General features: G+C 46.2%; 1 protein-coding gene across 3 annotated transcripts; it reads right to left on the bottom strand.

The window, feature by feature from the left end:
- Window positions 1-26098: 26098 nt before the first annotated feature.
- LOC122943688 (monoacylglycerol lipase abhd6-A-like) lies at window positions 26099-55018 on the bottom strand. 3 transcript variants are annotated; one of them, XM_044301616.1, is made up of 9 exons: window positions 54945-55018; window positions 42906-43046; window positions 38648-38804; window positions 37689-37802; window positions 34044-34176; window positions 33618-33775; window positions 31756-31810; window positions 30412-30512; window positions 26099-27996 (listed from the first exon to the last, which is right to left on the bottom strand). In XM_044301616.1, the coding sequence occupies exons 2-9, from the start codon at window positions 43022-43024 to the stop codon at window positions 27820-27822; spliced, it is 1014 nt and encodes a 337-aa protein (XP_044157551.1). In that variant the 5' UTR covers window positions 43025-43046; window positions 54945-55018; the 3' UTR covers window positions 26099-27819. The 3 variants fall into 3 exon arrangements, with proteins under 3 accessions (XP_044157551.1, XP_044157550.1, XP_044157549.1); XM_044301615.1 differs by having other exon boundaries at window positions 54949-55011; XM_044301614.1 differs by lacking the exon at window positions 54945-55018 and adding an exon at window positions 48094-48167.
- Between the last annotated feature and the right edge of the window lie 17071 nt (window positions 55019-72089).

The following is a 72089-nucleotide window of genomic DNA, read 5'->3' as shown; positions in this document are numbered from 1 at the left end:
CTGAACACTTGAAGTTAAACAAAAATATACGATTGGTCTTAAATAAAGTATTATTTCAGGCTAGAATCCTGATACTTAGGAAATGGATAAAGGCAGATCCACCGACGGTGGAACAGTGGAGGAAAACAATAGACAAGTTAATTAAAGAAGAACGTGGGATGCAGAATTATACTAAAAAGTTTTTAAACCTCGACCAGGTCTGGAAAAATTGGGTACTTTAGCTTGTTTTTTTTTTTGTTTTGTTTTTTTCCTCTCCACGCGGGGGGTAATGGGAGGGTGGGTGTCGGGAGGTGGTTGGGATGGGGTGAAAGAAAGAAAAAGAATAGAAATGAAAGATGAATTGTAACCACCATTCGTTAATAACTTCTTTTTCATATGTATTGTTGGGATAATGTTGTGTTACGGAAGTATTTATTGTACGAAATGGAAATAAAAAGATTTAATAAAAAAAAAAAAAGACATACTGCAAAAAAAAGCCTTATTCCTATTGTTTGTGAATATTAAATCCTGTTATTCCACTTTAATAAAATACATAACAAAGTGTAACAAGTTGCAAAAATAAGGAACCACATCTTTACAAAATAAACGGGGGTAAAATTTAAATATAAATTCTCAGCCAACAGCAGTCCTTTCTATGCATGGGTTACTAAGTCTGTGTTCTCATCTGCATTTGGAGTATCTGTTGCAAATCCAAATCAAATTTTGGTAAAAAAAAATTGCAATCAATAAAGGTAAAATTGGATGTTCATCTAAGGTTATGGTCAAAGATACGCTGCGTGAATGGAGAACAACACCGAATATCAGCAAAGTTGACAAGAGTTTACAAACTCTCATCCACACACTGCAAATAAAATCCTTGTGGAAATTTTAAATCTGCAGCATGTCAATTTATTTTGTGGATGGCAAATCTATAGTCAAATCTGTGATAAAGCATGTGGAATTGTCATGGGAATTGTCATGGGTTTTTGGCAAAATTCCACTGTGGAAAATCCACCCCCTATAGCCATACCCTAGGAATCTGTTTATGTACAGTATGTACGTATTTATTTAATCATTAATTATTTAAATATTTATTTAATGTTTTCTATGCCTTTATATATAACATGTGGAAGTTGTGCTGTATTTCAAGTGAACAGAGCTTAGTCCCGCCCACGCTAGTTGATACCAGTAGTGACGTCAGTGGGCGGGCGGCTCGGCGGTAAACAGTGAGAAGGCCGTGGCGCTGCTGGAGCGCCGATGCTATCTCAAACAGCTGATCGGCGGTGGTCCCGGGTGTCCGACCCCGCCCATCAGAAGCTGATGATCTATCCAGAGGATAGATCATCAGTTAAATGAAAGTGCAGAACCCCTTTAAAAATGAAAATAATAAAGATTTTATTAGAATCAATTGAAAAAAGGGGGGATAGAAAATTGATATAAAATCAGGCATACAGGAGATCAGAGATCATACAGAGATCAGAGATTTATCTCTGATCTCCTGTATGCCTGATTTTATATCAATTTTCTATCCCCCCTTTTTTCAATTGATTCTAATAAAATCTTTATTATTTTCATTGTTAACGTTCTTTCAGGCTGAGAAGCAAAATATATATACAGAACGTGTACCACCAAAATGACCCTTAGGCCAAGTTCACACGAACGTGTGCGACCCGTGCCCCTGCTGCGGCCCGCAATGCACGATCGCCAGCCGTAGGTCAGCCGCATCGGATCGCGGACCCATTCACTTTAATGGATCCACGATCCGCCCGTTCCGCAAAAAGATAGGACATGTTCTATCTTTTTGCGGAACGGAAGTGCGGGACGCAACCCCACGGAAGTACTCCGTAGTGCTTCCGAGGGGTCCCGTTCCGTGCAGCCGTTCCGCAATTCCGGATTTGCGGACCCATTGAAGTGAATGGGTCCGCATTCCGTGCGTAATGCACACGGAACTGTGGCCGTGTATTGTGGTCCGCAATTTGCAGGCCGCAATACAGCCACGGATCACACACGTTCGTGTGAACTTAGCCTTAGGCCTCATGCACACGACCGTTGTGTGCATCCGTGGCCGTTGTGCCGTTTTCCATTTTTTTTCGCGGACCCATTGACTTTCAATGGGTCCGTGGAAAAATCGGAAAATGCACCGTTTTGCAGCCGAGGCCGTGATCCGTGTATCCTGTCCGTCAAAAAAATATGACCTGTCCTATTTTTTTGACGGACAACGGTTCACGGACCCATTCAAGTCAATGGGTCCGTGAAAGAACACGGATGCACACAAGATTGGCATCCGTGTCCGTGATCCGTGGCCGTAGGTTGCTTTCATACAGACGGATCCGAAGATCCGTCTGCATAAAAGCTTTTTCTGATCTAAGTTTTCACTTCGTGAAAACTCATTTCCGACAGTATATTCTAACACAGAAGCGTTCCCATGGTGATGGGGACGCTTCTAGTTAGAATACACTGCAAACTTTGTACAAGACTGCCCCCTGCTGCCTAGCAGCACCCGATCTCTTACAGGGGGATATGATAGCACAATTAACCCCTTCAGGTGCGGCACCTAAAGGGGTTAATTGTACTATCATATTCCCCTGTAAGAGATCAGGGCTGCCAGGCAGCAGGGGGCAGACCCCCCCCCCCCTCCCCAGTTTGAATATCGTTGGTGGCACAGTGTGCGCCCACCATCGCCCCCCCTCCCTCCCTCTATTGTAATAAATCGTTGGTGGCACAGTGTGCCCCCACCATCGCCCCCCCCTCCCTCCCTCTATTGTATTAAATCGTTGGTGGCACAAAAAAACGGAAAACGGCACAACGGCCACGGATGCACACAACGGTCGTGTGCATGAGGCCTTACTGTGATCTTAAATGTTAAAGATAATACAAACTGATCTGTTCTGCACCAGACGCGAGTGTGACAGTAGCCTTACATTTGCCTAGTTAGAAACATACAAAGAACAAAAAAATAACTCAGACAACCCGTTTAATTGCCTAGAACAAAAGAAAAGGTAGCAGTAAATATAGTATGTAATCATCTCTCTTACCGTTGGTCCTTGTGTTTGCATGTAAAGTAAAGATAAGAACCAGGTGAGTATATAAATGAGTAATTAGTAAAATGTATAAATAATATATGCACACAGATTTCAGAATATACAGTTAATTCTTGTGATTTACCTGTGAACATTAAAGGGCACTGAGTATTGTTTTCTGGACTAATGAATGTCAGTTTAAGGCTACTTTCACACTTGCGTTTTTCTTTTCCGGCACAGGGGCTCTATACCGGAAAAGAACTGATCAGGTATATCCCCATGCATTCTGAATGGAGAGTAATCCATTCAGGATGCATCAGGATGTCTTCAGTTCAGTCGTTTTGACTGATCAGGCAAAAGAGAAAACCGCAGCATGCTACGGTTTTATCTCCGGCGAAAAAAACGGAAGACTTGCCTGAATGCCGGATCCGGCATTTTTTTCCCATAGGGATGTATTAGTGCCGGATCCGTCGTTCCGTTCTGCGCATGCGCAGACTGAAAAAAAGGTGAAAAAAATAAATGCCGGATCCGTTTTGCCGGATGACACCGGCAAGACGGATCCGGCATTTCAATGCATTTTTTCGACTGATCAGGCATTTTTAAGACGCGTCAATTTTGACGTAAATTTGTTTTCCCTTAGTCCTAACAGCAGCACAAGTGGGGGTATTTGCCCCTGTGAAGCTGGTCAGGACAGGCGGAATTTTAATGAAAAAAATTTCTGCCTAAGTATCCTAATTAACAATTAGCTAATTAAGCCCCTACCCCATATAACCCGGCCCCAACTGGACGGGGTTGCTTTATAACAAGTAAATGACAAAATAATCATACAAGGGGAGGGAAATTTGTGTGCTGCTGTTAGGACTAAGGGAAAACAAATTTACGTCAAAATTGACGCTTCCCTTACGTCCTAACCAGCAGCACAAGTGGGGAAGTAGCAAGAACCTCACCCAAATTGGGAGGGCTCCCTACTCCCCTCTCAGGAGAGGGCGGCACTTAAAACGGATTGTCCAAAGGCCATTCCCTCCGTCTGTCTAGACTCTAGACGGTAATGCGAAATGAAGGTGTTCAGAGAACTCCAAGAGGCGGCTGCGCAAATCTGATCCAGGGGAATCAGTTTCTTCTCCGCATAAGAGGTGGATACAGCCCTGGTAGAATGGGCGGAGACGAAGGAAGGAGGCGTCAAATCTTGGGACAGAAAGGCCAGACGGATTGCCTCTTTAATCCACCTACTCAGAGTGGGTTTTGAGGCCTTCAGGCCCCTGTTTTTCCCTGCATAGGTCAGAAGGAGGTTTTCTGATCTTCTAAATTCGCCTGTTCTGTCCAAATATATTCTAAGACCTCTTGAAATGTCCAATGTACGGAGCCTTTCCTCCTCGGGAGAAGTTGCAGCCGGTGAAAAGGTGGGCAGACATATTGTCTGATTAATATTAGAAAAAGTGGGAACCTTTGGTAAAAAGGTTGGTAAAAACCTTAACAGGACCTTGTCCTGAAGGATTTTTAAATAGGGCTCAGAAGCCCTCAGAGCCTGAAGTTCCCCAACTCTCTTAGCTGATGTGATAGCCAGTAGGAATGTGATCTTTAGGGATAGGAACCTCAAGTCCACTTCATTCAAAGGCTCAAAAGGGGGGACACATAACCCTTTTAGAACCACCGATAAGTCCCACTGTGGGATTGGTCTCAGGACTCTGGGTTTAAGTCTTTCGGCTCCCTTCAGGAACCTCTTGATTAGGGGGTCCTGAGAAATCGGTCTGCCAAGGCATGCCGATAAGGCAGAGACGTGAGCTCTGAGAGTAGATGGGCTTAGACCCTTGTCTAGACCATCCTGTAGGAATTGTAGAATAGCGGAGAGAGGAGGGTCTGAGGCAACTACCTCTCTGTTATTGCACCATTGCAGGAATATTCTGTAGATTCTGGAATACTTCTTGCTTGTAGATTCCGCTCTGGAGTGAGAGATTGTTCTCAGGACCTCCACAGATAACCCTCTAGCTTCTAGAAGGGACCTGTCAATCTCCAGGCTGTCAGATTGAGTCTCCTCAGATCTAGACAGGGACCTGTGTCCTGATACACAAGGTCCTGTATTAGGGGAAGTCTCCAATAATTGCCCTGACTCATCTTCATGAGCTGGGTGAACCAAGACCTCTTTGGCCAGAATGGCATGATGGCAACCACCGAGGTCTGGTCTTGCTTGATCTTCATCAATACCCTCGGTATCATGGAAATTGGAGGGAAGATGTATGCCAGCCTGAACCTCCATGTTATGGACAGAGCGTCTATCGCTACCGGGTTGTCCTCCCTGTAAAGGGAACAGAACCTGCTCACCTTGGCGTTCAATCGGGTAGCCATCAGGTCGATTTCCGGCGTGCCCCACCGCTGGACAATCATAGAGAAGATGTTCTCGTTCAGGGACCACTCCCCTAGAACTGGTAGACCCCGACTCAGGCGATCTGCCAGTACATTGAGATCCCCTCTGATATGGACTGCCATTAGGTGGGATAGATTGATCTCTGCCCAAGAAAGAATAGAACCCGCCTCCCTCAGGAGGGTTAGGGACTTCGTCCCTCCCTGTCTGTTTAAGTAGGCGACCACAGAAGTGTTGTCTGTTCGGACTCTCACCGCCTGACCGCGGATGAGAGGAGCAAAATGAAGGAGGGCTAGTTTGACCGCTCTCAGCTCTCTCCAGTTGGATGAGAGTATTTTCTCCTGGGGATTCCAAGTACCCTGTACTGGATTGTCCTCCAGATGGGCCCCCCAGCCCAGCAGAGAAGCGTCCGTGGTCAAGGTGATCCAACGAGGTTGGATCAGAGACCTCCCATCCTTTAGGTTCCTCCACCACTTGAGCGAGGAACGGACTTCTACCGACAGGGAGTGCAACCTGTCTAGGTCTTTGGGCTTGCGAGTCCAAGCTGCTAAGACCTCCTCCTGAAGAGGGCGTAAGTGCCATAAGGCCCACGGAACTGCCTCTGCAGATGCTGACATGTGGCCTAACATCCTCATAAGAACCCTTATGGAGACTCGTCTGGGTGGTATAAGAGACTGTGCGGCTTTTATTACTTTGTCCCTCCTTTGAGGGGACAGGTATAGGGTCATCAGTTGTGAATTGATCACAAAGCCCAAGAACGTTCTCGTGGTTGACGGGACTAAGTGTGACTTGTCCCAATTTATCAACCACCCCAGACCCTGGAGAATCTGGAGAGCTTGTTGAAGCTGACTCTGCAGGACGTCTGCGTTTGCGGCTTTTAAAAGCCAATCGTCCAGGTACGGTACGACTTCTAGCCCAAGGAGCCTTAAATGGGCGACCACAGGAGCCACTACCTTTGTGAAGGTGTGCGGAGCTGAGGATATGCCGAAGGGCAATACAGCAAACTGGTAGTGCTTCACTACCCCTTGCAAGGCCACAGCAACTCTGAGATATTTCCTGTGTGCTGGGCAGATGGGAACATGAAGGTAAGCATCCTTCAGGTCTATGGTTACCATCATATCTCCTGGGTTCAGGATGTTTAAGACAGAGCGAATGGTCTCCATCCGGAAACGCTTCTTCTTGATGGAGCGATTTAAATAACGTAAATCGATGATCATCCGCCAGTCTCCTGACGGTTTTGGCACCAAAAAGATGGGGGAATAAACCCCCTGCCGCCGTTCGCGAGGAGGAACCTCCTCTAATGCTCCTTTCCGTATATACTGGAGGACCGAGTCTTCCAGGATTAAGTGTTTGTCGGGTGCTAAGGTCCTTGTTAGGACGAATTTGTCCCGAGGAAGGGAAATAAAATCTATTGTGTACCCTGACGCTATCTGTGACGCACTTCCGGTACACGCGCGATGCCGGCGGAGCGAAGCGACTGCTTCGGCGGCACACGTGGAGGGAGGCAGGGAGCCAACCGGCGCCATCTCCCCCCTGTAACACATCAGATCCCTGCAGCAGCAGGACATCCAGAAGATGGAGTTTCACCAGAGGCACCCAAGGTAGGCGGAGACAGGCTCCCCTGTAGGATACCTAGGAAAAGAAAAAAAGGCAGAATTAAAGAACATGATAACCATCTTATAACATTATGGTCAATACTGGGAGACTCCAGTAAGGAGTCTAGCCTGTCCTGGAGTCCACAGGACAATAAAAAAGCAACCCCGTCCAGTTGGGGCCGGGTTATATGGGGTAGGGGCTTAATTAGCTAATTGTTAATTAGGATACTTAGGCAGAAATTTTTTTCATTAAAATTCCGCCTGTCCTGACCAGCTTCACAGGGGCAAATACCCCCACTTGTGCTGCTGGTTAGGACGTAAGGGAATGATCAGGAGCCTGATCAGTCTTACTAATGCCATCAGTTAGCATACATTTTGCCTGATCCGGCAGGCAGTTCCGGCGACGGACCTGCTTGCCGGATCTCTCTGCCGCAAGTGTGAAAGTAGCCTAAAAAAGTTATATTGTATTTGGTGAATACATAGGTTATTGTACTTAACTTAAAGGGTCACTGAGTTTTGGTAAATCCTTGGATACGTCATAAAGACATATGAAAACTTTTGATTGGTGGGAGTCTGAGCACTGAGAAGCCCACCGATCGCTAGAACAGGGAGCTAGAAGTGCGTGCTTGTCGCAGTATCACTCCTTTAATGGTTAATTGTAATTGGTGCATAGTGTAACTTGTGCAATTATGCAATTTTTATCTTCATACTCCCACAATCCAGCAGTAAAATGCATCGAGAGGACTCCTCTTTAAGGGTACTTTCACACTAGCGTTATTCTTTTCCAGGATAGAGTTCCGTCCTAGAGGCTCTATACCGGAAAAGAACTGATCAGTTTCATCCCCATGCATTCTGAATGGAGAGTAATCCAGGATGTCTTCAGTTCAGTCACTGAACGGCGTTTTGGGTGGAGGAAATACCGCAGTTCCGCCCAAAATTCCAGATCAGATGCCGGATCCGGCATTAATTTACATTGAAATGTTGCAATGCCTGATCCGTCCTTCCGGTCTGCGCATGTGCAGACCGGTAAAAATGTGAAAAAAAATATATAACGGATCAGTTTCTCTGGATGACATCCGGAGAGACGGACCCGTTCTTGCAATGCATTTGTAAGACGGATCCGCATTCGGATCCGTCTACAAATGCTATCCGTTTGCATGCAGATCGCCGGATCCATCAGGCAGTTCCGGCGACGGAACTGCTTGCTGGATCACTCTGCCGCAAGTGTGAAAGTAGCCTTAGTCCTCTCCATTATAGGTGTGAGCTCAGGAGTCCTCTCAATGCATTTTACTGTTTGCGGGAGCACAGCGTCTGAACGCAGGTGAGTTTGAAGATAAAAATTACATAAAAAAATGACATAACCGGTCTCTTAGTTTAGTTTGGGGGAGTTTCAGAGCTGACAGATTCCCGTTAGGCCTCATGCACACGACCGTTGTGTGCATCCGCGGCCGTTGTTCCGTTTTCCATTTTTTTCCGCGGACCCATTGACTTTTAATGGGTCCGTGGAAAAGTCGGAAAATGCACCGTTTGGCATCCGCGTCCGTGATCCGTGTTTCCAGTCCGTGAAAAAAATATGACCTGTCCTATTTTTTTCACGGCCAACGGTTCACGGACCCATTCAAGTCAATGGGTCCGTGAAAAATCACGGATGCACACAAGATTGTCATCCGCATCCGTGATCCGTTTTTTCCTATCATTTCAAAGGCAAACTTGACTTAGATTTTTTTTTCATTTTTCATGTCCGTGGATCCTCCAAAACTCAAGGAAGACCCACGGAAGAAAAAACGGACACTGATCACGGAACAACGGAAGCCGTTTTTGCTGATCGCAAAAAAAAACGTCCGTGTGCATGAGGCCTTAAGCTGACGTCCAATAGTTCAGAAAAAAATGTACATTACTGCTAAATACTGCAAGACCATAAATTCTAGCATTTACAGCAGCAGTGAAGTGTATGAAATTTCACAAATTTCATCCACGTACCGTAAACGCTATTTGCGACAATATGCATGTGTAATTAATGGCACGAATTTTAAATCTGCACCTTGTCAATTTATGTTGTGGATGTCTGCCACAGATTTCACCTTTTGCAAGGGTAAAATCTGTTGCAACCCGCAGCTTTGCCACGTTAATTTCCACAACAAAATCTGCACCATTTGATGCAGATTCGCTGCCGATCTCCCTACATTTGGCCATATTCTAAGGGTGCCCATACACCGAACGTTCGGTCAGCGCACAGCGATCTCTCCTGACTTCTCCAGACAAGTGTTCAATAAGGAGAGAGGAGAAAGCCGCTGCCAGACAGTTTTGGAGGTGGCTCACTGCATCTCTCGGGAGAAATTGAACGTGCCCAATCTCTCTCTCCCCCAACATTATCTGCAAAATGCGAGCCGCAATGCACAAACACCGTCTGTAGGGCAGCCGCAGCGGATCGCGGACCCATTCACTTGAATGGGTCCGCAATCCGGCCCTTCCGCAAAAAGATAGTCCGTAGGGTTCCGTTCCGTGCTTCTGTTCTGCACCATTCGGCATCTCCGGATTTGCAGACCATTTCAAGTGAATGGGTCCACATCCGTGATGCGGAATGCCCATGGAACGGCACCCGTGTATTGCGGATCCGCAAACGCGGTCTGCAATACGGCAACGGGAAGCACACGTTCGTGTGCTGGGGCCCAAGGTTTTGTTCCTGGAGCTTCTCTAGTCCATGGCCATACCTTTGCTCCAGAATTCTGGCTTGATAAAAGCCGAAAAATTTGGCTTTTGTGACTTTTTGGTCTCACGCATTTTTACACCACACATTCCAGTTTTGACATGTGGGTAGGGAAGTGGGCGTGGTTAGTTATGTCAACCAGTTTCACTCCAGATTCATCACGGAGACTTTTTTATTTGTCAAGTAGCAATTTCACTCCAGTAAGAGGGTGGAGTAGGAAAACTGGAGTAGGTCTTCTAGACACAAGTGTTAGGTCTAAGGATAAGGCCTCATGCACACGGCCGTGGCCCGTATTGCGGCCCGCAAACAGTGTGCTCACGGATGCGAACCAATTGACTTGAATGGGTCCGCAATCCAGATCTGCGGTGCGGAACGGAGGCACGGAACCCCACGGAGGCACTACAGAGTACATGTTCTATTTCTTTGCGGTGCGGACCGCTCACGGACCCATTCAAGTTGAATAGGTCTGTATCCGTCGCGGCAGCCGCACGGATGGTGCCTGTGCATTGTGGACGGCAAATTGCGGTCCCCAAGGCACCGAACGGCCATGTGCAAGAGGCCTAAGACAAATGTATCAAGTATACCAACGCAGCCTTAGGGCTCTTTCACACCTGCGTTCTTTTCTTCCGGCATAGAGTTCCGCACGGACTGTAAGTATACTGCTCCTCCGCTCCCCGCTCCTACTATGGCAACCAGGACTTTAATAGCGTCCTGGCTGCCACAGTAACACTGAAAGCATTTTGAAGACGGATCCGTCTTCAAATGCTTTCAGTTCACTTGCGTTTTTCCGGATCCGGCGTGTACCTCCGGCAAGTGGAGTACACGCCGGATCCGGACAACGCAAGTGTGAAAGAGGTCTTAAGCAAAACTGACTTCAGATGTTGCCCCCATGATGAATTATCCCCTATATCTTTCCGACGTGATACGTTGGCAGCGGTCAGTTTTACTAATGGACACTTTTGCTGTATTTATATTCAATTAGTTACAGGATTGTGAGCCCCATTGGGGGCAGTTTGATGGTAATTTCTGTAAAGCGCCGCAGAATATGTCAGCGCTATATAAGTGCATAAAACAAATAAAGTTAAAAATGGCAGTAGAGAAAGCTAGTAGCAGCCAAGCTCAGGCCTTACCGGTGCACTTCTTCCTGCAGGTCATCCACTACTGATTCATGGGTTACATGAGTCATCTGAGTCGGAGGTCTGTGTCATTTTTGGTAAGTAAAAAAGACAATAAGTCACATCACAAATGGCATTTCATATGTAGCTATAGGACATATTCAGAGCTGCAAGCTGCACTTATGTTGTCTGCTGCCAAGTATTACACGTTTTAGGCTTTGTGCACGTCTGTGTTGGATTCCCCTTTATGGGCCTTGTCGGAAATTCCATGAAAAGCACTAATTTGTCCAGGAAAATGACGGACACCATGGCAGAACCCCGACAGACCGCATTACAGTCAGCTGGGTTCATCAGAAGCTATTGGTCTCCATCATTTTAGACTCGCATGACGTTTTTCTGTTCCTACTGCAGTGAGCCAGCAGCCCACTGCATAAGGGGTTAATTTATACTATACTTTATGTATTTTCCTAAGAAGGGGTTAACTGCTCGTCTGTAGTGATAGTTGTGGGGGGGGGGGGGCTGGCCGCACCTTTTTATCCTCTGGTGGGAAGCGCTCAGGCTGGTGTAGGCTATGTGTGAGTGAGAAGCAAAAAAATGTGGACTATGTGTGGACTAAGAGCAGGCAACAAATAGACAGTATATGTGCCAGCCCCGAGGGAAAGAACTGCTGGATATAACAGAAAGTTTAGTGGCCATACAAGGTCGAGTGCTGAGTATTTGCCAGAGAAGGTAACACATGCACCTTGGCTATAGACTTCCCTGCATCTTGGTTGGGGCAATAAACCACAGGTTCCCCATCATTTTGAAAGGACAAACTGGCCATCTTTCGGAAGACTGCACCCCACTGAGGGTACTCTGGAAATACAGATATAGGGAAAGCAAAAGAGAAAGATTTTACCCCTTGGCTGAATTTGGGATGATTGTGCAGGATATCCAGAGGGGGACTCAGAGGGGAACTTTATACTGTTTGCACCTCCTATACACAGCCTTGGGAAAGCTGCCTGTGCAACGTGTAGAATAAGAACTCTGCCAGCACGTGTAGCATGTCAGCCGAAGTTGCTGGTAAAACAGTTCATCTTCTCCCTTATCATTGCATGCACCAACACCTGCATTGATGGTGTATTCCATTGTGTCATCATACGGGATCCCTGCCTTGCACCCCCAAAACACACTTAGGGCTCATGCACACGACTGTATGTATTTTGCAGTCCGCAAAAAAACGGATCCGCAAAAAATACGGATGACATCCGTGTGTTCTCCGTATTTTGCGGGACGGAACAGCTGGCCCTTCATAGAACTGTACTATCCTTGTCCGTAATGCAGACAATAATAGGACATGTTCTATTTTTTTGCGGAACGGAAATACGGACATACGGAAACGGAATGCACACGGAGTAACTTCCTTTTTTTTTGCGGACACATTGAAGTGAATGGTTCCGCATACGGTCCGCAAAAAAACCCAGAATGGACACGGAAAGAAAATACATTTGTGTGCATGAGCCCTTACACCAAGGGCACCCTGAACCACTGTCAGGCAGAAAACCCCAGGGTGTGCCCTTAGGGGAAGAAAGGTTGTGCCCCTCCCATCACTGCGCGGCCCGGAGAGTGCCAGAGTGAGGATCGCCACCATGAATAGTACTACTGTCATCATTGTCATTACCACTACACACGTCCTCCCTGCTCTCCCTGCACTATGACAGAGACGGGAACAAAGCCTTATACATAATGGTGCACGTAAATCACATCACCACCAGATGGCACTGTGTCTATAGAAATCCCAGATAGCTGGACCCACTGGGCCAGAGATTGTGGGAGAAGAAGAAAGAGTCTGAAATCCTCTATAATTGGTATTATTACAGCTGAATATGTGTCATTATGCTGCCCTACATCACAAATGGATGCTTCAAGCCTTGCAATTAGGCTGCTTCTTGGCCACAGAGCAAATGTTACAACAATGGAAACCACATCACACAAAATATGACAAACTTCGGCCAGTAAAAACACAAGTGGCAGTGATCCTGTAATGTAGTACAGTACCAAGGGCCTGTTATATGATCCTGACCCAAGATACGGTTCTTGTCCTTGTGTCATCTGCCAGTCATATGTGTCCGACCCTGGTACTAGACCAGGCATGCTCAACCTGCAGCCCTCCAGCTGTTGCAAAACTACTACTCCCATCATTCCCCAAACAGCCTACAGCTATCAGCCTACGGCAGGACATGGTGGGAGTTGTAGTTTTACAACAGCTGGAGGGCCGCAGGTTGAACATGCCTGGTCTAGACGTCAGTAATGCCTGTTACGTTTATTCCATACTATTTGCGGCTGCCAATGACAGGCGTGTAACATGAAAATCTGTAAAAAGGTCCCCCCGGCACTGAGTTCGCATATAGTAACGGATCTTACCTGCTGTCACTGTCATTCCTAAATGTAAAGAGAGTAAAAGAAATATTATAGTCATATTGTCATTCTAATTCGAGATGATCACACTTTCCAAAATTAGTTTCGGGTCCGATTCAGTCGCATCGGCCATCAGATTCAATTAAGTCTGAATGAATTTAACTCAAATTGAAAGTGCCCCAATTCCCCTAAGGCTACTTTCACACTTGCGTTGTTATTTTCCGGTATTGAGATCCAGCTGCAAATTGCTGTCCCCAATGCAGGGAACGGCCGCACATCGGCCGCGTGCATGAGCCCTAATTCTAGCGATATAATAATACACCAATGTGAAAAAGCTGAAACTACAATATTCAAAGGGAACAACCACTTCTGAGCAGTGATGGCCAGTTCGCAGTGTTCGTCAGCGAACACATGCGAGCTGCCATCTTAACTGACAAGTCCGGCGAGGCACAGGTAAGTCCTCACCTGTGCCTGTGCGCGAGCCGGTCTGAAATCAAATGCGGTCAGCGGGAGCAGGCAGTTCCGAGAACAGCCACCAGGGGGCCTTCACCAGGCCGTTCTCGGAACTGCCTGCTCCCGGAGACTGCGAACTGGCCATCTCTACTTCTGAGCACACCTTACAGATTACAGATGGAATCATTACGTAAAACATTGAGTAAGGCCTCATTCACATGATCCTGTCCGTATCGCAATCTGCAAACCACAGACCCCCCAAAATAAAGATACCTTCCATGTGCAATCCGTATTTTTCTCACTCCTGTCAATAGAAATGACTATTCCAGTCCGCAAAAACGCACAAGAATAGGACGTGTTCTATAATTTGCGGAACGAACATATGGATGTGGACAGCTCACGGTTGACACCCATGTGCTGTCAGTTTTTCTTCGCACACCCATAGAAATGAATGGGCTGGCATGCGACTTACAAAAATTGCAGATTGGGCACGGATGCAAAATCCAGTCGTGTGCATGAGGCCTAACTGTGTCAATTCTTTACATTACTTATCCTGATCCAGAGTCACAGCCTGCACTGTACGCCTGGTAGATGGGCCCGACACACGTTTGATCAAAAATGTGCGCAAAGTGCTTCTATTTTTTCATTTACAGTAGGTATAATACCACTTTCATTTAGAATGATCCCCATTTCTCCGCTCTATTGTTTGTATGTGAAATGTTGTGCTGCCATACTTTTATTAGTTTTAAGTACATTGAAAGTCAGCGGGTGACGGATCCAGTTTTTTTAAGATCCTAAAAAAACGGATCCGTGACCATTTACTTAGGGCTCGTTCACACGACCGCGCCGTTTTTTGCGGTCCGCAAGTTGCGGATCCGCAAAAACGGATGCCACCCGTGTGCCTTCCGCAATTTGTGGAACGGAACAGGAGGCCCATTATAGAAATGCCTATTCTTGTCCGCAAAACGGACAAGAATAGGACAGGACTCATAATTTTTGCGGGGCGGACGGAGCAACGGATGCGGACAGCACACAGACTGCTGTCCTCATCTTTTGCGGACCCATTGAAATCAATAGTTGCGTATACGGACCGTATACAGAACACAAAATACGTTTGTGTGAACGAGCCCTTACATTGTTTTTAGTGACGTATCCGGTCAATTCCGTTTTGATGACTGGGTACAAAACCACAGCTTGCAGCGGTCACACAATGGAACGCTGCTGGAACGGACAACATCCTGATGCATCTCGAACGGATATCTTTCCATTCAGAATGCATGCGGACAGAACTGAAAATTTTTGGCCCGGTTTTGGGATCCTCTGCTGGAATGCCAAAACGCATATGTGAAAGTAGCCTAATGTAGCCAGGTGCATGAGGCCTTAGGGTACGACCACGCAGTGTAGCCGTGTCACAGTTGTGAAGCGGCCGCGCTGTGGCAGAGTACCGTGTGGCCATATGAGCTGCACTAATTAGGATTCCACTGTTTAGTCAGTCTTCATTAAAGGGGCTTTCTGAGTCTTTTATACTGATCTATACTCCGTCAGGATAGGTCATCAGTATCTGATTGGTGGGGGTCTGACAGCTCAGCTTTTTGAGATCGCACCGGCACTTGCAGTAGCACCACCGCATTTTAGCAGCTCAGTATAGGCCGTGCGATGTCACGTTTGTTGGTCACGTGGCCTAGGGGCAGCTCAGCCCCATTGAAGTGAATCGGGGTGAGCTGTGATACCAAGCACGGCCACTATCAAATGGTGGGCGCTCTGCTTGGTGAGCTGAGAAAAGGCCATGGCGCTACTGAGATCGTTGGTGACTTCTCATACAGCTGATCGGCAGGGGTCCCGGGTGTCGGACCCCCACCAATCCGATACTGATGACCTATCCAGAGAATACTATAAAAATCATGGAAAACCCCTTTAATGGAAACACGGCAATGAAGACCAACTTAATTGAAATTGACTTGAAGATAAAGAGTCCAGTAAACAAAAAGCTGTTTAAAAGTGTCCATAAGGCCTCTTTCACGGATCCGTTGTTCCGTTTTTTGTTTCTGTTGTGTTTCCATTTTTCCGTTCCGTTTTTCCGTATGGCATATACAGTATACAGTAATTACATATAAAAAAATTGGACTGGGCATAACATTTTCAATAGATGGTTCCGCATAAACGGAACGGATACGGAAGACATATGGATACATTTCCATATGTGTTCCGTTTTTTCTATGTTTTATCTTTCAACGGAACGGAAATATGGAAACAGAATGCATACGGAGTGCATTCCGTTTTTTTTGCGGAACTATTGAAATGAATGTTTCTGCATACGGACTGTATACGGAACGCAAAAAACGGCCCGTAAACGGAAAAAGAAAACGGTTGTGTGAAAGAGGCCTAGTATACTGAAAATCTCTATATATACTGAGCTAATGCTGGTAAAGAGCATAAATATAATGTCATATAATCTTACCCGTCTATGAATTCTCTTGCAACTGAAAGAAACAAAGATCCCAGACACTTGTCATTCTATTATATTATAATATTCAGGAAAAACAATGAATGCGTTAATTCTCACCAGATAACACACAGGCAGTCATATAATAATTCATATTTAGCATCTGGTGCAGCCGCTATACCAGAACCCAGAAGTGTATTAATGTCTTACCAGTGTCGGCGGACGGCCCGCAGCCCATGTCTGCAGCGAGTCCCAGGAAGATTTCTCAAATCTTGGTGTCGTCTAATTTCTGGGATGGGTTTTGGCAGATTATGTTCATAGCTGAGCCTAACAGAATGAATTAATCTTCATGGATTATGTTTAAGACTATTATGATAGGGACACAGAGGGGAAGAGTTAAAAGGGTGGGCAGCCCAAAACTGCCCGCGGGTTGTGTCTGATATTGTGTCTTAACCATTGAAGTGAATGGAGATGAGCCGCAATACCGTAACACGTGAACGGGTGTGGCGCTGGTTTTAAAGGGCATCTGTCAGCAGTTTTGTACCTATGACACCGGCTGACCTGTTACATGTGCGCTTGGCAGCTGAAGACATTTGTGTTGGTCCCATGCTCATATGTGTCCGCATTGCTGAGAAAAATGATATTTTATTATATGCAAATTAGCCTCTAGGAGCAACGGGGGCGTTACTGTTACACCTAGAGGCTCAGCGTTCTCTGCAACTGCCGCGTCCTCTCCACTTTGATTGACAGGGCCAGGCAGTGAAAATGTCATCACACCTGTCAGACGCGGCAGTTGCAGAGAGAGCAGAGCCTCTAGGTGTAACGGTAACGCCCCCGTTGCTCCTAGATACTCATTTGCATATATTAAAACATAATTTTTCTCAGCAATGCGGACACATATGAACATGGGACCAACACAGATGCCTTCAGCTGCCAAGTGCACATGTAACAGGTCAGCCAGTGTCATAGGGACAAAACTGCTGACAGATGCCCTTTAAATCATAAGACTGAATAGCAAAACCCAGGATGGACAAAGATGAAAACCTGTATTATTCTTGGGATGGGGGGGGGGGGGGGGTTCCCAGCAGTCGGACCCCTATTGATCAGTCACTTATCCCTATCCACATGGCACAACCCCAATAAATGACTTGTCTGAGATGGCCATCCCAATTGCCTAAAATAATCATGTTCTACTCGCCTCTTTCATCAGCACCATTCTCTGTGTTGTGGTTCGGTTATCCTGGCGCTGCTTGTTTACAAACTACAGAGGTGACGTGTGACAACTGCAGCCAATCACTGTCCTCAGTGGTAGATAACTGAGGAAAGTGATTGGCAGCAGCGGTCAGGGGCTGTATACTGGCAAGTGACTGCTGCCAGATACATCAGCATCAGGAGGACGGGACCAGCGGCGCAGAAAATGGCACTGGAGAAAGGAATGAGTATTACACAGTCCACAGAGCAATGGTAACCTTCTCCACTGATCTGTGAAGGTCTTAATAACATAATGTGCAGTCACTACAGATAAGAAACCAGGACAAAGTGCGAGGCACAGTGATCCAGGTAACAGGTCACCGATCTTGTAGAGTGAGTTCTTCACTTATACACTAGGACAAAGGTTGTGTAATCTACACAAATATCACATTTCCCAGCCATCCCTCAATGGTATTTTTTTGTCTGTCTACTTATATTATAGTAGAACTGCATTTGGTTCGGTTTACACTGCAGTGCAACTGTTACACAATAGTGACTTGCTATAAAAAAATAAAATCGTGCGAATGCGATCAAATGTTCGTAAACCGCAAGTGCGGCGGGCCCCATTCGCTTTAATAGCAGGGGAACCTGAAAAACCTTCAGGTCATATTTGCAGTCACCAAATACTTACAAGAAGTGCACAAATCGTCCCACAACATGGACAGTGAATTACCAGAGGGGGATCAATGGCAAACATTCCTCCCAAAAATATGTATTTTAATCAGGGGCCATTTTTATGCGTCTTAAAGGGAAATTCTCAGAAATGTGCCCTTCTGGAGACTAGAAGGATTTTATCTTGGCTGGAGGTATATTAGACGGTCATTGGATATCAATTTTACTGCAGGCCAGTGGACTCCAGGCCCCAAACATTAGGCATTCACAGGATAGAAAAGAACAAGTTATTATGTTGTGGGTGGAGGTATATTAGACGGTCATTGGATATCAATTTTACTGCAGGCCAGTGGACTACAGGCCCCAAAAATTATTCATTCACCGTACAGAAAAGAACAATTGATAATGTGGCTGGAGGTACATTAGGCGGTCACCGTATAACAATTTTACTGTTGGCCAGTTAGTTTAATTTACAGGCCCCAAAAATTATGCATTCACCGTACATAAATGATCAAGTGATTATGTGGCTGGAGGTACAGTATATTAGACGGTCAATGGATATAAATTTTACTGCAGGTCAGTGGAGTACAGGCCCCAAACATTAGGCATTCACTGGACAGAAAAGAACAAGTAATTATGTGGCTGGAGGTATATTAGACGGTCATTGGATATCAATTTTACTGCAGGCCAGTACAAATAGGTGTCAAATACATATGTTTAAAAGAACAAAAAATATAAAATTGGATTAAAAACATGGCTAACTAAATCCCCCCTCTTGAAAAAAAACCAAATGATAATAGTTGAAATTCGATAATACGTGGTCGTCACAGGTGTTGAATTCCTCCGAGGTCCCAAAAATTAGGCATTCACCGGACAGAAAAGTCCTTTTATGCCGCTGTAGTTACCTAAGACAGGGACCATTATTTGTTCTGGGTGGTGGCGGATAAGTACGTTGCCACCCAGTACTGGTCCTTTATACAGGGGTCCCTTTCAAACACTAGAGCATGAAGGCCCCCATTTGCACTAAATTGGAAGCGGTGTAGCGGCCTGGCTCCTGCTCATCGTCCAGGATAATGTCGTCCTCGGTCTCCTCCCCCCAGCCACGGACAACACCAGGGATCCCAGAAAAGTTTAAAGCTTGCTCTTCTTGCTCGTCCTCCTCCTCCCCCCAGGCACCATCCTCCTCTGACTCCTGCTGACTTGTCTCAGATGGAGTAGCCCCCCTGAGAATTCATTCAGCATTACAACTTCCTCATCTTCCTTCTCCTGCTCCTCGACGGCTTGACCAATAACACGACGCAATGCACACACCAGAAAGAAGGCATAAGGTACGATGTCACTGATGGCGCCCTGGCTGCAACTGATCAGTTTGGTGATCTCATCAAATGGCCGCAGAAGTCTGCATGCGTCGCGCATGAGAAAAAAAACAATCTCCCCAGAACCTGTCCTGCCGCAGAGTTCATACAGGTAGTCGTTAACAACATGTTTCTGCTGGAGCAGCCTATCGAGCATATACAAGGTGGAGTTCCAGCGCGTCTGGCAGTCACAAATCAGTCGTCTGACGGGCAGGTGGTGTTGCCGCTGAACGTCAGCAAGGCGAACCATAGCCGTGTAAGATCTTCTAAAATGGCCAGAGATTTTCCTGGCGTGCCGCAAGACGTCCTGGACCCCGGGGTATTTGGCAACGAATCACTGCACGACTAAGTTCAGGACGTGTGCCCTGCACGGCACGTGTGTCATTTTGCCCTGTTTTAGCGCGCTCAACAGATTTGCACCGTTGTCGCACTCCACTTTACCAACTGTCAAATTGAGCGGGATTAGCCACTGATCGGCCTGTGACCGCAGAGCTGAAAGCAGTGCAGGACCGGTGTGGCTCTTGGCTTCCAGGCAAAACAGCCGCAGAACAGCATGGCAGCGTCTCACCTGGCACGTCAAATAGGTTCTGGGGAGCTTGGGGGGTGCAGCGGAAGAGGCACTAGCAGTGGAAAAGGGGGAGTCAGCCGAGGAGACGGAGGATGGAGTAGGAGGAAGAGAAGAAGAGGCAGGCCTGCATCCAATCCGTGGCGGTAACACCAAATACACAGGGGTGCCACGGATTACATGCTTGATAGCCGTCAGAAGGTTCACCCAGGGGGCAGTAAAAGTTATGTACCTTCCCTGCCCGTGTTTGCTAGACCACATGTCTGTGGTCAGATGTATCTTGGCACCGACACTGTGTGCAACAGATATATTTACTTGTCGCTGAACATGGCCATATAGTTCAGGGATGCCCTTCTGGGAGAAATATTTCCTTCCGGGGGCCTTCCATGGCGGTGTGCCAATGGCCACAAATTTTCTAAAGGCCTCCGAGTCCACCAATTTATATGGCAGTAGTTGGCAGGCTAGCAGTTTCGACAAGCCAGCGGTCGTCCCTAGGTGAGTGTTGGGCTTACTGCCACTTATGCGTTGACAGCACAGGCTGCAGATGGCAACACTATTATCAGCAGCTGACACGTTAAAAAAAGCCCACACTGCGGAGCCATGTGCCAGCATCCTGGGAGCACCAGATGTGACCGTGCATGGTGGATGGCTCCCTCCAGATACATTTGCAGTCTGCTTTTTGCCTCTTGTGCACTGCGAGTTCTGCCTGCTTCTCCTCCCTATCTGCTGCTCCGTCTCTCCCTCTGAACTCCCCTCCTCTTCCTCTCTTGTAGGCACCCACGTGACGTCTATCGACTCGTAATAATTGTCACCTTCAAAACCACTGACATTAGAGATCTCGGAGTAGGCAGCAACAGCGGGGACCACCCTCCTTGGGCTCATCTGGGTACTGTCGTCAGACCGCTGGGTGGCGGCCGTTGCTACCTCCTCTTCATCATCCGATGCCAAGAATGGCTGCACATCGGTAAGGTCTGGGTATTGATGGGAAAATAATTCCTCTGACTCGAGTGGAGGGGCTATGGTGGTGCAGATGCAGAGGATGCGGAAGTGGAAGGCTAAGTGAGCCACTCAACCAACTCTGGTGCGTCCTTTGATGTAATGGCACGCACCTTCTCCAACTTCCCACTTAGGTTCCGACCTGGTGCACCTACCCGACCCCTACCACCCCTGCGGAATGGCCAACCTCTTCCTCTGCCTGTCATTCTTGAAATGACCTTGTGACAAAGTCCCTACAAAAGAGCAGTATTTGTGGAAGCAGGTATATAGAACCCTTTAATCAGTTTTTGGGGGGGAAACTGGTATATCACACCAGTTGCAATTCGTTGTTCCAATGGCGTTTGTCCCTCTGTAAAGCTGCAGTATCTCAACAGAACCGCACACAAATGCTGCACAATACAAATGCACTATATAGAAATTATATTAGGCCTCATGCACACGACCGTTGTGTGCACCCGTGGCCGTTGTTCCGTTTTCCGTGATTTTCCGTGGACCCATTGACTTTCAATGGGTCAGTTGAAAACTCGGAAAATGCACCGTTGTTCATCAGCGGCCGTGATCCGCGTTTCCTGTCCGTCCAAAACATATGACCTGTTCTATTTTTTTGACGGACAACAGTTCACGGACCCATTCAAGTTAATGGGTCCGTGAAAGAATACGGATGCACACAAGATTGGCATCCGCGTCCGTAGGTTACTTTCATACAGACGGATCCGAAGATCCGTCTGCATAAAAGCTTTTTCAGAGCTGAGTTTTAACTTTGTGAAAACTCATATCAGACAGTATATTCTAACATAGAGGCGTTCCCATGGTGATGGGGACGCTTCAAGTTAAAATATACCATCGGATTGGAGAAAACTCCGATCCGATGGTATAATAGGGTAGGGACTCCTGACTTTACATTGAAAGTCAATAGGGGACGGATCCGTTTGCAAATGCACCATATTGTGTCAACGTCCAACGGATCCGTCCCCATTGACTTGCATTGTAAGTCAGGACGGATCCGTTTGGCCCCGCACGGCCAGGCGGACACCAAAACGACTTTTTCCTTCATGTCCGTGGATCCTCCAAAAATCAAGGAAGACCCACGGACGAAAAAAATGGACACGGATCACAGACCTGCGGACCTTAAAAAAAAACGGTTGTGTGCATGAGGCCTTATAGGTATATCACACCTCTGCCTCATTTAGATTTTTTGGGGGGCAACTGGTATAGCACACCAGTTTCAATTAGTTGTTCCAATAGTTAGAAAGTATATTACACCACTCAGTATGGCACACCTATACCAGTCCTTAAAAGGACTTTTGAGGCCCTATTAGCTGTCCCTGCCCCACACAGCAACCTCTCTTTACACTGGCAAAAAAAACTGAATGCAAAATGGCGGTCAGATCAGGTTTATTTATAAGGTAGGGGGTGTGTCCATGTGCTGAAACGTCTCAATTGGCTGTCCTGTACCACCTGATAGTTGTGTCATGGGTCAAAGTTCTGCACAATGCAAAGAATATGGCGCCGGCGGACATCGCCAAATGTTCACCTGTTCAGCGAACGAGCAAAGTTCGCCACAAAACGACCGCCAGGCGAACCGCAAGGCCATCTCTATTCAAGACAACAATGGGTTGCATAACTTGTAGCAAACTGTCCAGGCAAAGGGGGTTCACGGGTCCAGATCGGAAGACACAGGGCCTGTTTTTCCCAGGCCTCATCACATTTGACAACCAGATTGCGCTCCTGGCTTCGCAGGCGTTCCTCCATTACAGTGGCAACCAGCCGAGCTGACAGTGGGGCTGATTGGCCTATCAGGGAGCAGGGACACCTAGCCAATCAGACTTGATGCCTGCCTCATGTGCTTCCTGTCAGCGGGGTATTTAAACAGTCACCCGCTGGCCACATTTGCCTATGACTGGTGGTCTTGCCCCGCACACTAGTTTGTGTTTCTTGTGGTCTCCTGGATTTCTGACCTTCTGCCTATTAGTGACTTTGCCTCTGGTTTTGACCCTGCTTTGTATATTACTCTGCGTTAGTTTATTCCATGGTTCTGACATGAACTCGTATGTAACTTCCCCTTTTGTCAGTTGGTGCAGGCTTACTCAGACTCAGGGACCTTTGTCCAGTTGGGTGCTGCCGTTTAGGGCGGATCATCTAAGTAGGTAGAAACCATGATGTGGGTGGAGGTCAAATCTGACCTGTTCCCTACTTAACATGACATCACTGTTAAAACAGGCACAATGTCTTGCAGATCTAGCTCAGCTGAATGTAATGATACCTTTCCCTTAATGATCCATTGCCTCATTTTGAAGGCAAAGTACTTTTAATCCAAATGAGTAGTAAAGTGCACCAAGAGTGGGCCAAAGTCCCTGTGTGCACCCTTACTCCTCCCTCTCCTTCCTCATGGGCAGAACCAGGTTCCTGCATAGTCATTTCACTTGGCCCTGTCAGTTAAGGAGAGGGAGGAGCTTGCACAGGAAGCAGGAGGAGCAAATGTGCACAGAGTGGTTTGGGCCCGCCCTTGGTGCACTTACCTGCTCCTTTGCATTTGGATTAAAGTTACTTTTATCCTGAATGAAGCATTGATGAAGGTATCATTACATTCAGCTTAGCTAGCCAGACTAGGTGTTGTGTCTGGTTCACCACTGAATTTCCTGGTGACAGACTTCGTTTCAAGGGATTTTTTGGGTTCCACACAAAGAAAAAAAAATAACACCAGCATTCAACCTTAATCCAGATGAAGGTCTGAGCGGATTTTGATTCCTTCATCTTAATTGTGAGGTGACCCACTCCCTGTGTTTATATCGCAGCGCAAAGAGTGTCTGTAGTATCAGCTCACCGCCTCTCCCTCCCAGCTCGAATGTCTGATCCAAGCCTGCTTGAAGCCCCTGCTGGAAAAACCTCGACCTAAGAAGCAGCATCGTTGCGGACATCACGTCTACAGGGTTGGGTCCAGGACCAGAACGTCACCCTAAGAGGCAAGGTCATTGATGATGTTGTATCTACAGGGCAGAGCCTCTCAAGCCTGGTCATGCCTCAGATGTAGATGTGAGGTCATCAGGACAGGGAACCACCGCAGTGGAAAATGTCACGTGACCGGGATAGAGTGCAGGAAAACGGGGGATTATCGATAAACAATTACTATTAGGGCCCATTCACACATCAGCATTAACTAGTCCACATCCATTCCACAATTTTGCATAACGGGTGTGGACCTATTCATTTCAATGGGGGCCCAAAAAGATGCGGACAGCACACCATTACGCGGCCCCGAAAAAAATAAAAATAAAAATAGGACATGTTCTATTCTTGTCCGCAGCCATGGACAAGAATAGGCATTTTTATCACAGTGCCGACCATGTGCGGTCCGCACATGGTCGGTGTCCGTTTTGCGGACTGAAAAAAAACAAAAAACACTTGCGGACGTGTGAATGGACCCGTAGAAGGCGAAAACGTGCCGCTTCCTGTCAATTGGTGCCGAAAATTGCAAAACCGGAATACTCCTTTAAAAGGGCTTTTCCAGGTTCCAATGGGTGGGGTCTGACGCTACGCATGAACAAGATCACCTGTTCTCTGCAGTCGCTGGTGCCAGAACTACCACTTTGAACAGAGCAGGAAGCACAGCCCCACTCAAAATGCAGTGGCCGTGCCAGGTTACTGCAGCTCAGAGCTCGTGCACACAACCATATGTTTTGCTGTCCGTAAATCGCAGATCCACAAAACAGATTCCAGGCTGAGTGCATGTCACCATTTTTTTCCAACTCCTGTAAAGAGTCCTACCCTTGTCCATAAAACAGACAGAATAGGACATGTTCCATCGTTTTTTGAGGGGCTGGGGAAAAAACATATGGATGCGGCCAACACACAATGTGCTGTCCGCATCTTTTGCAGCCCAATTAATTGGGTCTGATCCACATCTGGTAGTGTGCATGAGGCCTTAAATGGAATTCTCCTGCATGACATAATATTGCTTATTCAAATCATTGGGTAGATTGTCCAATGTCAATGGGCAAATGAGCAGAAGCGATGGGATCTGAATTTCTCCCTTTTTTTCCCCCATATTGCCTTCAGCATGCCAAAATGAGCAGAAAAAACAAAAAGACACAATAGTAACAATGTGTGTATTTATTAAGACAAAAAAGAATTGCATACCGGTCCATGGGTAAAGAAATACAGATGCAAGAGCCATAAAGCCCTGAAATACTGCCCCCTGTGGCCAAATTTCTATGGTAAATACTATATTCATATGGTATCGCCTTATATTGATAAAACTGATATTTATATCATTAGTGCAGATTCGCTAAAACACAACAAAAAAAAAAATATATATATTTATCCATATTTAGGTACTGGAATATCTTATCAGTGGTAGTCTGACTCCCAGTACTCCTCCCAATCTGCTATTTGTGTTATGGTCTCTTAGTATACCAAGCACAGCGCCGTACATTGTATAGTATCCAAGTAGGCAAAGGGTCACTGCGTAGAAAGGCACGCCATAAGGTAAGTACGTCCCAAGAAAAAAAATATAAAACTCCAAAAAGGAGGCTCACTTTTTGCGGTTATGCTGGTATAGGCACAACGCTAATGTTGAGTTGTTGAGATGCAAAGCCTGATTGTCAGGTGTGCTGCCAAGGGGGAGGCCTTAAGGCACAGGTGCCCAAACTCCCAGGAGGACGGATACAGCTTCAGGCCTCCTGCACACGACCGTTGTGTGCACCCGTGGCCGTTGTCCCGTTTAACGTGTTTTTCTGCGGTCCCATTGACTTTCAATGGGTCCGTGGAAAAATCGGAAACTGCACCGTTTGGCAGCCGCGTCCGTGATCCGTGTTTCCTGGCCGTGAAAAAAATATGACCTGTCCTATTTTTTTCACGGCCAACGGTTCACGGACCCATTCAAGTCAATGGGTCCGTGAAAATCACGGATGCACACAAGATTGGCATCTGTGATCCGTGTCCGTGATCCATGTCCGTTTTTTCCTATCATTTCAATGGCAAACTTGACTTAGATTTTTTTTTTCATTTTTCATGTCCGTGGATCCTCCAAAAATCACGGCAGACACAGAAGAAAAAACGGGCACGGATCACGGTACAACGGAACCACGTTTTGCGGGACGTTAAAAAATACTGTCGTGTGCAGGAGGCCTCAAATAAATTCCCCTTTTCTGGCGCAAGGAACCATAACAGCCGGCATAAGGAAAAATCTTTTTTTCTCAGTATAATAAAAATAAATAAAATGAGATAAATAAAAAAAAAATAAAAAAAACGTTTCGGGGATCAACAGGTCCCCTTCATCCAGTTAGGACCTGTTGATCCCCGAAACACGCTGCCTTTTATTTTTATTTGTATTTTATTAATTTAATTATACTGCGAAAATAAAAGAAGATTTTTCCTTCTGCCGGCTGTTATGGTTCATTGCGACAGAAAATGTGAATTTATTTGAAGCTGTACATTGTATAGTGGCTGTGCTTGGTAATGCAGCACAATGGCTATTTCATTGATGGAGGTAATGTATCAGTCCAAGGAAGAGGCCACAGTGCTTGCCTAAATGCCACGACCCCTATCAACAGTTGATTGGCAATGGCACCAGAGGTCGGACCTCCACAGATCTGAAATTAATATAGTCTATCACCTGAAGCTTTTCTCCAGCTTTTCAGATATTAACTTGGTGAAAAAAATAAAAATAAAATAATCACTCGCCTGCTCCCCTCTGCAGGTCCCTGTCCTACAAACTTCCAGGTTCACGTGGTTACTATAGCCAGTAACTGGCCTAAGTAGTGAAATATTCACGAGAGGCACGTAACCCAGCAGCGATGGGCCTCATTCACACATACGTGGATTTTTACGGACCACGGTCAGTTTACAGGACAGGAACTGAAGACCACTGAAGGGAGCTGAAACTGAGCAGATGACCAATTTTTTTTACCACGTACAATAGGGTGGTGTTTTGCGAGATCTTTATACTGACGACCTATCTCCTGAATAAGTCAACAGTATCTGATCGGTGGGGGTCCGCCAGCCACGAAGCACAGCGTCATTCACTTCAATAGGGCTGAGCTGCGCCCAGGCCATGTGACAGATGATCACTGGCCTAGGGAAAGCTGAGTGATCACTGGCCTAGGGAAAGCTACTTTGAATGGTGCTGACCAGTGAGGGTCCCAGGTGTCGGACCCCCACTGATCAGATACTGATAGGATAGGTCATCAGTATAAAGTGTTCAGAAAACCCTTCTAAAGTCTAAAAATATGGATAACCCTTTTAAGGTACAGTATGACGATTAGATGTACTAATTGAGTGCCGATCGGCATTAGATCGCCAATTAGCACTCGTTTATGTACAATTACCAGTCCACGTAGATGGACCATTGGGTACTAATTCCACAGGGAAATGACTTGGGCGATAAACAGCCATGCAGTGCTCATTGTATAGCAGCAGAATCATCCATCATGGGCACAGTGTCAATGCTGATTTGTATATGACGTTCTCCTCATAAAACTGCTTGGAAGGCACAATACCCAGATATAAGCGCACACACTGCAAGTGGTGCAATGTTTTTATAGGTCTCTGCCAGGTAAAGTGGCCAATATAATTGTGAAATTGTCTCACCGCTTATCACTATTAATGGGATTCTCTTACTTGACTTTTTTATATCTTTTAATTTATGACCAAATTCATCACGCTTCTATCATTACAGAGCATCGGGTCATTGGACTCTGGAGTATTGTATCAGTTGGAATGAAGGCTTTAACTATTACATTGCCAGCGAGCACCAGTTACAACAAAACAGCCTTTGTCAATGCCACAGCTTGCGACACCCATTGTGCGCAACCCCGCTGATCTGGAAGTCATCTGAATTCAGACACAGTTCTGGTCGTCTGGTCTTCACAAGGAACTAAGCTACTTTCCTAGAAGTTCTACATGATCCCCTGAGACACTCAGAGAAATACAGTATGGAGAAGACCATAAGGAGTCCTGAGCCTTCCTGAAGGTTTAATCATGCTTCTTATTGTTCTCTGTGCTTTGCAAGGAAGATAAAAAGTCCGCCATCAGTTTTGCAGATTTTCGAGGTCGTTCCATCACTACTGAGTGTCCGCAGTTCTCCAGTATTTCCACTTGGCTTCCTGGTATGGCATTAGCCAAGACTTCTGCTCCAGAAACATCAAGAACCTTTAGATAAAAGAATAAAACAACTTATTGCAGCGTCTTAAGCCTGTATTAGACCGGCAGATGATTGCTAAAGAGCATTCGTAGCAAGGTTCATTAGCCATCATCTGGCAGTCTAAGGGCAGGTTCACATGAACGTTGTGAATTCCGTTATTGCTTTCGGTTACAACGGAAAATAATGGAATTTGTAAGACGGAATAAAAATAAAAAAAAGAAACCTTTTGATCCGTCATAATAGAGGTCTATGGGCAGCACAACGGATCTGTCTGGTTTCCGTTATGCAGGACGGAAGATACATTTTCCACAGAGACCACAGTAACGATGGACATGCTCAATCTTTTTTCAAATCCATATCATATGAACTTTGGTGCAGATTTCCACATAAAACAATGGCAGGATTTTCCAATAGATCCCTTATCAAAAATCCGCCATGTAATTTCCCCCTAGCCATTCACTTGAAGGGCTGATATTTAAAGGGCATCTGTCAGCAGATTTGTCCCTATGACACTGGCTGACCTGTTACATGTGCGCTTGGCAGCTGAAGGCATCTGTGTTGGTCCCATGTTCATATGTGTCCGCATTAAAGGGTTTCCACCACTTGCTTTGCACACATTTTTTAAACCAAACGGCCGAACAGAAGAATATAATACTTAGCTTGTATTGTACATCAGACACTAGCGGATCGCTAGTGTCTGAAAACAAAATGTGCGCAAAGCAAGTGGTAGAAACCCTTTAAGCTTTAATATATGCAAATGAGCCTCTAGGAGCAACTGGGGGACCAGGCAGTGAAAACATCACCACACCTGTCCTTGTCAAAGTGCAGAGGGCGCAGCAGTTGCAGAGAGAGCAGAGCCTTTAGGTGTAACAGTAACGCCCCCGTTGCTCCTAGAGGCTCATTTGCATATATTAAAACATCATTGTTCTCAGCAATGTGGACACATATGACCATGGGACCAACACAGATGCCTTCAGCTGCCAAGCGCACATGTAACAGGTCAGCCAGTGTCATAGGTACAAATCTGCTGACAGATGTCCTTTAAATACCGCATCACCCTTGCAGTGGCCGCTGCTGGAGAAATGCATGACTAGCTGGAGCTTCCCCTCAAAGTCATAGGAAAAGCAAAAAAATACAACACAATAGCAATATGTATTGTAATTAACACACACACACACACACACACACACACACACACACAATAAGTGCATCCTGGTGGATATGTATAGAAATACAGCATTATAAGTCAAAATCTTTAGAATCGGAATAAAGTGTCTGTGGATCACTACAGCTTAGTAATGGATTCAAGGTGCCCTTGGTTTATGTGACCCACCCTAGTCACGGAAAGATTGCGAAAGATATCAAGATTAAACCAGGCACTCAATATGGAGATAAAACGATCAAACTATATTTATTAAAGGGATTAATTCCCACAATCACGATATATATGCAAAAAAATGTACAATAAAATACCAATAAAATAACATAAAATCACATAATTCACTAAGAGAAAACGTATCACATAGCAGCAATATACGTATACTTTCTAACAATGATGCGGTTTGAAATTAAATACCGCAACCCTTGTTCCAGTCTGGAAGAAATCGCAATTCCATGTATCGTAACAAGTCTTATGAACATAAAGCTCAGAGCAGGCATCCCTGCATAAAAAGCCACAAACGAAGTTCTGTGAGCGGATATCCAGGTGACATCGTTCCCACAGCACATCTCCTTAGGTCCGGACGTAGGATAAGGACATACTGGACAGGTAAAACAAAGCAACACAGTTGCTCAAACAGGTGGGACGCCACCTTGTTACACTTTGTGACCACCGATTTAAGACCGACGCATGTTCATAAGACTTGTTACGATACATGGAATTGCGATTTCTTCCAGACTGGAACAAGGGTTGCGGTATTTAATTTCAAACCGCATCATTGTTAGAAAGTATACGTATATTGCTGCTATGTGATAAGTTTTCTCTTAGTGAATTATGTGATTTTATGGTATTTTATTGCATATATATCGTGATTGTGGGAATTAATCCCTTAATAAATAGTTTGATCGATTTATCTCCATATTGAGTGCCTGGTTTAATCTGGATATCTTTCAAAATCTTCAAAATACTGCAAAATATCAGCACTATATGGCATATTATATTTCTTTACATCCTCTATTAGAAGAATGCTGAACCTGCAACTCCTGTATAGCTTTAGTAGGGGCTTGCAAATGACAGGAGATGTGGAAAGCTGGTAAGACATTTATAGCGTATCTCAGATATGTAATAAATCTCTTTCAATGGAATGCCCCTTTAATCTGTAAAATGCCATTTATTACAGTTTTCACTGATAGGATCAGTTCTAGGGATTTTCTTATACATTTTCTCTTTAGTTACCATTGTAAAGTATAAGCAAGACACATACCTGGTCCTGTCTGCCCCATATTATTTGAGTAGGAGCAGTAATTTTATGCATGTTGTCCTGTAGAGAGTAACGCGACTTCTCTTCTACAAGATCTAAAAATACTAAACAATGAAGACTGTGTTAATTATCATTTTCAGGATAATATAATACATGTTATTTATCATGCTAAAACATCAGATGAAAGTATTGGAAGGTTTATCTCATGAAGACAACTATTTTTCAGATGGAAGCTGTCGATCAGCTGATCGCTGCGATTCTGGCTTCAGAATACCCTAGTGACAATGGTGGCCACTGCAGGAAAAATGTGGTATTACATGGCAGGTATTTAAAAAAAATGGCCAGCCATGTGGTGATATGTATCCATGAAAGGAGGCCCCACAGCAAAGTATAAGATGAGCCCATCACACAGCTAGGTTTGGTCACTGAAGGAACTGATGTTTGTTCTCTCTTTGCATGACATTTCAGCCAACTGACCACCCTTTTAAACGGGCAGTTCCATTGGACAGTGGAGTCACATGGAGAACCTTGTCATCTAGTAACCAAGGGGATGAATCCAACCGGAGCTGAACATCCTCTCCACAAGGGCCCAATAACATCCACACGGTTTTGTGGTTAATAGATGGGGCTAATAGATGGGGGGGGGGGGGGGGGTCTTAAATGGCGGCTCACCCCTTTATGCTCTACACATGTCCAAAAGTCTTCCCTTCAAGAGACTACCCCTTTTAAAAGGACACTTTCATGGCATACAAACGTCTTTGAATGTGGAGGTCTGTTTTTTTTCTGATCTTTTTGTATGCTATATACAAAAAAAATAAAAAAAATTACTTAAAGGGGGTGTGCCAAGTTTTGAAGTTATTCCCTATCCACTGACCGCTGGGACCCCCACCAATCCTGATCAGATGGAGCGGCAGGTCGGGCATGTGCCCTGCTGCTCCATTCACGCTCTATAAGACCACCAGAGGTAGGCGAGTACAGCACTTGGCGGTCCCTTAGAGAATGAATGAAGCACCAGTGCACATGCCCGACCTGCCACTCCATCATATCAGAGGAATGACCCCCGTTCTGAGGATCCATTGGGGCCCCAGTGGTCAGACCCCCACTTATCAGTTAGTTATCCTCTCTGTGGATAGGGGATGACTTCAAAACTTGGAACAACCCTTTAATGGTTTAGTTTCATAATCATAAAACAATATGAGTGATGACAGACTATTCCCTGCCAAATATCCATCCATTATTCACGATATCATGATGGGTTTTACAAGCGGTAATAAAACGCCCATTCATTTCAAGCCGCGTTCATACATTAGTAATAAGCAGGTTTGTGCGCTGCAGATTATTACTTGCCTTTTCTATAAAAGTCATTGTGAGGAATGCGAACTTCAAGAAACCCTTGTAAGACCTAAAATGAAAGACAGATGATGGGAATTGGATATAAAGTGTATACTGTTACTATAGTACGGCGAAAAATCGCGAGTGTTCCCGTAACGCACCCGCACATTTTCCCGCAACGCCTGTCTGAAAGAGGCCTAAGGGAGCATTTACACGACTATGTACGGTATGTTGCGGTCCGCAAAAAATACAGTTGACGTCCGTCTTGCATGAGTTTTACTTGCAGACCAGTTGTAACAATGCCTATTGTCCACAAAACTGACAATAGGACAGGTTCTAGCTTTTCTCGCGGGACTGCAGAACGGACATATGGACGCAGACAGCTGTCCACATTTTTTTGCGGCCCAATTGAAATAAATGGGTCTGCATCCGATTCGCAAGAAAGGCGGATGAGTGGCAGACCAAAAATACGTTCGTGTGAATAAAGCCTAAACAGGATTTTAGAGAGGTTTTAAATTACGTGCATTTCTTATGGATGGCTCAGGGTAAAGTAATATTTCATATCATCTGGAACCAGATACACAGGGGACACGGTTAGTAGGGCAGAGAACTGACGGCCACAGAATTCCGTGCCAGACCTACAACTATGCGCCATCTGTGCCCAGACCTGTACAGAGCTGATTATGTACGCCGACATATACGATGGGAGCTACATAATATCATAATCGTGGAGACTGTGCCTGGTTTTCTGAAATAGCTGTACAGTTGGACAATATGTATAAAAAAAAGTAACAGCAGTTTGCCCTAAAATAAAATCTAAAGAAAAAAAAATAATGTTTTTTTTTTAACCAACATGGACACCGATAGGAGCTGCTGAGCAGTATCCCAAGAATCCCTGTTGGCAATCAGCCATTTTATCAGTGATATCACTCCTGTTTATGTATTTCTGCAAAACCCTATAGTAGCCATAACGGCAGCAGCCATTTTGGTTGTCACCTCTGACTGGTTGCTATGCTACACAATTGCCCCTTTTCTCTCCGTTTTAATACCATGGGCCTCATGGATGGACGACTGCCAAAGAAAACTGGTCCTGTTCCCCATAGCAACCAATCAAATATCAGCTTTAGTTTTGTAAACTGATCTGGGAAAATGAAAGCTGCACTGTGATTGGTTGCTATGGGCAACAGGACCAGCACTTCTATTAAAAGTGGTTTTCCGGTAAGAAAAGATGAATGAGCTATCCTCAGGTCCGGTGGGCGCGGGGGCCCCCCTGGAACAGGGAATGGGACTCGGTTTCCCGCCGATTTGATAATGACCACCTATCCTGGATAACACCTTTAATTCCTAAAAAAACCCACTTTAAGACAGTTTTGATAACTTAGGCCGATGATGGCAACCAATCAAATCAGTGCTTTCAATTTCTTTGCTGCCACGAGACAAATGGGAGCTGCAGTCTGATTGGCTGATATGTTACTACGGGCGATACTTTGATTTTTATCAGTGCTGGGTAAGTGCTCATTCAGACGGCCGTATGTTGCTTTCCGCATCTGATCCGCAATTTGCGGATTAGATGTAGACCCATTCACTTCTATGGGGCCCCAAAAGATGCGGACAGCACACTGTGTGCTGTCTGCATCTTTTCTTCCATACCACAGCCCCCGCAAGATAAAACGTGTCCTATCTTTGTCAGTGAAAATCAGGACGTGACCCTATTGAATTCTATGGGTCCGAAAAATGTGCAAGTGCAATCATGCTGAACTGTCCGCAGAAAAACAGATCCGCATTTTTGCAGACCGCTGTTTGAATGCGCCCTAAAGCTAATAGAAATTATAGCGTAATACAGGAAATATTGAACCGTTATAGGCATCATTACTCGCCTGCTGAGGGATCTTGAAGCGAACGTATGAACAAAGCTTCAGCATTTGCTCCATTTCTTCAGCAGTGGAAGGAATAAGGAGGATTTTTGCGTCGTCACCAGAATCCTTGACCTCATTCAGATGTTTCAGAAATTTGCTGTCCTTAGGATGCTGCAAACCTGGTTTTGTACAAATTGGGGGGACAGGACAAACGAATAGAGGTTACAGATGCCATATACAAACCACAATACCCTATATAAAAATAGTAAAACAGCAGCACCCCTGTTGTGCACGATATTGCAGCTCTGTCCAAGTGATTGCAACAGAGCTGAGCTGTAATACCAGAGACAACCCATAGCCAGGGGTGGTGCTGTTTTTGGAAGGCGGCATGCCAACCTATAATAGACCTGCCGGTAGAGATTGTTAACACGCAGTCAGTGCATTTACCTGCAGGGCAGATGAGAGTCAGGCTGGAGATGTCAGAGGGATACAGGGAAGCATAGACCCCAGCGACACATCCCCCCATGGACGTGCCCACAAGATGGAACGGCTTTTTATTCAAATTTATGCTTTCAACAAACTGTCGAACAAAGAAAAATATAAAAAAATATATAAATTTTTTATACTATCTTCATTTAAAGAACAAATCAGGAATGAATGGAAAGACTCATACTTATCAAGTAATGAATTTATGGGCCAGGGGCACTTTTGCTAACATTATTTTATGGCTCCAGTGCATTTCAAATAAAACCTAATGCAAGCACTGAACTAAAAATACCCTAACGTTTTGTGTATACAGCTCCCATGCAGACCAATGTGTCTCCATGGTTACACACTACAGACAATTCTGCACTAATATTACTCTCTTCTATTTGTCCCCATTTCTGTCAAGCTGAAGGCTTAAACCCGATGCATAAAAGTCCACTTAAATGTTGACCTTGACATTAGAGGGCCATACATCCCATATGGCAAAATGGCTGTCTGGGATTTTAATTCTGCTGACCTAACCTAGGGACAGGCCATTAATATCCGATCGGACGGGGCCCTCCTGGCATCCCTGCTGATCAGCTGTTGCAGAGGCTGCAGTGCTTGGCTCACCCCATTCAAGTGAATTAAGCTGCAGTACCAAGCACAGCCACTATACAATGAATAGCACTGTGCTTGGTGCAGTATGCAGAGCTGAAACCCACCAATCTGATATTGCAGCACCAGGTAGGGGCAAGAGGTGGACAGTGGAAGGGCCATAGACAATGAGCACTTTCATTGTGGCAAAGGGGTTAGGTTAAGAAATTGGCATGGGGAGGGAGGGGGGGAGGGCAGAGCCAGTTTTCGCCTCAGGCAGCAGAAAGTCTAGGTGCACCCCTGATTTTATTCCGTTGTTGGGTTCAGTTTTGAAAAATATATACAAGGTGACCAGAGCTGCCATGACACAACACTGGGGAAGCAACCTAGCAGTCCCTGCTGCCTGGCTAAGCCCCTTTGGCCCTGTGTCGCATTCCCCCCACAAGTACAGCACTTACGCAACAGAGACCATCACACAGCCATGTGAACCGATGGAAAAAAACACCACTTCATGTGCTCATGGGGGAAAAGGATCTGGACCAGGGCCAAGGGAGCTTAGACCAGTAGAAGGGTTGCTTTTGGGCTGCTTGGTTGGCCCCCTCGGCTAACAGAATAGGGACTCACATAAAAGAGGTTGCCTTAAAGTAGCCACTGGCCTCACACAGTTTCATTAAAAGGTGTAAAATGAACCTCATGTTCAAAAAAAAACATTTTCTCAGCAGCAGTAGATCACTGAAAATATTTTAGTCAATCTACTGACTATTGCCACACACTGAATCTGTCAGGGAGCTGCTCTGACGGCTCAATCTGTAACCCTTATCTGTCCTTTCCTGACAGATCAAACACTCACTTAAAGGGATTGTCTGGGTTCAGAGCTGACCCGGGCATATCCCCTTCTTCACCCAGGCAGCCCCTCTGAGTTGAACAGCGGAGCATTTCATCTCAAAGGCTTTTTCCGCAGATCCAATGACGTACCGGTTCTCACCACGGGAATGCTAGGCGGAAGCTTCCGCCTAGCAGTGAGCCCGGTGATGTCACCGGCACTAATGGGCAGGCTTTAGCGCTGCCCTAGCCTGCAAAACAGCTAGGGCAGCGCTAAAGCACACCCATCAGTGCCAGCGGCGTCACCAGGAACACTGCTAGGTGGAATCCTCAGCCTTGCAGTCTAAAAATATAAACAAAAACAACCTTTGCCCTGAGTGATGCAGCGCAGGGTAAGGGAGAGCACCGGCGCATTTCCACTCAGAGGGGCTGCCTGGGTGAAGGGGATATGTCAGCTCTGAGCCCGGACAACACCTTTAAGCAAACAGTCTGATTAGAATTGACCTATTATGAGTGCTTGAGAGCTGCCAGGATTTCAGAGACAAGGGCTACAAATCCAAAGGTAGAGAGCAATCGTCTATAGACGATTCACACTGAAACTGAAAGCTGCACGGCAGTTTTTTTTTTTATAAAGACCAATTGAAAAAAATATTTTAGCCCAAAAGGTGTCCATAGCTTTTAAATCGTACTTATTAGCTGCAAAAACCCTGGCTTATTACCCATTCACTTTACTAATCGTAGAAATGAAAAAAAAATTTTTTATTTATTAGCCTTTTTCTTTGTAGACTGGTTGATCTGACATTCTGTCGAGCAGGTGTTACATAAAAGTCAGGACTCTATTTAAAAAGGGATTATTATAGTTTGAAGTCATCGTGATTTTGTCTTTCGCTTTTTTTATTCCTTCTATTAAGTGAAAAGATGAAGCAGATGGAATGTAATCATCTTACGTGCAGCATGGCAGGGAAGATTTTAATCTCTAAAGAATTACAGAGCTGTGGCATATCTCTGAGTGAGAGGGTGACATGTGCTTATCCACAAGTGCAATCTATCAAAGTGCTATTAATGTGATTGTGTCCAGGCTTCTTTTTGCCTTTACATTTGTAAAATACCTTATGCAATGTTTTGCATGGAAGCCCGATATCTGTCAAGGTTCAATGTCCTCTGAAAATACGGATTCCTGGTGCTTTATAATAGACAGATACAGTGGCGTAACTAGAGTGCTATGGGCCCAATGGCAAACTTTGGATCGGAGCCCCTTCCTCTCAGCTTGCCCGGTCGCACACGGTGTCCGCAATTGTCACACCCCTGGTTCCTGATCGCCCAGTAATGCCCCAAGTAATCTCTCACTGCCCCCCAGTAGTGGCCCCCAGTCTTCATGTAACGCGGCCTGGCATTTTCACTGTACTTAATGCTGGGCCCAGTCAGAGCGCTCATCTCACCTGCATGATATGCACTCCTGTCTCTGGCGCTGCCTTACTAAAACAAGTCACAAATTAAGCAGGTGGGCGGAGCCTGACTAACATAGGTTAAGCTCCACCCACCTGCTTAATTTGTGACTAGTTTTATAGTGTGGCAGCGCCGGGGCCTGATGCTGGAGGCCTAGAGACTACATGTAAATGAAAATGCATTAAGGGGTTAAAAGGGGTTTTCCAGTCTCCCGGTATTGCTGACCAATCCTCAGGATAGGTCATCAATATCCGATTGGTGGGGTTCCGACACCTCGCACTCCACCAATCAGCTGTTCCCTGTAGCCTCCAGTGCTGAAAGGAGAGCTTTGAACGTAGCCAGAAGCACAGCGCTGTTCAAAGTGTAGTGGCTGTGCCGGGTTACTGCAGCTCCGCTACCATTCAAGGTGCTTCTTCTGGAGTTGGCGGGTGCAGGTAAAGCAGATCATGGTGATGGGGAAAGTTGGACCATCGATATATTGATGACTTAGCCTGAGCCTGGAAAACCAGATAAAATTTTGAGAGGTCAAACCTCACCGCTATTAACTGCCATGTTGGAGCTTCCACATCAGTGTACTATTACTGGATGGGAAGTACAGGAGAGACAGAATCTGTGTCTCTACTGCCTCTCTTTTCTGTTTAATATATTGCTAATATCAGTTATCGGGTTATCAGCTGGTAATACAGGCTCATCATACAATTTAAGGGCATGAATTAAAAGCACTCCCTAAGAGACCCTCCCTTCATTATATTTAATACGTACCTGGTGTATTCTTTTCGCCTGCCCACTGAAGGTGTAGTCATCTAAAGCGGAGCGCGTGGTTCCCTCATGTCCAGGCATATCCACACAAATCACGTGCAAGTTTTTAGGAAGGAACTGTAAGAAGTATGGAATTGAGAGTCAGCTTAAGTGTTAGGCTAGTTCCACACCTGCAGTTAAGCCAGATACTGCCGCTCACCGCCAGTCCCTTTTGACTATAATTTGATTCGGACAATTTCTGGCACAAGCACAACATTTTGGCCGGAGAAAAAAAAAAAAAAAAAAAAAAAAAAAAATGATTCTTTTAGTCAATGGACTCCGACGGTGCGCAGCCATATTCGGCTATGCTGGATACAGTGAACTCCAGCAATTTGTTCCTCTGCCAGAATAACCTGCCAGATAGCTTTACTAATTTAAGGATTACAGATCATTTAGGCCCTGATTTATCAAAACTAGCAAGTGCTACACCGGTCTTGATAGGGCCTGCACTGCCAGAGAAGGCATGTCATTCATATATTACATGCCTTCTCTGCCAGTCTGTGCCCAGTGTTAAATCAGATTTCAGCTATTATTTACACCAGTTTCTAGAGTAAATAATGATGAATATGCCAAGGGCAATGGGCCCGCCCAGACCTTGCCCTCACCATGCCCCTTTTCAGAAACTGCCAACGGTGGCTTAAAAAAAAAAAAAAATGTATATAAAAATCGCAGCTGCAACTAATAAAAGTGGCAAAATCAAAAGGAATATTCTCAAGAAAGATTTATTTTTTTGGGAGAGTGCACTTGTAGACTCTTCTAGATCACAAAGGAGAGAGACAGCGGCTATCCAACAATTGGGAGCCCCAGACCTTTGTGGCTTAATCTAGAAAAATCTATGCCTTCGGTTAGAATACCCCTTTAAAGAACCCCAACGAAAGACTAGTGCAATGAAATATGGAAGGCAATACAGATATCCCACCCACCTTGGCTATAGCCAGCCACATGTCTTTATGAGCAGAGAACCCATGTAACATGAGGATTGATGGCTTTGGCCCTGGTCGTCCACGGGATGTGTAACAGAAGGTGTAGTTCTCACAGGTGACATACTTGACCTGCATCCCCAAGGCCCTTCTCCAGTACCTGAAATGGAACCACAAAAATGTTACCACTGGTCTTAATACAAGAACCTTGTCCAGAGCAGGATCAAAGTCTGGAAAGTCCATTTATTTATTTTTAAAGACACGAAGTTAAGAGAAAATTCTGCTATATGACGCCTAAATAGCATAGCCATATAGTGTCAAACTGTCATATTGTGCCTAACACAACAGTTCCTGCATATCTTATATTCATGCCTTCAAGTACTTACAGTGCCTTAAAAAGGAATTCATACCCTTTGAACTTTTTCACGTTACACCCACAAATTTTTATGTATTTTATTGGGATTTTATGTGATAGACCAAGACAAAGTAGCAAGTATATTCAGCCCCCGAGTCAATATTTTGTAGGACCACCTTTTGCTAATAAAATACATAAAAATTTGTGGGTGTAACGTGAAAGAGTTCAAAGGGTATGAATACTTTTTCAAGGCACTGTAAGTACTTGAAGGCATGAATATAAGATATGCAGGAACTGTTGTGTTAGGCACAGCATGACAGTTTGACACTATATGGCTATGCTATTTAGGGGTTAAAGCAGAATTTTCTCTTAACTTCGTGTCTTTAAAAATAAATAAATGGACTTTACAAGTCTTTTGGGGTATGTCTCTACCAGCTTTCCACATTGTTATGCAAGCGGGTATGGACCCACTGCGACACTGACTGGCTATACTCTGGAGGGGCGCGACTAATCAACTACCTGGTCTTCACTAGAGCCTCTGGTGGTGAGGATAGGCTTGGGCTGTTAGCGTAGTTGCCACTCCAGAGCAGTCCCCGAGTCAGTGGCAGTGTCAGTGGCAAGAACCGAGGGGGAAGTACGTGGTCAGGGCAGGCAGCGATCCAGCAAGGTCCGTAAACAAGGTCAGAGGCAGGCGGCAAACAAGCAAAATCCGATAAATCCAAAAGCAGGATCTGGTACACAGCAAAGCAAAACTTTCAAAAACACCTTCACACAGGGAACTAGACAAACTAGTAACCATGAGTTGCTCAGGCATCTTCCTGTGGTAGGAAGCACCTTTAAATACCTCCTGCAATCCAGTCATAGGCTGGTTAGACAGAGGGCATGCATGTGCTGCTTCACAGGTGAGGAGAGACGCAACAATGCAAGCCCTAACAGTACAGGTCTCCAGCAGGAAGTAAACTGGCATGGAGCACAGATGCAACAGTTAAGCTACCCGCTGCCCGCAGGAGGGAAAGGGGGAGCATGACAGCCGTGCCTGTGGGTAGGGGCAGCCGCGCTGGCACGGACCGCTGGGCTAACACATCTAGAGGCTGACATTTTTGCCCATTCTTTTTTGCTTTGATCTATTCTAAACCATTCTATTGTTGCTCTGGCTGTATATTTAGGGTTGTTGACCTGCTGGAAGGTGAACCGCCGCATGAGTCTGAAGTCTTTTGCAGCCTCTAACGGGTTTTCCTCCAGGATTTCCCCGTATTTAGCTCCATCCATCTTGCTATTAACTCTGACCAGCTTCCATGTCCCTGCTTTGACCAGCTTTCCTGTCCCCACCACCATGTTTCACTGTGGGGACAGTGTGTTCAGGGTGATTTACAGTATTAGTTTTCTGCCACACATAGCATTTAGGCCATAAAGTTCAACTTTGGTCACATCTGACCAGGGCACGTTCCTTCACATGTTTACTGTGTCCCCTACATGGCTTGTGACAAGCTGCAAACTGGACTTATGGTTTGCGTTCAAAATGGTTCTTTCCATTCTTCCATAAAGGCCAGATTTGTGGAGTACACAACTAATAGTTGTCCTGTGGACAGATTCTCCCACCTGAGCTGAGGATCTCTTAAGCTCCTCCAGAGTTACCATGGGCCACTCAGCTGCTTCTCCAATTCGTGCACTCCTTGCCGATGGTCATGTCTTGGTTGGTTTGGCAGTTGTGCCGTACTCCTTCAATTTTTCGGATGATGGATTGAACAGAGCTTAGTGAGATGTTCAGAGGAGCTTAGGATATTTATTTTATTACCTAACCCTACTTTACACTTCTCCACAACTTTATCCCTGACCTGTCTGGTGTGTTCCTTGGTTTTCATTATGTTGTTTGATCACTGATGCATGCTACACTTTCCAGGTTTTTATTTGTATCATTTCCTTTTCACTTCACGCCCACTTGCTAATTTGTCTTGATCTATCACATACAATCCCAATAAAATACATTTAAAGGGAGTCTGTCATCAACATTTCACCTTTGTAACCCTTCCCATAGCTTTCTAGCAGGGGCGTAGCTATAGGGGGTGCAGAGGTAGCAGTCGCTACCGGGCCCAAAGACCCTTGTGTCACAAAAGAAGGCACCAGTATTATAGAAAGTGCTTGATCGTCACATCTCTGGCTGGAGGGAAGAGGTTAGGTCAAGAATTTAGCATGGGGGGGTGCCATTTCAATTTTTGCCTCACGCAGCAGGAAGGCTATGTGCTCCCCTACCCCTGGCCACAGAGCACTGAGGGAAGGGGGGCCCAAGCTGAACTATTGCACCAGGGCCCATGAGCCTTTAGCTATGCCCCTGCTTTCTAGCATCCTTACAGTTAATAAAAACGTTACCTTTATGATCAATCATGGACTTATAAAACCGGCAAAAAACATTGTAGCATATGCAAATGAGGGCTCGCAAGTGCCCAGGGGCGGTGTTACCCTCGTAGGTGCCCTTCTAGCTCAGCCTTTTCTTAGCTTCCCCCCCCTCCTTCCCCCCACCCATTCTTTCCCTCTGACCGCCTATCTACTAACTTCTTGTTTCGCCGAGATCCCGCGCCTGCGCACTCAGTCCGTCGGCTGGCGCATGCGCACTGCGATGCCCATTCCTTGTACGGCATCACAGTAATTAATGCACATGCGCCGGCTTCGCACCGTTAGCCGGCGCATGCGCATTAATTACTGTGATGCCGTACAAGGAATGGGCATCGCAGTGCGCATGCGCCGGCCTGAGTGTGCAGGCGCGGGATTTCGGCGAAACAATTAGTTAGTAGATAGGCGGTCAGAGGGAAAGGATGGGCGGGCTGAGGGAAGCGAAGAAAAGGCTGAGCTAGCAGGGCACCTACGAGGGTAACGCCGCCCCTGGGCACTTGCGAGCCCTCATTTGCATATGCTACAAAGATGTTTGCCGGTTTTATAAGTCCAGGATTGATCATAAAGGTAACGTTTTTATTAACTGTAAGGATGCTAGAAAGCTATGGAAAGGGTTACAAAGGTGAAATGTTGATGACAGACTCCCTTTAAGTTTGTGGGCGCAATATAAAAAAAAAAAAAAAAGTTCAAGTGGTATGAATACTTTTCCAAGGCACTGAAAAGTCCTATACAGTACCCAAGTAACAACAAAGCGCATCATCACAAAATGTCAAGACGATCTTCCAGAGAGGAAATTTAGAGCCATCTTTGGGATCACACCACACATTATTTGGACTTAATAATCAACAATATGCCAGAAGTTCTCCTGCTCCCTGTATGGTGGCTGCAGATCGTCTCAATTTTACTGTAACTATTTCTAGAAAGCACCTTTGGAGCTCTTACCAGAAAAGCTGAACTCTGACTGCAATAAACTCATTAGAGAGTGATCAAAACAGGTTACTGTACTCAGAGATGTTAAAGGGTGGACATTCACTTAGAGGGAAATGGCTGTAAGTAGTGGCACACAGAGAAGTAAGGGCCCCATAGCAAGGATCAAACCGGGGCCCCACACAGGACAAAAGGGTTTCTGCCTAAACCATTTTCTATTACTTTTGTGCCATTTTTTTTACTGCCTCATTTGCTAAAAGTTGTTCCTTTAGAGCAGGCATGCTCAACCTGCGGCCCTCCAGCTGTTGTAAAACTACAACTCCCACAATGCCCTGCTGTAGGCTGATAGTTGTAGGCTGTTCGGGCATGCTGGGAGTTGTAGTTTTGCAACAGCTGGAGGGCCGCAGGTTGAGCATGCCTGCTTTAGAGGGTAGAGTCCTGACCAAGTTTTCACCCCCTGTAGAAAAGGAGATAATCCCAACTATGACTGGGCCCCCTCTTGCACTGGGCCCCATAGCAGTCGCCTGGTCTGCCGCTATGGTAGTTACGCCCCTGGCTGTAAGGTGAACAATGGAGGAGTTGTAGGCTTACCAGTAATAAATTCTGAGGAGTGCAGCCGGCCAAAGAAAGAAAGAGGTCACGAAAGCCAATATTGGGATAAGCAAGGTACCTCCGGCAATGAGGAACATGTTTAGTACATCCAGATCCATATTCCTTCTGGTCAGACCCTGCCTGAAAGAATTAAAGAAGAATTTAGAGTCATTTTTTGTAACTTTTGCAGAAACTTTTTTTTTTTTGCATAATATATAGTACAGAGGATATATATATGGCCTATGGTTATGTGCGAAAAAATTTGAATATTTCTGCAATATAAGAAAAAAAAAAAGTTCTACAGAATCTGGATACAATGGATCGGGAGCCGAAAAGCCAAACTTTATAACCCCTCAGCCTTTTTTCTGCAGCTGAAGGGCTATTTGTGCAATGCTCCGTTTCCTACATTTACTAATGAAATCTGAATACATGACCATCAGCTTAACATGCAATACACACAGTGCAGCAATACAAGGCTAGAACTACAAGTACCATAATAATTTGCAGCATACAGGCGTGTATCCTATACAATGATCCTGATTATTGCCACCCTACCTGCTTTCTGTGCTCTGCTATTACATAAGCCTCCATATGTGATTTGATGCATTAAAAGTGAATACACCGTCTATACTTATAGAACCGAGCTCAGTGATAACGCCGATCGCTCCTCTAATACACAGACCTCCGTGATAGAACCAGGCTGTGTATGGAGCTCTTGCCGCAGTCAGTCCCTATCCGTCAGCAGTTTTCTCCTCGAGATCAGCATTATCCAGGTTACCAGAGCTGCAGATCTCACAGCCATACAGTATAACTGAAGCCCACAGCAATCATCTGCTCTTCTTCCAAGATTCCCCCCCCCCCCCCAGCCCTTAGGGCGTCAAGATCCCCCTTCTGTGGAAGAACTTACAAGAAGGATGCGGCTGTGCATGTGTAACGCCCCGCTAGGGGGCATTACCACTCTTTTTGCCCCATCAATATGTCCTTTGGTTGATCTAATGACATTGTGTGTATTCATCTCATAGCCTGCAAAAAAAATTATATTTATTTCCTATGAAACTGTTGTATTGTATGTAATGTGCCTGGTTCACCATCAGATGGCAGCAATATTAGCAGAACTAGTTTAGGCCTCATTCACATCACCGCTTCTCCTTTCCGTTCTCCGGCTCCGTTGAGGAGCAGGAGAACGGAAAGGATGGATTCTGCAGATAACTGAGACCTAACTGAGCGTAACGGAGCCTAAAGACCCCATAGACTATAATGGGGTCTGTTCGGGGTCCGCTCAGAACATGATTTTTGAGCGGAGACGAAAGTCCTGCATGCAACAATCATGTTCTGATCGGACACCGAAATGACCCCATTATAGTCTATGGGGTCTTTAGGCTCCGTTACGCTCAGTTAGGTCTCAGTTATCTTCAGAATCCGTTCTCCTGCTCCTCAACGGAGCCGGAGAACGGAAAGGAGAAACGGTGATGTGAACGAGGCCTTATCTGGAATGGAACCTTTTTGTCCATTCCAGCTCTCTCTAGAGAGGGAGGAGTTTAGTTAGTTAGTGAAAGGTCAGTCTAGCCTTCCCCTTTGTGGGGAGAGGTTGTGTATAGTCGACCCCCTGCAGGAGGTAGCTTGTCTCTTCTGGGGGAGCCCTGCCTAGACCAGCAGAGCACCATCAGCTCTGCTGGAACAAGAGAAAAGAGCCAAGAGCTTAAGAGAAGCCAGGAGGAAAGGTTCCCTGGATACAGATAAAGATAAAGACAGAGTCATACTACAGCAAGTAAAGTTCAGCAGAAAGGAAAAGTTTCTATTTAATTCTGCCAGTACAGCAGATTCAAAGAGTGACAGATGTAGCAGAGCCGAGAGAGTTTGCCTACCAAAAGTTAAGCTAAAACCTGCTGATGACCAAGACAAAGCTTGAATATAGTTTCTGATGCAAGTTTGTTCACGTAAAGCTGTTGTTCAACATTATACCAAGTCTGGACTGAATTTATTTCATCCTTCATCAATCATCCATCTTACTTGCGTGGATACGGACGACCGCGCTTAGGCCTCGTTCACACTTCAGTGTTTGGTCAGTGATTTCCATCAGTGATTTGTGAGCCAAAACCAGAAGTGGAGCCTCCATAGACATGAGGTAGAAGGGAAAGATCTGCTCCTGTTCTATGTTTAGAGCTGCACCTGGTTTTGGCTCACAAATCACTGACCAAACACTGAAGTGTGAACGAGGCCTTAGGGTTCCATGTTATCCGGGTAGGAGCACCGTGACAAGTGCACAGCCACGCCACCAAGGGACATTAGGCCACCCTTACACCACTCTGGCATTCCTATCCTGGGCACCAACTACCAACTCCATCTACATACCCTGTCCCTTGTTGCTAAAATGCAACTGGCATTACGACAAAATTTTAACCACTAATAACATCTTAAAGGAACCCCCTGGCCGAAGTATTCCCCGTGCCCGCTGCACATGTGAATACAGCGATGCCACATTACATTCAGTACATGGACCTCTGCCCCTCGCATCTGATCCACCTTTGGTCGCTGTAAATCTGACACTGCGATGGCATGGGATAGAGAGATAAACTTGAACGCTTCAAGAAATAGAATTAACCCCTTTTTTCCCCCAGGAATGAACTGAGGCATGCAACGATGCACAAGGACCACCAACCACACGGGGGGTTTGCACATTCGCAGCGTGCTCTCCATTAACAGCAGGGCCCTGTTCTTGATAGAGGAACACATCTGAGAGTTGGAAACCGCTCCTATGGAACATGCATGACCATATCCCGTCAATATGACATAAATGCCCAGATGGAACAAGCCCTTTAAGCTGCTGGGCCCCAATGCAAAATCTGTAACAGGGCCCTCAACTGCACTGAGCCATTTAAAACTGGTGTCTTATGTCGCAGATGGGCCTTAGGGGTGACTGCTACCTCTGCACCCCTATAGCTACGCCCCTGCCCAGAACAGAAGACTCCACCATAGAGGAAACTTCTGTGATTCCGAAACAGTTATAGTTACATTCTGTATTTTGTGCTGCCATTTTAATTCGTTTTTTTCACCCAGAGTTCTGTACCCTTCTGAATTCCACTATTCTATGTCCATTCAGGGCTGTTTAACAAACTGCGCCGCCATCTGCACCTGAAATACACCTAATTTAGGAGTAGTTCATATAAGTAAATGACCCCCTAAGTGTGTAATAAGTGCGTAAAATAAGTAGATGAGACGCCTGTTCCTGGTACCATGCAGGCACATATGTGTATATAATTTGGTATTTTGATCACAAATAGTACTTCCTCCAGCAACCCCCCAAAATCAATACAGACCACATATGCAGACCCCCTAAACAAATAGAAACCACACACTAGACCCCTAAATAAAAGATAGAGACCCAAGATCAGACCCCTATTTATAGAGACTCCAGGCCATACTCCTGTTTATAAATCCTAGACCAGAGCCCCTAAAAATACAGATCCAGACCAGACCCCTTCTATTTACAGACCCCAGATGAGCACCACTGCAGAATATCATTATATATTACACACACATACATCGTGGCAATCAGTAGGGATGAGCGAACTTCTGTTTTCAAGTTCGGCGTACAAGGTTCGGGTTATCTAAGAATTTCATTAAGGATTTCTCTACCACGGACCACAAGTTATTGTCTGTGGTAGCGGAATCCTTAGGGCTGTTTCACACGAGCGGATGCCGTGCGTGACATCCGCTGCGTGAATGACAGCCAAGACCCGATGCAGACTGCAGAAGCACGGAGCGTTAACATGACTGATAATGCTCCCTGCCTCTCTGTGATCTCTTTACTACGAAATCACAGCGAGATAAAGTTGTCACTTCGTAGTAAAGAGATCACAGAGAGGCACGGAGCATTATCAGTCATGTTACTGCTCCGTGCTTCTGCAGTCTGCATCGGGTCTTGGCTGTCATTCACGCAGCGGATGTCACGCACGGCATCCGCTCGTGTGAAACCGCCCTTAGATAACCAGAACCTTGTACATCGAACCTGAAACACAAGTTCATTCATACCCAGCGATCAGCTCAAATGGCGACTTTGAAAAGCCCAGCTCTCCTGGGCTTCCTGGCTTCTATTGGCCAGCCAAAACCTGGCCTGGATACCTCCGAAGTTGATTCGCATAAAACACAATCAGTCACCATTGACTTATATTGTTTCAGTGACCGATCTGTTTTTTCCAGTTTTTCTGACCGAAAACAAAACCGCAGTTTGCAGCAGTATTGTGTCCGGTCACAAAACGGAATGCTGACGGAACGGAAGACATCCTGAACGGATCTCTTTCCATTCAGAATGTATGAGGACTAAACGGAAATTGTTTAATTTTTTTTTTCCGGTATTGTGATCCTCTGCCGGGTCTTAATATCGGAAAACAACAACGCAAGTGTGAAAGTAGCCTAAAACAATATTTTTACGCCAAAAACAGGCGCAGACCCTACAGTAAATGTGCCCCAAGGTGTAGCATGATGCGCAGTCCTACTTTACATAGATAAGTGAAGCGCCGGCACTATGTGGATTACAGAAGCGCTGGCCGTCGTCTCGTAGGTAACGTGTCGCATGACACTAAAGGGTAGAGCTACACGGCGACATTTCATATAATGCATTTCGATGGTGATACTGCGACAGTGACAGTTGCAAAAAAAATTAAATATCAGACTTGGATGGATTTTTTGCCACTGTTGCGTTGCACTCGCAGAATGTGGCATTGAAATACATTGAATGAAACGTTGCAGGACTTTCTTGTTAGGGTTCTGCGACACAAAGATATGTGCAACTTTCCTTCAACTTGCTGTAGCGCGACTATTTTGGAAATCTGGATTTTGCTGTGAAGACACGGCCAAGTCGCAGGCGAGTCACGTCACGTCGCAGCATGTTACGTGTCGTGCTGCAACACAGTGACGAACATTACATGAAATCTAGCACAACACGTGTCGCTGAACCCTTTAGCTACCAGAAAATGAATAAGCCCCCCCCCCCCTTCTCCTACCTCCTCTGGTGTTACTGGAAGGATACGATGAGGAATCCTGAATAGTGAAGGGATGCCTGCACACCTTCCTCCCCGGACCACAACAATTAGCATCTGCAGAGTATTGCACCTAACTCAGTAGCCTGCAGACGGCTGCTACACCCTGGCTGCTCTGGTCATTGCACAGGTAGATTGCTGCTGCCTACCTGGTGAGGCACCCACTGCGTCCGGATGGTTTTCTCACCAGTTCACTCCGGGATCCAGCTGCTGGACTGCAGACTTCAGCAGAGGACAGATAACAAGGAGGCGGCACCAGCTCTCTAGGGACGGCAAAGAGTGCCAATGTCTGTACACGTCCTTAAAGGGGTTGTCCCATTAAAAAATATTCTACAGTTTTCAAACCAGCCTCTGGATCTGAATACTTTTTATAATGGCATGTAATTAAAAATGTAAGGCAGCCACTGCATTATTCAATGAAATGTCTCTGCATAGCGCCACCTGCTGTTTGCTCTTTTTCTAATTTCTCTGTCCTCCTCGCTGAGATGAACGCACATGCTCAGTACCATCCTTCTACTGCCAGCAGCTGCAGCAGAGAGGACACGCTGCCAGCTTCAAATAAATCTAGTGGAGCAATGGAAGGGCAGCTCTCTGTATCCATGTACAGGGCTGGCTCTGGCTTTGTTAGAAGGAGGGTCTCATGTACTATATGATGTCTCATGTTCCTATTTTACATTAAATCGGGAATAACGCCTTTAACATCAGCATGGTCACACGCAGCACAGGCCACGTGGTATGGCAGAATCTAGATAACCAGTCCCGGCCTGGTATGGGGTAACTTGTCGCAGTGGGGGTAGCTGCAAGGAGAGGGGGGGGGGGGGGAGCCCAGACCTGGTGCCTAATTAAAGGAATTTTACTGTGTAGGGCGCTTTCATATTGCAGTGTCTGCTGGAGACAGGAGGAGATGCTGCAAAACTCGGGAGGATTTCCCCCCTGTTCCCATAGGCTCCTATGTTAAAAAATGTATAATGCGCAATATACTTTTTTTTACTGGACGCCTCTGTATGGAATATGACCGCAGACTGCAAGAAGAAAAAAAACACTGTACAGAGGTTAAAAGGAATCTCTTTTGACCTTTGTCAGGTGAATGGGGGCCTAAGGATACGTTTGACACGCGTGTAACAAGCTTTCCCGGCCAACAGATACTACAAAATGCATTGTGCAATCAGCTGCAAGCTACATCTACTGGCTCCCCTTATGCAAGTCTTCATAAATGCAAATATTTAGTAAATCATGTGCTGCCAACTTAAAGGGGCATTCCAGGTACAACACGTTATTCGAGCATGGGCATGCATGCTTGACCACCGCTTCATTCAAATGTGGGACATGAGACCCCCATCTGCTTAGACCCCCTACTGAGCTATCTGAAAATCATAGCATAGTCCATGTGCATATTAAAGAAGAAAGTTCTGGAAGCACTGGTGCTCCTTCAGACGAGCGCTGTGTAGAACGGACGGCACCTGGACTGAACCCTGGCCATTATAGTCTATGGGCCAATTCACACCATCAGTCTGTGCAGAGAATGTCGCAGCTGAGCTTTGTGCAAGACTTATCCATTCAAGTCAATGGCCACGTGCAGCCCGTCTGCACAAGACTGACGACTTTAACATGACTCATCTGAATCCAGTCTAACGTGATGAGAACAAGTCCGTAGAAGACAATGCTGAGCACAGAGAACTGGGGCTTCAGGAGGCAGAGGCCAAGATGTGGCCAAGTGTCACCGGGTCTAAAGAAATCACAATTTATGTGGCTCTATACAGATAGAAGTGGATGCATAACTAAGGGGGTTCAGGGGGTGCATTCTAGGAAGAAAGAAAGATGGAAAAAAGTTACCAGCCAAAGAGGTCTCTGCTGCAAACTCTGAAGACATAGGTTGGGACTGGAAGAAGTCGACAAGGTGGTCTGGACCTACAGAGTAAGGCTCCATTCACACGTCCGCAATTCCCTTCCGCATTTTGCAGAACGGAATTGCGGACACATTCATTTCTATGGGGCCGCAATTCCGATCCCCCAAAAAATAGAACATGTCCTATTCTTGTCCGTTTTAGGCATTGTTACAATGGATCTGCAGAAGAAAAGAAAAAAAAAAAAAGACACACACATATGGTCGTGTGCATGTAGCCTAAACCACATGGATCCATCTTACTTTGTCTCAACAACTTATTGTCTATGGGGCACTTTTAAGAATACATACATTTTAGATGCCAGTCTTAATAAAGCACTAAGCTGGCACTGGTTCCGCTGGGGTTATGAAGAGGCGCCAGCCTCTCCATAACTTGGGTGGATCCCCCGCCAGTTCTTGATGTAAGACCGCTTCCTTGCTAAAACAGGCATAGAAAATGGTAATTGCGATGGGCCCATTGACCCTTCCCCACCACGTGTACTTTTTTTTTTAGACCTGACATTAGTGGGGAAAAGTAGCTGTTACACCGCAATCTGCGCATGAAATACGCCTAATATTGGGCGTATTTCAGCCTAATAAATGACCCCCTATGTATTTAATGGTGTAAAAAAATGTGTTCTTGGAGCTCAGACCTGTGACCCGGCTCTTAGACGCCACGCTGTGTGATCCAGACAAGATTTCATGCGGATTTTCTGCATACAAATCCAAACCATGTGCAGACAGCCTGCAATCACATGCAATGCATAAAGCACAGCTGGCACAATGAACAGAGACTATTCCCTCTCTTACAAAATACTGGGGCGTCACACCTAGGGATGAGCGAATGAAATTCGGATGAAACATCTGTCGATTCGCATAAAACTTCCCAAAGTTCGGGAAATAGTTTTTTTTACAGTGTTAGGCCTCCTGCACACAAATGTGTGTGCCCCGTGGCCGTGCTGCGGCAGGCAAAATGCGGGCAGCAATGCATGAACACCGACCGCGGGGCAGCCGCAGCGGATCACGGACCCATTCTCTTTAATGGGTCCGCGATCCGGCTGTTCCGCAAAAATATAGGACATGTTCAATCTTTTTGCAGAACGGAAGCAGGGGACGAAACCCCACGGAAGCAGAGATCCGTTCCGCATCTCTAGATTTGCGGACCCATTGAAGTGAATGGGTCCGCATCTGCGATACGGAATGCACACGGAACGGTGCCCGTGTATTGTGGGTCCACAATATGGCAAAGGGACACCTACGGTTGTGTGCAGGAGGTCTAAATCAATTTCTGAAGTTATTATGCAAAGTCTTGAGACTTTGTGAAGTAATAACTTCAGCTCATCGGAGCCAATACATTCTAATACTGTACAGAGCGCTCTCTCCGTACAGTATTGAAACTAAATTTTATGCAAATCGACTTCGGATGTTTCATCCGAAGTCCATTCGCTCATCCCTAGTCACAACCTTCACTGAAAACACACAATATAAATATATATAAATATATATATTATACACACATATATACATACACAACGTAATCACAGAATATCAACACTGAGCCTACTCTAAAACATACCCTTTATTGATAAACATTAAAACCACTTGCAATAGAAATGTCAAATAATCAAGCATGAAATAATAAACGTGTTCAGCAGGGTCGGGCAGAGGCAGGCGGGGCCCTCAACAACCAGACATGGTCACAATTAGAACGTATTACTTTCTGGCGGTTACTCACGGTTTGACATTCACTGACTTGATTAGTGGCTCTCAGTATATTGAGGGCTCACGGCGTATATTCTATCCTCAGCGACGCTCCACGGGGCTGGACTGGGGCACTTTGAGTATCCTGTAGGGTGGACCATCAAGGTGTCACTCAAAACAGTCCAAATCCCGTGATTTCTGCAGGTAATGGAATGGCCACAAAAGAAAATAATTTTAAAAATCCGCTTTAGGCAATCATGGTCAGGACACTCACCCTAAGGGCTCATGCACACAAACGTATTTTCTTTCCGTGCACTTTCCATTTTTATTTATTTTTTGCGTTCCAATTTCAATGGGTCCGGGAATCTGCGGATCTGTTTTTGCAGACAGCAAAATACATACGGTCGTGTGCATGAGGCCTAATACTGTCAAGTGCCCCTTCCTAAATCGCTTAAAAGGGGCTCACCTTATCGGTGGCTATCCCTAAAGGCTCATGCACAGCACACAGCCTTGCCTAGCCATTACGTGCATTGGGGACTGCAACTTGCAGTCCCCAAAACACAGGCCACATCCGTGTGGCTGCTGCAGACGGATCTAGACCCATTCAACTTGAACGGGTCCGTGGCCCATCCACACCGCAAAAATAGAACATGTTCTATTTTTCTACGGTGCGGAGAGAAACTCCCCGGAAGTACTCTGTAATGTTTCCGTGCCTCCATTCTGCAACGCACCTTCCTGATTGCGGACCCATTCAAGTGAATGGGTGTCAGGCTTTGGTGTGGGAGGGGGACAGGGAATCAGGCCTGAGGACTAGGGAAGGAAGATGGACACCTCCTAGTAAAACCATAACCAAAATCCTGACTGACTACCAGTATGAACAGACCCCAGAGGTAGGCGAGTTCATACACAGGAATACCTAGAGTCCTATAGGACCCTGGTACTAATGGCAGGGACGAGACTACCTGTTCCTCCAAAAGGAAGGACGAACAGGAGTCTCCTTCAGGCCTAATACAAATAGGGAAAAGCAACACACAGAACCCAAACAAAATACAAAAAGGGAAAGGAAAGACTTAACTTCAAAGGGGCTATGGAAGCACCAGGAACTCCGCCAAGATCCACACACCAGCATGTGGCACACGTTTGCGTGCATGAGCGCTAAGCATAAGAGACCCTGCCTAGCAAAAACGTCCCGACGTGTGCTGTCCGCATCTTTTGTAGGTCCACTGAAATGAATGTATGGCCGTCTGAATGAGCCCTTAGGGTGAGTGTCCCGACCACGATCGCCTTTTTTTAGATTCTGTTCTTTTGTGGCCATTCCATTACCTTCAGAAATCATGGGATTTGGACTGTTTTGAGTGACACCTTGATGGTCCACCCTACAGGATCCTCAAAGTGCCCCAGTCCAGCCCTGTGGAGCGTCGCTGAGGATAGAATATACGCCGTGAGCCCTCAATATAACGAGAGCCACTAATAAAGTCAGCGCTCACCGAACGATGAGTAACCGGCAGAAAGTAATACATTCGAATTCTCACTTGGGTTGAGCGAACTTGTGTTTTCAAGTTCAGCGTATCTAAGAATTCTGTTATGGATTCTGCTACCACGGACCATAAGTTATGGTCCGTGGTAGCGAAATCCATAACGGAATTCTTAGATAACCCGAACCTTGTACGCCGAACTTGAAACACAAGTTCGCTCATCCCTAACCCTGGGTTCACACCTGAGCGTTGCGCAAACGCGCGTTTTACGCGCGTTTTTGTCGCGCGTTTTTATGCGCGTTTTTGTAATAGTAAACGCGCGTTTGACGCGCGTTTGTGTCATTGACTGCAGTGTCCTATGGCCACAAACGCGCGTCAAAACGCCCCAAAGAAGCTCAAGTACTTGTTTGAGCGTCGGGCGTTTTACAGCGCGTTCGTACGTGCTGTAAAACGCCCAGGTGTGAACCCTTCCCATAGGGAAGCATTGGTTTTCATGTCTTAAGCGTTTTACAGCGCGTTTGAACGCGCTGTAAAACGCTCAGGTGTGAACCCAGCGTAACTGTGACCATCTCTGGTTGTTGAGGGCCCCGCCTGCCTCAGCCCGACCCTGCCTAATACTTATCATTTGATGTTTGATTATATTTGACATTTCTATTGCAACTTAGTGGTTTTAACGTATATTTTATACCAATAAAGGGCATGTTTTAGAGTAGGGTTCATTTTGATATTCAGTGATTAAGGTGTCAGAACCTTCTTATCTACAATCCAGGAACACCTATGGATCCAAAAAGCTTACAATCTACTTACTAAGAGTACAAATAATACTGTACTCAGCACTAGGCATCCTGAATTATATTTCCGCAAATAACGGGGCAGCAATATACAGGCCGTGGCCGTTTTGGCACCTCATCACGGATGCAGACACATTCACTTGAATGGGTCCGCCATCCGGAAGGTACCGTAAGGAACCCAACGGAAGCACTACGGTCCCCAATGCAAGGAACTGGCGGCACACAGTCGTGGGCATGAGCCCTAATTATAATATTGGGAAAAAAAATGACTAGATAGATAATACATTGTATAACAGATGAGCAGATATACCGTATAACGACACTACATAAAATAATAAACCGTAAAACCTAGAGATGAGGTTCTCCGATCCGTCCAATGTCCTATCAGTTCGCCAATGGAGGCTCAATTGTCAAATATATATATCAGAGAAAAATGGCGGCACTGGCAAAGAGTGAAAGGTTGGGTGCACGTTCTTGAGGGAATAGGCTTCTTACCCCAATAAATAGTCCAGAAAATGAATGGCGCTCCAGTAGGTCATGAACAAATAACTCAAGCTTGAAAAAGGCTCTAGTATTGAGCCGAAACGTTGTACCGCACGGGTGAATAAAGGAGTTATTTGTTCATGACCTACTGGAGCGCCATTCATTTTCTGGACATATATATATATATATATATATATATATATATATATATATATATTCTAAATACTGACACATGCAAATTACTAAATACATATCCGGTAAGTGACTACGGAAAGCGTGGACATTTTTGGATATTTTTCCTTAGCGCCGGCTATGGTTAGATGTAATGCTACGTAAAGCGCTAAACAATAGTTCCTAATGGCGAAAACGGACAATGGGCGAGATCTACGGCAGCGACCTCCTTAACTGTGGAAGTGACAGCCGGAGAGCGCAGGTTTTACGTAATAGTGACACAATGTGACATGTGCTATAGGTGGCAATGACAGCTGTCACACATGGCACAGACCGCAGAAATAAAGAGGGGGGGGGGGAGCACCGGAGATTGAGAGATGAGGATGATGAAGTAGTAGTGATACAATGTAACCCTGACAGATACAAAAAGTGATACCACAATACACGGAGGTGATGGGGACACTGCATGCAGGGAGACCTGGCACACAGCCGCTCACCTACCGGCCCCTGTTTCCAGAGAATTCTCCGGTCAGTCCCGGGATCTCACTGCAGGATCAGACCCGGAAATGCCGCACTGACAGATCACAGAGTGAGCCGACGGAAATTACCGCCCGCCGCCACTAGATGGCAGTGTCACTGCGGGAGCCGCTGGCGGAGCACAGAGGATAGGAAGTCTCCGCCGGTGTGTGTAGCATCGGAGGGACGCCCCGCACACCGGCATCTCCCCCGGCGTGTCAGCATTGCAATGGCTGGCTGCTGGAAATCCCGATTCTTGTCGTAGCCTCAGCATATGTAGCAGAGTTGAATTTGTCATTGAACTGTTGCATGGCGCCGGGGATTGGAAACAGGCAGCCTAATTAGCCAACCAATCAGATCGCTTCTTCCGCTTCCAATTCTGCTCTGGAGAAATGTCAGCTGGAATTTGATTGGCATGATCATATGGTGGAGGGCACTGCCCCGTGGTGCTGCTGGCCACATGCCACGTCAGCTGATGGCCGCCCACAAAATGATGTGGTTGCCATGGACGCTGGGCCGCATGTGGTCAGCAGCCCCTGAGGTCAGGTTTCCTGATGCAGTTTTGTAGTGTTGAGCGAATCGAAGGCGACAAAGTGGACCTGGTTCTGAATTTCAGGATAAATTCGATTCTACATAAGCAAAAAAAAAATTATAAATAAAATAAAAGAATCACAGAAAAAAAACTAAGATAAAAACATCCTGCACGGTATGGTGTATAAATATGCGGATGTCCCTGGCCAGATTATTGAAGAAAATCACAGAAATACGATAATACTGCACTTAGTAAAGTAGATGCAAGCACTATATATGGACAAAGCCCTCACTCTGATATGATAAAATCTGAGACACTTAGCCAATATATTTTGATCAAAACACATCTGTGCCCGCCTACCCAGCGCCAAGGTGGTCTCAGGTCAGGCCGGTCCTACGCTAAACCTACCCAAGCCGTTGGGCTTCTATGCTCAGGAGCGCAGACCCCGCACATATGGTGCGCTGCTCCTAGTCACCTCCATGTGCATCAGGATGGAAGGAGGAGCGAGCGCAGCCATATGTACCACCTAATCAAGGCGGTCTATGAGATAGGGAGGGGAAAGTGCAGAGCAATGCTACTCCCAGGATAAAATAGGAGCGGATTCACACTTGAGTGCATTATTATCTTATTTCTATGATTTTTCTTTGTAAATTCGATTCGCCACAAAGCCAAATTTCATCGTGCTAGTGAACTGATTTAACCCGATCTTGTGTAAAAAAAAATTTAAAATAAAATCTTACTTACCCAATCCATTTGCTCACAACGGGTCGGCTGACCCCATCTTGCTTGAAGATGTCGCACAAAATACTATGTGTGGCGACGTATGATCTTCAAGCAAGAAGATCAGTGGTTCTCAACCTTTCTAAAGCCGTGACCCCTTAATACAGTTCCTCATGTTGTGGTGACCCCCAACCATTACATTTTTTTCCTTGCTACGTCATAACTAATTTTGCTACTGTTATGAATTGTAATGTAAATATCTGATATGCAGGATGTATGCCAGTCTATTACAGGGTGTTAGGTAGTTCTGTAATTGGCGCTGTGTTGTGGGGGATCTGTGGAGGACGCTGTTATATGGGGGATCTGTGGAGGGCGCTGTGTTGTGGGGGATCTGTGGAAGACGCTGTTATATGGGGGATCTGTGGAGGACGCTGTTATATGGGGGATCTGTGGAGGACGCTGTTATATGGGGATCTGTGGAGGACGCTGTTTATATGGGGGATCTGTGGAGGACGCTGTTATATGGGGGATCTGTGGAGGACGCTGTTATATGGGGGATCTGAGGAGGACGCTGTTATATGGGGGATCTGAGGAGGACGCTGTTATATGGGGGATCTGTGGAGGACGCTGTTATATGGGGGATCTGAGGAGGACGCTGTATGGGGATCTGAGGACGCTGTTATATGGGGGATCTGGAGGACGCTGTTATATGGGGGATCTGAGGAGGACGCTGTTATATGGGGGATCTGTGGAGGACGCTGTTATGGGGGATCTGTGGAGGACGCTGTTATATGGGGGATCTGTGGAGGACGCTTGTTATATGGGGGATCTGTGGAGGACGCTGTTATATGGGGGATCTGTGGAGGACGCTGTTATATGGGGGATCTGAGGAGGACGCTGTTATATGGGGGATCTGAGGAGGACGCTGTTATGGGGGATCTGTGGAGGACGCTGTTATGGGGGATCTGTGGAGGACGCTGTTATGGGGGATCTGTGGAGGACGCTGTTATGGGGGATCTGTGGAGGATGCTGTTATATGGGGGATCTGTGGAGGACGCTGTTATGGGGGATCTGTGGAGGACAGTGTTATGGGGGATCTGTGGAGGACACTTATGGGGGACCTGTGGATGGCACTGTTATGGGGTGGATCTGTGGAGTACGCTGTTATAGGGGATGTGTGCTATGACACATAGGGCCATGAGGGGGGCCAGCATAAGACATATAGCATCTTATGCTGGTCCCCCTCATGGCCCTATGTGTCCCCTCATGTGTCCTAAACTGCGCACATAACTGTCTTTGCGTGTAAAGTATGTTACTCCTGTGTGAAACAATCTCTCTCCTATTTGTAGCGTTATACTACCCTACCTCGTGAGATTTCCCTACCTCCTGACTTCCCGTCGCTAATGACGTGAGGAGGCGTTCCTGAGTTTTGACGATCTGCGCATGCGCAAACCGACAGTTTATGGAAAATCTCAGCGGAGTTCAGCTTCACACCGGGACACTGCGCATGCGCAGGAGAGCCTTAGTAGGGAAATATTACGGCCCAGTGCGCAAGCACGGCTAACTCCGGCCGGCGCATGCGCAGTGTCCCGGTGTGAAACTGAACTCTGCTGAGATTTTCCATAAAACTGTCGGTTTGCACATGCGCAGATCGTCAAAACTCAGGAACGCCTCCTCACGTCATTAGCAGTGCGACGGGAAGTCAGGAGGTAGGCAGTGGCGTAACTAGAAATTACTGGGCCCCACAGCATATTTATGAATGGGGCCCCCCTCCCCCAGTAATTTTTTTACAACCCCTTCCTTTCATGCCGCCACCATTCCTGTGGCTAGTACAGATCGCTCTCTCAGACCAGGACTGGCAGCTGTTCCATCTATTTTGTACACTGTCTATACTGTCACTGTATATAATTTCATTGTGTAATACTGTTGAGGGGGCCCTGACAAAATCTTTTAGTCCTCCTCCTCCTGGATGGGCCCCTTCGGGGTCAGGGCCCCAAAGCAACCGCTTCCCCTGCTTCCCCTATAGTTACGCCCCTGGAGGTAGGGAAATCTCACGAAGTAGGGTAATGTAACGCTACAATCGTGCAGCCCTAATAGGAAGCCTCAGGCGACCCCCCGGAAAGGGCCGATCGACCCCCAAATGGGTCGCGACTCCTAGGTTGAGAACCGCTGGGCTACTGTCACACTAGCGTTATTAGAATCCGGCAGGCAGTTCCGGCAACGGCAAACTGTATGCAAACGGATGTCCTTTTTTTTTCCCAGATCCGTTAGGCCAAATGCACATGGCCGTGAGCGGTCCGTGGTATCCCAGCCTGGCATCCTGCTGACATGAGGTGCGCACAGCGTCATTGGTTGCTATGACGCCGTGCGCTTCATGCCGCCGCTGCACTATAGTAATACACTGGTATGATCTATACGAGTGTATTACTGTAGTGCAGCGGAGGCATGAAGCGCACGGCGTCATAGCAACCAATGACGCCGTGCGCTCCTGGCAGCAGGATGCCAGGCTGGGATACCACAGCCGTGTGCATTCAGCCTTAGACGGATCCGGTGATATACCGCAGGGTTCCTCACCTCCAGTCCTCGGGACCCACCTACCAGTCATGTTTTCAGGATTTCCTTAGTATTGAGCAGGTGATAGAATTAGTGTCCATGCATCAGGACTTACCTCAGGCATTCATTCTGTGGGATATTCTCAAATCATGACTGGTAGGTGGGCCCTGAGGACTGGAGTTGGGGAACACTGATATACCAGATCAGTCTCATCCGTTATAATCCGGAATAACCGATCCGGTATGGATTTTTTTTTTAAAGATCAAAAGTGAGACTAGCTCCTCCTATATCCCAGCACAGACCAGAAAACCGGATCCGGCAACGCAGCATTAATACATCTCTATGGCAAGTACTGTATTATTCTGGGATTTTAGCCGAAAAAAATACTGCAGCACGCTGCGGTATTTTGTCCGGTCAAATACCGTACAAGGGACGGAACGGAAGACATCCTGATACATACTGAACGGATTGCTTTCTATTCAGAATGCATTAGGACAAAACCGATGCGTTTTTTTGTCCAGTATTGAGACCCTTTACCGGATTTTAATACCGTAAAAGAATAACGCTAGTGTGAAAGTGCCCTTAGTATGAATATTTTTTATTTTTTTTATTTTTTTAAAGAGTTATTTACATCAGATGCCGCGATCAGCTGTGAACGCGGCATTCAGGGGCGTAACTACCATAGCGGCAGACTTTGCGACTGCTATAGGGCCCAGGGCAAGAGGGGGCCCAGTCTTAGGGCTCGTTCACACGAACGTGTGATGCCCGTTTCCATATTGCAGAACGCATTTTCGGATCCGCAATACACAGGTACCATTCCGCATCACGGATGCGGACCCATTCATTTCAATGGGTCCGCAAATCTGGAGATGCACAACGGAACGCTATGGAGTGCTTTCTGGGATTCCGCACTGCAAAAGGATAGAACTTGCTCTATATTTTTGCAGAATGGAAGGATCGCGGACCCAGTCAAGTGAATGGGTTTGCGATCTCCATGCGCCTGCCCCACGGACGGTGCCCGTGCATTGCGGACTGCAATTTGCAGTCCACAGCAGGGGCACAGGCTTAACATGTTTGTGTGAACGAGCCCTTAGTTGGGATTATCTCCTCTTCTACTGGAGGTGAAAACTCGGTCAGGACTCCACCCTCCAAAATTGCGGAACGGATGCGGACGTGTGAATGGACCCTAAAGGAACACATTTAGTAATCGAGGCAGTGGAAAAATGGCCCAAGGGTCAATGAAAGAGGTTTAGGTGGAAACCCTTCTGTCCTGGGGGGGGAAAGGGACCTGGTTTGATCCTTGCTATGGGGCCCTTCTCTATGTACGTCACTGGCGGCATCTGAGGGGTACAATGATGGGGGGGCACTCCCTGTCATTGCACCCACTACTTACAAAGAAATGTGAGACAAAGTAATTTGTCACTAAGCAAATTTTTCTGTAGAATTCGGTAAAGCAGCCAAATCAAATTTTTGACTAATTCGCTCATCTCTACAGTTTTGGAAGCTGGAACCAGGAGTGAATTAAAAATAAATAAATTGTACCCTCCTTTTATAATTCACTCCTGATTGTGGCTTCCAAAACTGCATCCCGACTGTGTGGCTGGACCCTAAGGGCTCATTCAGACAACCGAATCCGTTTTTGCAGTCTGCAAAGTGCAGAGCCTCAAAACGTGGATACTGGACATGTGCATTCACCATTTTGCAGAACGGAACAGGCCTATGATAGGCTACTTTCACATTAGCAGGGTCCGGCAGGGGAACAGCCTGTTGGATCCGTACTAACGCTTGCCTACGTGGAAGTCTGCTGCGGTCTCATTCACTATAATGGGGATGGGAGTCCGGCCACAGAATGGCAAACATGCCCTGCTGGACCCTACTAACGCTAATGTGAAAATAGCCATAGAAATGCTGACAAGAATAGGACATGCTCTCTTTTTTGCGGTGCCGCGGAGGGCTGTCCGCATCTTTTGCGGTCCCATTGAAGTGAATGCTGCAACATTGCAGAACAGATGCAGACACAAATATACAGTTGTGTGAATGAGCCCTTAGGGTTCTTTTACACAGGCAGGTAATTGGCTATAATGTTTTGCGGTGCCGACTGAATCTTGCATGTCGTGGACCGATTCAAGTGGATAGGTCTGCATCCGCAAACGGTGGGCACACGGCCGGTGCCCGTGCATTGTGGACCACTGTTCACGTTTCCCCTATCAACCACTGAATAATGATTGAAATTCTAACAGGGAACTGCATTGTCAGCAACATTCAAAGTTATTCCCAGCAGGACTGACAGCGGAAAGGAAAAAGGAAGTTGGGTTTTCTGGAGCAGCTTGGCACAGAGCGCTGGCAGTGAGCGGAACTAAGCTCATCAGACTGGTTTCAGGCGGGATGACGACTTTTCCTTCGTAGACGCTTCCAGCGTGACTCCAGGTGTGCCGCCAGCCATGTACCTGTTCTGCCAGGTGACTTGTGGCTGCATGTACAGTAATACATCCATAAAGCACATTAAGGGTCCATTCACACGTCAGTATTTTTATCTTTCCAGATAAACGTTCCTGTTTTTTGCGGATCCGAAAATCTGGATGACATGAGGATGCTTTTAGCATGTCTTCCGCATTTTTGACGGATCCATTGACTAGAATGGCATGACGGAACACAAAATCGGACAAATAGTAGGACAGGGTATATTTTTTTCCTGGATCCGAATAAACGGAACCCACGGAACGAAGCGGAATCACGGAATCGGAGAGCACCATGAGTGCTGTCCGATTATTTGCGGATTCCATTGAAAATAAATGGATCCGCATAACGTTCCGTTTTTAATCGGAACGGATGCGGAACACCAAAACGGACGTGTGAATGGACCCTAAGGGTATGTTCACACTGAATATTTTCTGCACTGATGCAGATGCAGTTTTTCTTTGCTGACGCATTTTATAACGTGGTTTTGGATGCGGTTTTGGCGTACATTGTAATTCTTGTGGGGGTTCTGGGCGCGGATTCTTTTTAAAACAGAAAGCAGAAAAAAACAATGCTTGAATTAACACGTGGATTCCACATTTATATTAATGGAAAAAATCTACACACCTTTTTGGCATGGAATCCGGACCAAAAATCTGTCTTTTGAACATACCCATTAAGCTGATCTGTAAAAAAAATACTGGATGGCAAACTGTGCCAAACCCAACCGCCATGAACAGTAAGGGGCTGAGCCACTAATATAAGGCTAGGTCTACATGACGACATTTGTCGCGCGACAGATAGGGCGCAACATTTGTAGCGCAACATTTTGTTGCACCAATGTCGCGCGACAATTTTTATAATGGCAGTCTATGGTGTCGCACTGCAACATGTTGTGACTGCAACGCAACAGTCGCAGAAAATCCATTCGAGATGGATTTTTCAGTGACTGTTGCGTCGCAGTCGCAGCATGTCGCATGTTGCAGTGCGACACCATAGACTGCCATTATAAAAATTGTCGCGCGACATTGGTGCAACAAAATGTTGCGCTACAAATGTTGCGCCCTATCTGTCGCGTGACAAATGTCGTCGTGTAGACCTAGCAATTGCGGTCCCCAATGCACAAGCAACATCCGTGCAGCGGGCCGGACCCATTCAATTTGAATGGGTCCGTGGTCTGTCCACACCGCAAAAAAATATGACATGTCATATTTATTTGCGGTGCGGAACAATGGAAAGAAACACCACGGAAGAATTCCGTAGTGCTTCCGGTGTTCTGTTCCGCTTCTCTGGAATTGCAGACCAATTCAAGTCAATGGGTCCACATCCGTGATGTGTGGTACACATGGCCGGCGGCCGTGGATTGTCGACCCGTTGTTTGCAACGGCCGTGTGCATGAGGCCTTATTCCAAAGTTATTACTAATAACTTTTAGCCTAACATTGCATCCTGTGGCCAATCTGTTTTGATTTCAGTCGCTGTTGGTTACGTCCTGTAGTAAAGCCTTGTAATACAGGACGCACATGCTCACAGCGCTTCTTCAATAACCTCTCCTCTATGTGCAGTGTCAGTCCTGAATGGACAGACGGGCAGACAAACAGATCATAGATATAGATAGATAGATAACAGACAGACAGATAAATATAAGGATGAATTTTGTTCAGATAACAGATGAAGGACATTAGTGATGAGCAAAGTTTTTTAAAAATTTGATTTGGTCGATTCGCCGACGTTCGACAAGAAATTTGATATATTATGAATTAATTTGTCACAAATTACGATAGATTTGGTATACCCAGGCCACTCTGCCCAATTATATTCATCCCATGGCCAAATCCCAGTGTGAAGGCTTGCTGCAGGAGAGTGTATTGCTGTGTGCATTATGTTCTAGTGCACTCACATTCGTAGTTAAAGGGGTTGTCCGGGTTCAGAGCTGTACCCGGACATACCCCCATTTTCACCCCGGCAGCCCCCCTGACATGAGCATCGGAGCAGTTTATGCTCCGATGCTCTCCTTTGCCCTGCGCTGAATCGCACAGGGCAAAGGTATTTTCTGGAGTTCTGGTGACGAACCGGGCTCTCCATGGGGCTGCCAGGTGGAGGCTTCTCCCCAGCAGTGAGCCTGGTGATGTCACCGGCACTGGTGGGTGGGCTTTAGTGCTGCCCTAGCCTGTAAAACAGCTAGGGCAGCGCTAAAGCCCGCCCATCAGAGCCGGTGATGTCACCGAACACACACTGGGCAGAAGCCTCCACCTGACCAGTGGCGGATCCAGAGCCTGGTCTCGGGAGGGGCACTTTCAGATTATTTTCTGTCCGCCGCCACAAAACAATGGTGCTTATAGAACAGATTACACAGTGTAGAGGTATACTGTATATTGTGTGGCACAGTGTAGGCTATATGTGTATAACAAACATATTTCACATGAACACTCACAGTTACTTGGCTTGGCCCTTGGGGATCTCGGACGCCACTTCCACACTTTGTTGGGGGGCTCGGCGGAGCTGATGTGTTTTATCCTAATGAGAAAGATTTCATAATAAGTATTTGGAGAAGGGGCAGAGGGATAGCAGAGCAGGGAGAGGATGGTGCTGCTACTAGGGGGTCATACCATGGGGGAGTAATAAAGCCCACCATAATGCCCCCCCCCCCCCCCAGTAGTAATAATTCTCCTTATAATGTGACAGTGCAAAAAATACCCCCTTGTAATGCCCCCAGTAGAGCTAATGTCCCCATAGTGCCCCCATAATGTGCCAGTATAAAATACCCCTATATAGTGCCCCTAGTAAATGACCCCATAGTCCTCCACACCCTCCTTCCTCCTAGTGCCCCCCATAATGTACCAGTATAAAATGCTCCAGTAGATGCCCTCAGTGTCCCCCATAATTTGCAAGTATAAAATACCCCTTCTTAGTGCCCCCCGTAGATGACCCCATAGTACTCCTCTCCCCCCTTCCCCATAGTACCCACCATAATGTGTCCCAGTATAAAATTGTACTGTACAGAGAGCCCATATAAAATACCCCTTCTTTGTGGCCTCAGTAGATGCCCCTATAGTGCCCCCAATCATGTGCCAGTAATAATAGCCCCCCTGTGCCAGTAATAGCAGCCCCCCCGGTGCCAGTAATAACAGCCCCCCCCCCGGTGCCAGTAATAACAGCCCCCCCGGTGCCAGTAATAACAGCCCCCCCGGTGCCAGTAATAACAGCCCCCCCGGTAATAAGAGCCCCTCTGTGCCAGTAATAACAGCCCCTCTGAGCCAGTAATAAGAGCCTCCAGTAATAACAGCCCCCAGTAATAAGAGCCCCCCTTTGCCAGTAATAACAGCCCCCCTTTGCCAGTAATAACAGCCCCCCTTTGCCAGTAATAACAGCCCCCCCTTTGCCAGTAATAACAGCCCCCCCCTTTGCCAGTAATAAGAGACCCCCCTTTGCCAGTAATAAGAGACCCCCCCTTTGCCAGTAATAAGAGACCCCCCTTTGCCAGTAATAAGAGACCCCCCTTTGCCAGTAATAAGAGACCCCCCTTTGCCAGTAATAAGAGACCCCCCCTTTGCCAGTAATAGCCCCCCTTTGCCAGTAATAGCCCCCCCCCCAGGTGCCAGTAAAAGCATTGTATATAATTAAGAAAAGAAAAAACCACACATACTTACCTCCATGTCAGCGATGCGATGCAGGCCTCTTCAGGCCTGTGTCCCACGCTGTATGGCTCAGGCGGCGTGATGACGTCATCACGCCGCCTGCGCCGGCCTCTGATAGGCTGCAGGCACTAGTCCGGCAGCCTATCAGAGGAAGGGAAAGGGACACGCCTCTCCCTTCCCTGCCGCAGCACAGGCAGGCATCTGTATCGCTGTCCTGAGGACGGCGATACAGATGACTGGAGATGAGCGCTTCCACAATGGAAGCGCTCTTCTCCCTGTGCCCCGCTGCCGCCGCCGCCGCCCGCCGCCAGCTCGGGGGGGGGCAATTGCCCCGTTGCCCCCCCCCTGGATCCGCCACTGCACCTGACAGTGTGTTATTGTAAATAATAGAGCCCTTGCCCTGCGCGATCCAGTGCAGGGCAAGGGAGCTCATCCGCGCATGAAATGCCAAAATCAGGGGGGCTGCCTGGGTGAAATTATGGGTATGTCTGGGTTTAGCTCTGAACCCAGACAACCCCTTTTTATCCATTCTGTAGGTACTGTGCCGTCAGTATTACAGATGTAATGGATCACTATCTAAATCACTGTGCAGGGCACCAAGATTCAGAGCTGATCTCTTTTGTCAAAGAAAAAGAAAAGCATACAGCAGCCTTCAATAAAACGAAAGACCTGTGCGCACCCCTGCAGTGTAACGGCTCCTTAGTGGAACAAAATAAAGACATGGAGGCAGCGCCAATAAAGTAGTGGAAAAAATAAATAAAGTTCTTTTAATGCATGTTGTGGCAGTCCAAACACGTTTTTTAATCCCTTCTGTTAGCTGTAGATTTACTCTGCGTCAGTGTTACAGGTCTAGGGATGAGCGAATCGACTTCGGATGAAACATCCAAAGTCGATTTGCATAAAACTTTGTTTTAATATTGTACGGAGCGAGTGCTCCATACAGTATTAGAATGTATTGGCTTGTGGTGAGCGCGATTACATCATCAAAGGTCCTTTTGCAGGTCCTCAAAGAAGAAAGAAGACGATGCCGGCTGCGCGATCAAGTGGATGAGGTGAGTTAATTATTTTTTTTTTTTAACCCCTCAAGCAACATTTTAGTAAGCATTCTGTATTAAGAATGCTATTATGTTCCCTTATAACCATGTTATACTGTAAGGGAAAATAATACAGTAAATTGACTTTAATCAATTTACTAACATCATCTCTTAGCAACCATGCTCGAAAATCGCATTGCATCGCACTTGCTTGCGGATGCTATGCGATTTTCACACAGCCCCATTCATTGCTACGGGGCCTCGTGAAAAACGCAGAATAAAGAACATGCTGCGATTGTGATGCGTGAAAATCACCGCTCATCTGCACAGCCAGGCATGGGATCCAGCCGGTTCTGCCGAACCGTTTGTTAAAATTACAGCAGGTTCGCAGGACCGGTGAGAAGCAGGAATCCCGACCCGGTCCTCCAGCATAAATCAATCCCCCGCACGCAGCAAATGAATCCCCAGCTCAAGTCCCCTCCCTGCACATGCCCCCCCCCCCCCCGAGAAATGTAATTACCAGTGGCTCGGCAGTCAGCTGCTGCTGCTGGCTTGTTGCTTCGGCAGCCAATCAGAGGCTGGCGTAGGCGGAGCGATGACATCTTCGCGTCCATCTGAACCAAGATTTGTACTGCGCGGGACACAGGCCACCAGAAGAGGCGTGTATTGCTGCCAGCATGGAGGTAAGTATGTGTTTTTTTTTCCTTTATGTGGCGCGCTATGGGGGTATTAACTTGGGGAGAATTACTGGCACATGATAGGGGACACTTTGGGGGCATTACTGGCACATCCTGGTGGACACTATGGGGGCATTTACTGGCACATCATGGGAGACACTATGGGGGCATTACTTGCAAGTTTCACATCATGGGAGACACTATGGGGGCATCTACTGGCACATTATGGGGGGCACTATAGGGGCATTACTGGCACATCATGGGGGACACTATAGGGGCAATACTGGCACATCATCGGGGACACTGGGGGCATTTCTACTGGCACATCATGGGGGACACTATGGGGGCATTTATAGTGGCACATCATGGGGGCACTATGGGGGCAATTATACTGGCACATAATGGGGGCATCTACTGGGGCATTTATACTGGCACATTTGGGCTATCTACTCTGGGGAATTTATACTGGCACATTATGGGGGCACCTACTAGGGGGCAGTTATACTTGCACATCATGAGTGACAATATGGGGTATCTACTGGGGGTATTTATACTGGCACTTCATGGGGAACACTGGGGCATCTACTGGCACATCATGGGGGACACTATAGGGGCATTTATAGTGGCACATCATGGGGCACTATGGGGGCAATTATACTGGCACATCATGGGGGCATCTACTTGGAGGAATTTATACTGGCACATTATGGGGGCACCTACTGGGGGCAGTTATACTGGCACATCATGGGTGACAATATGGGGGTATCTACTGGGGGTATTTATACTGGCACCTCATGGGGGACACTATGGGGGCATCTATACTGGCACATCATGGGGGACACTATAGGGGCAGCTGCCGGGGGCATTTATACTGGCACATCATTGGGGACACTATAAAGGAATCTTATACTGGAACATTATGGAAGCACTATGGGGTTGGAAGGGGGGGAGAACACTATGGGGGCATATTATACTGGCACATTATGGGGCACTATGGGGAAAAGGAAGGAGCACTATGGTAGCATCTACTTGGGGCATTTTATACTGGCACATTATGGGGGACACTATGGGTAAGAGAGGAGCACTATGTGAGCATTAAATAGGGGTATTTTATACTTGCACACATTATGGAGGCACTATAGGGATATTAGCTCAACAGGAGGCACAAAGAGGACGCATTTTTTGTACTGGCACACAGAACGGGAGCATTTTTGAACTAGTGCACATTATTAGGGAGCATTCACACGAACGTGTTTTTCTTCCGTGTCCGTTCCGCAATTTTGGCGGACAATGCACGGACCCATTCATTTCTATGGGTCCGCGAAAATTGCGGAATGCCTTTTATTCTCATCCGTGTGCTGTCCGTTCCGTGTGTCCGTTCCTTTTTTTTTAGAACATGTCCTGACCTTGCCCGCAAATCGCGGTCCGTGGCCCCATAGAAAGTCATTGGGTCCGTGAAAAACTGATAGCACACAGAAATGCATCCGTATGTCATCCGTTTTTTGCGGACCCCTGGACTGAAAACATTCTAGGAAACCCCATTTCATGCCGACTTCTGTGCTCATGGAGCGTCCCCATCACCATGGGAACGCCTCCATACTAGAATGTACTGTCGGATTTGAGAATTACGTTGAAATCGCAATGCGATTAATATAACTTAAAGTAATTGCATTGCGAATATAGCACTGCTATATTCCATATTCGTGTTAATTCGTGTTAATTCTAGCAAGCTGACAGAAACACAGCTCTAAGTTGAAATCGCAATGCGATTAATATAACTTTAAAGTAATCGCATTGCGATTTCAACTTAGACCTGGTTTACTATGGTTGGCTTGGTAGAATTAGCGATGATGAGGAATGGACATTTAATTTTAACCCTTCCGGTTTTTTTGCGGACCGTGAAAACGGATGACACTTGGAAGCACCACGTCCGTATTATACGGACTTACGGAACTGAAACGGAAACATAACTGAAGACATACGGAACACACGGATCCGTGATTTAGGGACCGCAAAACCAACACGGTCGTGTGAATGCTCCCTTAGGGGGCATTTTTTGTACTGGTGCTCATTTTAAGAGGCCAGTTTGCCCCCCACAGTAATACTGCTCCAAAGTTTCACCAATAGTAATTATTCTCTGCCAGAGTGCACCTAGTAGTAATAAGGTTCCCACTGTGCCCCAGAAGTAATAATGCTCCCATAGTACCCATAATAGTAACCATGTTCCCCATAGTCCCCCAGTAGTAACAGGGGGACATAATGTTTTACACTATTAGTGTCAGGGGCACTATTTGCTGGGCACAGTTATTTGCAGGGCAGTGTCTGCCAATAATTATTGAAGGGCACTATCTGTGTGGTACTAGTGTTATCAGGGGGTTTATCTGTTTCTGCTGTTTAGTATTGGGGAGCACAGTGGGCATGGTACTGGGGGCACTATCTGTGTGGTACTGGCATTTTCAGGTGTACAGTTTTTGTAGTATAGTATTGGGGAGCACAGCGGGCACAGCACTGGGGGCACTATCTGTGTGGTACTGGCATTTTCAGGTGTACAGTTTTTGTAGTATAGTATTGGGGAGCACAGCGGGCACAGCACTGGGGGCACTATCTGTGTGGTACTGGCATTTTCAGGTGTACAGTTTCTGTAGTATAGTATTGGGGAGCACAGCAGGCACAGTATTAAATGTGACAGGATGAGTTGTTCAGAAGGTAGGAGGATGGAAAAGTAGTAACCTAAGATTTTTTTTGTCAAACTGCAGAGACGAGAGATGGGTGAAATTATCATGGCGGTCTGGTCTGAAAGGAGAAGATGAAGAAAGAGAAGGTCTACATCAGAGGAGAAGTCACTTGATATAAGAGGTATGTGGTGCTGTATTCTGGATAGCACAGAATATAATATGTCTGCAAATATGTCTTTAGTGCTAGGTACAAATGTGTATAAAATGTATATGGAGTAGGTAAATCTACTGTGAGTGTAGCCTAGGGGTCATTTATATACTGTATGGTGTATATTGTATATGTAATTATGTGAGTGTAGTGTCTATTTAGTCTGTTTATTTATGCCTTACCTCCCAACCATCCCAGACCTGGCATAACTACTGTGTGGGGGGCACAATGGAGACATTATGAGGAGTTAGAGTTGTGGGCCAGCGCTTTAAAAAACTTGTGATAAGCTTTGCACGCCTCTGATAGTTTAGCTACTTGGGCTTTTTGAAAGTTGGGTGGTATGTCTGTGTAGTGTATATGTTGTGTATTTATGTATGTGTACCATTTATATGGTGTATTTATGTGTATGTATATATAAACATGTGTCGTGACGCTGTATGCCTGCCGTTGAGTAGGGAACCTGTTGTTAAAAATTTGAATCCCACCCCTGTGCACAGCCCCATTAAAGTGAATGGGTCCGGATTCAGTGCGGGTGCAATGCGTTCACCTCACGCATTGCACCCACGCGGAATTCTCGCCCGTGTGAAAGGGGCCTAAGGCTTTGTTCACATCACTGTTTATTTTTCAGTTCTTCCAATCCGCCAGAAGAACAGAAAAAAATAAGCCTGTATTTTGAGCATCCATAAAGCCTCTTTCAGAAGGTCAGTATTTTAAAGCCAAAAACAGGAGTGGTTCCCAAACAGAGACAAAACGTAATGGGATTATTTGCATCTCTTCTGTGTTTTGGACCCACTCCTGCTTTTGGCTTACAAATACTGATCAAATATTGAACAAATAATGACGGTGTGAAAGAGACCATATGGATGCTCAAAATACAGGATCCTTTTTTTTTTCTGTTCTTCAGACAGTTTAGAAAAAGGGAAAAAATAAACTCTGATGTCAACACGGACAAACAGGGACAAAAGAGGCCCCATAACAGAGTAAGTATGGGGGTCAACAACAGTGGCATACAGTACAATATGGTAGCAGAACCCAACAACAGCAGTGTGATAGCAAGGCCCAGTGGTATGCATATCCTTGTAAAAATGTAACATGTATATCTATATTAGACCGCCTGTTGACAATGAGTCTGATGTATAACAGAACAGATTAAGTATGAATGGCGCAGCAAGTGAACTAGATAAACGCTCCTCTATATTAGACCGCCTGTTGACAATGAGTCTGATGCACAGTAAGTCTATCGATAACAGAACAGATTGAGTATGAATGGCGCAGCAGTTCAACAAGATGCACAGGGCGATTACACTGAGCCTGCACTGTCCCTGCAGTCTCCCTATGCTTGCCCTACAGTGTCTAAAAACTCTCCCTACGATCTCCCTACACTGTCATTGTAATCTCTCTATCCAAAATTCTGCAATTAAAAGCTTTGTGAAACACTGTCCCTAGTGTTTGGCATGTCTGTCCCTATGCTTAGTTCTCGGTGAAATGGCGGAGACCGTGTGGGATGAGGCTTTTATAGGGCTGTGACATCACAGGGGATGGCTATCTGATTATTGGCTGGATGCACGGCACTATGAGTCCTATCGTGTTCCCGGGCTTCTTACTTTCACTTTGTAACAAATGTAGCTGCCATTTTAGGTAAAAAATTATTCCTAGCGAGAGGAAATTCGGATTTGTGGCAAAACAAATTTTTCCTGAAATTCTTATTGAATTGCACTAATGGACATTAGCACAAGTTGTGTCTGTTATAAATCCAGTTAAGCCAATATTACACCTGTAGATCACGCAGGCGATAGTTGGGAGGGAAGGTGTTTCTTCCCAGCAATCTCCTGCTTGCTAGCAGTATGGGGAGGAGTAATCGGTTCTGCCATCACTCCTCCCCATACTGAATCATTGTTTGCCGGCAGCAAATCATGATTAGACACCGCGATCTGCCACTGGCAAATAAGGATTTTTAAACCTGTTGAAAGATTAATCGGCGGCAGTATTACACTGCCAGATCATCGTAACGAGCATTCATACGAACGCTTGTTACAGATGATCTGAAAGATTATCTGGCAGTGTAATATAAGCTTTAGGCCTCATGCACACGGCCGTTGTTTTAGTCCGCATCCGAGCCGCAGTTTTGGCGGCTCGGATGCGTACCCATTCAATTCAATGGGGCTGCAAAAGATGCGGACAGCACTCCGTGTGCTGTCCGCATACGTTGCTCCGTTCCGTGGCCCCGCTAAAAAAAATATAACATGCTCTATTCTTGTCCACGCTTTGCGGACAAGAATAGGCATTTATATTGAAGGCTGTCCGTGCTGTTCCGCAAATTGCGAAACGCGCACGGACGCCATCTGTGTTTTGTGGATCCGCGATTTGCAGACCGCAAAACACACCACGGTCGTGTGCATGAGGCCTTACACAGATAATTTTGAATATGTGGAGGTAGAAAATGAACTGGTTAGTGTCACACGTCCTTTTGATGTCAGGACACATCTCACTGCCCTAAGGCATGACAGGACCGCAGTCACATGGCAACCAGGAAGTTGATCCCTTATTCATGTTCCTTTTAGACCAATGCGAACTGCATGGGGTCCCAGGGGTGCACCACCAATGAGGTCAGTTGAGGCGATCGCCTCAGGCAG

This window comes from Bufo gargarizans, chromosome 7, assembly GCF_014858855.1.
Source record: "Bufo gargarizans isolate SCDJY-AF-19 chromosome 7, ASM1485885v1, whole genome shotgun sequence".
NCBI lineage: Eukaryota > Metazoa > Chordata > Amphibia > Anura > Bufonidae > Bufo > Bufo gargarizans.
This window is presented reverse-complemented; position numbering and strand designations above follow the sequence as displayed.

Coding starts and splice junctions, on each gene's coding strand:
- LOC122943688 (XM_044301616.1), bottom strand. CDS start 43,024: ATGGATCTGGATGTACTAAACATGTTCCTCATTGCCGGAGGTACCTTG. Junction 38,805..42,905: donor CTCCTCAGAATTTATTACTG/GTAAGCCTACAA, acceptor GTTCCATTTCAG/GTACTGGAGAAGGGCCTTGG. Junction 30,513..31,755: donor CAATGACTTTTATAGAAAAG/GCAAGTAATAAT, acceptor TTCATTGTTTAG/TATTTTTAGATCTTGTAGAA.